General features: G+C 47.8%; 2 protein-coding genes across 4 annotated transcripts in view; one reads left to right on the top strand and one right to left on the bottom strand.

Annotated features, from left to right (window-relative positions):
- PRND (prion like protein doppel) overlaps positions 1–4,043 on the top strand; it is a 12,382-nt gene extending 8,339 nt beyond the window's left edge. For both annotated transcript variants that reach the window (XM_084887672.1, XM_084887671.1), the window contains exon 2: positions 1–4,043. This exon is cut by the window's left edge and continues 1,568 nt beyond it. The gene's annotated coding sequence lies outside the window, so the exon portion shown is untranslated.
- Positions 4,044–33,620: 29,577 nt separating this feature from the next.
- On the bottom strand, positions 33,621–67,739 carry RASSF2 (Ras association domain family member 2). Of its 2 annotated transcripts, none has more exons than XM_084887283.1 (11): positions 67,526–67,739; positions 50,105–50,195; positions 48,032–48,107; positions 45,930–46,081; positions 43,100–43,188; positions 41,927–42,087; positions 41,107–41,208; positions 40,152–40,203; positions 39,542–39,663; positions 38,125–38,222; positions 33,621–36,765 (listed from the first exon to the last, which is right to left on the bottom strand). In XM_084887283.1, the coding sequence occupies exons 2-11, from the start codon at positions 50,161–50,163 to the stop codon at positions 36,696–36,698; spliced, it is 981 nt and encodes a 326-aa protein (XP_084743409.1). In that variant the 5' UTR covers positions 50,164–50,195; positions 67,526–67,739; the 3' UTR covers positions 33,621–36,695. The 2 variants fall into 2 exon arrangements, with proteins under 2 accessions (XP_084743409.1, XP_084743408.1); XM_084887282.1 differs by having other exon boundaries at positions 67,514–67,738.
- Positions 67,740–71,384: the final 3,645 nt, after the last annotated feature.

Below are 71,384 nucleotides of genomic sequence, written 5' to 3'. Positions count from 1 at the left end.
TTGGGGACAGGCCATCGTTTTTGTGAACCACTTATCACTACGAAAAAATAATTCCTCCTAGCCAAAAAGATTAAAAAGAAACTTTAGGGAGACCTAATAAAGAATTCATCCATGCTGTAAAGCATAGGGGATATAGTCAATAATATTGCAATAACTTTCACAGTGCCCGGTGGGCATTTGAAAAATTGGGGGACCACTTTGTCAAGGATATGATTATCTAACCACTATTTTTTACAACTGCAATCCATACAAAATAATGTTGACTGTAAACTGTCATTGAAAAATAAAATTAAGAAGTAATTAACCCATGCCATGAGCAAGAATAGATCCACCACTTCTTAACTGTTTATTAGTTAAAATATATATATTGTAAAATATTATTTGCTAATTTTTAGCTTAAAGTATATATTTTAAAATTTGAATACAGCTTAAATAAAAATAATGAATCAAATGTCCTAAGAGGCCCTCTGGGGAACTCTCAGAGACCCACAGGAGCTGTTGAGTCATATTTGGAGATAACAACTGCTGAATATTTATCTATTCTCCTATAAAGAGAGTCTGTAAGAGAGAGAAAAAAGTGCATTATCAGACAGTTTACATGCAGTCTTTTAGGACATGAATGTTGATAAGGGCACCTTTTGTTCTGAGCCCCCACTGTTATCTGTGTTCTTCTCAAAGATACATTCGGAAGCTTTTAACATAGAAATGGGGTGGAGGACTTGGGGGCGGGGCATTCCAGGGGAGCAGCCTGCCCCTGGGAGATGCCCACCCTGCACTGAGACAGCAGAGGCCCCCCAAGATGTTTTGGTTCTCATTCTGCCAGCACCTCTCTCACCACCCGCTTCCCGTGTCCTCCTGAGTCCTTTCACAGAGTGAAGTATTGACCTCAACATTTTTATTTTCTAAATAATAACAGCAACAATCCAGACAGAAAGAACAATTGCTAATAAACTGATGTTGAGATTTCAGGCCCAGACTCTCCTGAGTTTAATTACAAGGGCACACACAGCCACATAAGCAAAATGACTTCATTTCTGATATGAAAACAGTTCATCTTTATGTAGCACATTATCTAAAATTGCTGTCATTTCTCATTTCTTTAATAGTTCCAGAACTCAGATTTAAGCGGGGCGTGAAATGAATTTATACATGGTGATTCAGGTGCAAACTTTATTTATGGAGCTTTTAGTCATAACTGCATGTGCTTGAACATTCTTGCTCGTGTTTATGAATTATGAGGTCAAGCCAAGGCTATGTGAGTCTGGTTCTTCATTTTAGCAAAGGACTGCCAAGTGCCTACTATGTACAAGACACTGTGAGAAGCTTCTGAATTATTCTTGGGAGTCCTTTTAAATGTGAATAATTTCACCAACCATTGCTTTCTTGTTCCTTCTTAGTGTTGACTTTTTAAAGAACATTTATTGTGACATTAAAATTACAACAGAAATTCAAGCAAAACATTGCTCACAATCCTAGCATCTGATTAAGTCAGTGTTTTTCTTTTTTTCCTATAAACTCCTAGCCCTTATCCATTTGCATATACAAATGTACATATTTGTCAGCATTTATATTCTAAATTTTCCCTCAACTTTATTATTTTTTTCATTTTTCCTAAGATTTTTTTGTTCTTGCCTTCCCCTCTACTTTCCCTAACCCCCCTCCTTTCTGCCTGAGATGACGCCTGCACTTCCTTTTTGCTCAGATATGTGAGAGAGTTTTTGTCTGATTAAGTCTTTTAAAAGTATTATAATCATGCAGATCACATTTCTTTCTCTGCAATCTGCCTCTGTGACTTCACCCTGCTTCAAGAACCTCTCTCCAGCTCAACAGCTAGCTAGTTAGCTAACTCATCCTTTTACATTGCTGGGTAATATTCCACAGGACAGGTAGACCCTGGTTAATGTAGTCATTTCCTTGTTGGTGGACCTTCAGGTTGTTTCCAGTTTTCACCACTGCAAACAATAAACATCTTTATATGTATGACTTTGCAATCTGTTACTTTTATTTCTGTGGCAAAGATTTCTACAGGCAGAATTTCTGGAACAAAACTGTGAGTGATTTAAATTTTTTCTCCACGTGACTAGATAATGTTCACATGGGCGGAGCAATTCCCATTGCCACCTGCAGTGTATGGCGCTAACGTGTACGAGTTTCTGTGTCATTTAAGCTGACTTTTCTACAAGTGCTGCTTGAGCATCTTCTCCCCTTTGCAGATGACACATCTAATGCTTCCCACATGATTTCTGACCACGGACCATTTGAAAATCCTAAAACTGTGAGCAATTCCCATTCTAAATCTGGTCCTTGGCCCAACACATCTGGATGAGAACCCTGGAAAGCAGGCAGTGTGTGTGCAAGCTCCCTGCTCACAGAGTGGCATGTTTGCATAACTCCATACACCCAAAGGGCAAGAAGAGGCATAAAGTTTGTTGTTTCTTTAATAAATCTTTAGCAAAATTAGACAAGCGAGTATTTGCCAGTGAGAATGCCCTCTTAGGTCATAAAGATCCAAAGGAGCAGGCATCAAGCACACTTGGTTAAGGTACCCCATGATGCCCCTGAACAGCATCTCCCTGGAGCCCCTTGCACCCCATCTTGCTTAGGACCCCACCTTGCTTAGGATGTGCCCGGCAACATTTCGACACCCAGCCCTCTGGTCCTAGTGAGGTGTGTCCCAGTAGTGGCCACTAGTTGTCTTGAGCTGCCCGCACTACCTAAAGGTTTGGATAACAAGTGACTGACCTGGAGCAGTGGCCCATTGGGTTAGGGGGCCCTGGCCCTACATCAGACCTGCAGTTTAGTCACATCTTGAATTCTCACCCAACACTTTTTCTTCATGTGATGTATATGGTTGGACAGAGATGCCCTAAAATTCCGTGTTGCTGCATGGCACATTCCAGGGTTTGCCAGGGTATCAGCTGAAATGCTGACAGCAGAGTCCCTGTGCCCACATGCAAGCAGTGATAACACATTGGTGACACTACCTGCTGGGCAAGCGATGGAGAAGATACACAGATATGGCATAAGGTTCAGTTTCCCCAGCTGAAAGCTCAGGCTGCTCTGCTGAAGAGCAGACCTCTGGCAAACTCGGCTCATGCCAGCAGCTGTGTGCTTGCTCTGTCTGCCCCAAGACCATGTCAACAGACACAACACATGGCTTGTTTTTCTCCTATTCTTGTTGCTGGTAGAAGACCTGGTCTCAGTTGGGTACCATGTTCCCTGATGCAAGAGAATGGAGTCAAACTCTCATGCCACTAGGAATGAAGTGTACCTGCAAAACAGGACAAAATCAGAAATTCCTTGAAGCCCAGGGGGCCTGGCTCAGTGGTTGAGCATCAACCTATGAATCAGGAGGTCACAGTTCAATTCCCAGTCAGAGCACATGTGTGAGGTAGGCTTGATTCCCAGTGTGGGGTGTGCAGGAGGCAGCCAATCAATGATTCTTTCTCATCATTGATGTTTCTAGCTCTCTCTCTCTCTCTCCCTCTCTCTTTCTCTCTGAAATCAATGAAAATATTTTTAAAAGAAATTTCTTAAAAAGGTGGAATAACATACAGTCTCTGAGGCATCTTTAAGCCCATCCCAGACCATTGAAAGCTGCTCCAGAAAACTAGACTCAGCTGTTTTCTCTGAACAGCTGTGGGCAAGGAAGAAATCTTTCTCTACTCTTTAAGTTCTTCTCACTGGTCTAATAATTAAATTTCTTTAGAGAGATAATGGGAAAATAAAGTAACTATAACATTCTGAGCTCAGGATGAGGTAAGGGACCTTGGGGCTTCAGAGAGGAAGAAAGTCATTTGCAGGATAATAAGAAAAGCTGATGCCCTGCCCTGTGGATAAGTGGTACAATATTATTTCCGGTGATAATGAAACAGGTAGAATAAAACGTTCCTCCACATTGCTCCATCGAATCAAACCCTGCCAGGACAAATTGCTCCACTGAGGTAAGCCCTGCCAGAACGGTGGCAATTATCACTAGGTAGCTATGAAGCAATGGTCAGGAGGGGTTTCCTCAAAAAATTAAATATGGAACTGCCTGGGAATGTATGACTCAGTGATCCCACTTCTAGGAGTATATCCTAAGAAACCCAAAAGGCCAATTAGAAAGAATATATGCACCTCAATATTCATAGCAGCGTAATTTATAATAGCTAAGATCTGGAAACAGCCCAAGTGCCCAGTAGTAGATGAGTGGAATAAAAAAGTTGTGGTACATTTACACCATGGAATACTATGCAGCTATAAAAAAGAAGAATCCCTTACCCTTTGAGGCAGCATGGAGGGACCTGGAGAGCATTAGGCTAAGTGAAATAAGCCAGTCAGAGCAAGTCAAGTATCTCATGATCTCACTCATATGTGGAATCTAATGAACAAAATAAACTATTCAGAGACATATACATGGAACAGACTGACGAATGGGGGTGAATAGGGGAGGGGGAGAGATTAACTTATATGTATATATGAATATATGCATAACCCATGGACACAGACATATTGTGGAGAAGGCCTGGAGGGACAGTTGGGAGGGGAGGCGGTCAATGGGAGAAAAAGGGGGGCATTTTTAATGCTTTCAACAATAAAGATAAATTTTAAAAATAAAATAAAAATGACATTCAAAGTACAAAATGCGTAATTTAAACCCAGAGTGGAAACAAACAATGGTCTGAGAACCAACCTGAATCCTTTTAAGTTTGCGTTTCAGATCTAAAGCCAAGCCAGGTCCCTTCCTGTGTCCCAAGAGTGCTGCACAGTCTCAGAGCCTCTGGTGTGGCTGACATGTACCGGGACATAGTGTTCCAAAAAAGGAAGAAGCCAGCCAGCCTACACCCTGCTTGGTCAACCCCAGCAACTTCTGTGTTTCCAAGAAATAAAAAACCCAAAGCGCCACATTCAGGGCACAGAACCTGCAGCCCAATCTCGGCGTCCTCGCCCTCTGCAGAACCTCGGTAAATCTGCCTTCACTTTTATCAGGGTCCCTGTACAAATTCTCTCATATCAGAGACAGGAACCCAAACTCATTGATAATAGTGACTCTTATTCTGGGCAAGGCCCCAAATGCAATTCTTTTAAGGGAGAGGTAAACGTTTCTTGTGAGCCCACGGAATCTCCATTGCCTTCAGCTCAAAATAACCCACATGCCGAAGTGGCACATCTTGGGGAACCCCCTCAGAGCCTTCACCTGGGCCCACGGGAGGCCTCACACTGAAATAAGTCTGACACGCGATTCACACTCCTCCGAAAGGAGCCTTCCTGGTGCTGCACCAGCCCAGAGCCGACCCTCAAAAGAACTTACCCCCCAAAACTCCCCCATCACTGTGTCCCCAAGGTGCTTCCCTCTACTCCGGATCCGAATTTCTTATCTCCATCCACCCACTCACCCAGTCCATCCTTGGAATTCCCAGATCTTATTTTAATGCAAATATTTTTGTGGGAAAGGATTTCCTTCTTAAACAAAACGTATTGTTTTAACTCCTAAGCAGTGGCCACATTTGTGAAAGGGAATTGGCAGAGGGCCAGAGAGGAACTCGGGGGAGCTGGAAATAGACAGGTCAGGGCCAGAGGACCTAGCCCAGCTTGTCTCCCTGGATGGAGGGAGGTGGGCAAGGGTGGAAGGCTCTGGGGAGGGGAGCACAGGAGCTGGTCAGAGGCAATGTCAGCACCCCACAGTGTGGTGTTATGCCCCCAGGGGTCCGGCTCAAGAAACAGCAGCACCAAGGAGAGAGATGTTCAAGGACTGAGCAGAGGGAAAGGTCTGGAGTAGGGTCCTGGATAAACAAGGCCCATATCAATTGTGCTGTGCTTGAATTTCCAAATCCATAATTAAGGCTTCTGATTTTTTAACTGGCTTTTTTGACTAAGGGCTACTTGGCAATCAAGAACAAAGTAAAAGAGCTTATCACATCTGTGATGCGATTTATAAGAAATATAGGTTTGGTCATTCAAATTGGGAAGACACGAATAACAACCGTGCAGTGCGGGGGAGCCATGGGTGCTAGCAAGAATGGTTTTCCCAAGGCAGCAAGCCTGAAAGATGGATGGGGTGCCCAGGAGGAGAAAGTAGGAAAAGGCGATCGCTGAAGGAAAAAAAAGAGCCAGGACATTCCAGGAGCTGCAAGTGGTTCAGTCCAGCAGGAACATGGGGGCATAGGGAGGAGAGTGATGCCATGAGGCTGGAGAACAAAAGGGCAAGACCAGCAGCGATGCCTCCTCTCCTGGCCCTGTGTGCTGTGGGCAGCACCTGGAGTCCCTGGGGAATCTTGGTTAAGTGCAGATTCGGCTGTAGCAGGTTTGGGGCAGCCTGAGGTTCTGCAGTTCTACCAAGGTGATGCTGACACTGCTGGTCCCTGGACCACACTTTTGGGAACAAGGGTGTGGGTAAGAGGGGAGCACTGAAGGGTGGGATTCCTGGGTCTCTTACAAGAATTCCTTATTCCTCCATCAATGGTATGGCAACACTAGAATGTGTGGCTCAAAGTAATCTAGGACAAAAGCCTTTGCCTTCCCACTCCTACAAAAGCCCAAGAGTTTACCTGCGCCATAAAAAAGGCAAAGAACAGAATTGCTGTAAAAGATATGGGATTTGTGAGACCATCCTTCAGGTGCATCCTCTGGTTCTGTAAGGAAAGCAGAATAAAATGATCCCTATGGTCTGCTTTGCATCCACTGTTCTTTTGTGTTTTTTTGTTTGTTTTGTGTTTTGTTTTGTTTTGTTTTGTTTTGTTTCTGAGAGTCCTCCACATCAATTCAAAATCCCATAAGGGCATTCCGCCATACACAGAAAGTCATGGCACCTCAACAAAGTGCAGATGCCCCTTTAAAGCCAGACCTGCCTTGTTCTCCAAGCTCACCTTCCATCACCCCCAACACATGCCTTATAGCCAAAGCCTCTCAAACCCTTTGAAAGACCCCCCAGAGGGAGACCCTCACTCTGTCCCAGGGACGAACGGCGACCCCAATCAACCGCAGGAGGCGTCACTTGATGCAAACAGCAAGAGGCTTTTTATTCTAGCATGCTAGGGCTCAACTCGTAACTCACGCAGGAGCAGAGGAGTCCAGCCCCGAGCAAAAAAGCTTACAAGTATATATAGGCAAAAACTATATGTCGGGAGGGGTTACATACGGAGGGGGAAGAGGGGAACAAAGGAATTCTAAAAGGGGAGACTGGGTTCGTTAATAACGTATTTTATGACAGGGCTTGCGCTAAGTCAACAGTCCTGTCCGGTAATCTCACCCCTATTTCACTGAATTGTCAAAGCAAGGTTTACTCTGTTATCCTGTTTCTCTTATCTTGTCGGAGTGAACCCTGCTCTGTTTACTCCCTGCTCAGGGCTGTTTCCTGAGACAACTTTAAGGGTCCTGTTCCCATCACTGGCGGGGGCCTTGGATAGTTGAGATAACACAGACAGCTTTTAAACATTTTTGTTCTTTCATTCCCCCATTTGCTTTTTGGTAAGTTCTAATCATGGAACTTCTGTCTCTACATATCCTTCTCTGAGGCTATCTTCCTGGCTGATGGACTGGTAGTGGTGCCTGAGCATTAATACCTGTTTCTCTAAGTTGGCTGAGGCTTTCCTTTATGACTCCAGAGTAAAAACTAGGTCTAAACTACGTCTATTCTGGAGGACAACTTTAGCTAGGGAGCTCAGTGACCCTTCTACCTTGCTGATTGTATTTTTATTAATTTCCTTTTTGCCTTCTCTATTCCTCTCTTTCTGCTCTCCTATTCCCTTGCACATGTAACTTTACTTAGCTCTGGACTTTCTCACTGGCTAGCAAAAATGTTCTTGCAGTTACCAAAACCTCCAGTACCATAGTTCCCATTAGTACTGTCTTCACTGAAGTTCAGTTCTCCTCCTGCAGACATCAAGTCTCTTCCTAGGCCAGCCTTGGGATCTCACGGGTGAGGCTGCTGGTTGCTAGGATCCAGGTTGTTTTCTGTGCAGGAGCTGGGAGCAGTGTAGCCAGGTCTGGGTGCTGTCCACTTCAACAGCCGTGGGCGTGCTCAGGACAGCAGTGCAGCATCCCTTTGAGTCCTTGGGCAGCAAATTTCTTTACCCATATTGAGTTCCGGGGCTACAGGGTCTGTGGTGGGCACTGGCAGTGCATCTGGAACAAGCAAACTGCAGAGTCTGTAAGGACTTGAGCAAGGAAATGGTTATCATCCATGATCCCCTCCCCAAAAAAGGGGAAACTTGTCCCAGTAAGGGGTACACCTGGCCCTCAAGAGGGCAAAGGACAGGGGGTTGGTCCAATTTTCACCGGTTTTCAGAACAAACTTAATTAAACTTTTTAGAGTTCCACTCAGGCCTGTCCTAAAGCTTGAGCTATACTTTGAGATACCTTGCTATAAAGGCTGGACTGTTATCTGATCCTATGACTACTGGCAGCTCGAATCTAGGTATAATCTCCTGGAGTAATTTCTGGACTACTATAGAGGCACTTTCTATCCTATGCTTCAACCTAATCTGAGAAGGTGTCTATAAAAACTAGCATGTACTTGTACCTTAATGCTGGTGGCTTAATCTCTGTGAAACCCACCTTCTAATGCTCTCCTAGGGAATTTTCCTGGGGCCCAAATTCCTAGGGGGTCCCTCTATTCTTGCTTAGCATTTACCTGTATATAAACAGTACTTCTAGTGATTCTGCCTCACAGAAGTTCAGAAGTCTTGGTGACACTTAACCTGGTGTCGCCGGGCAACTCTGACCTAGAGCCTCTGGGACCAACAGTCTTGTCATCTGGAGGGTCCATCAACCATCTGGTCCTTCAGTGGCTTGCTTCTGTTCAGCCAATTCCTTCTGGCTGCAGTTAGTAACCCTCTTTCCTCTGTGGATGGCACAGTGTTTCTATCAAAGGGCCTGGATTAAGGCCAAAAGTTCTGGAACTGTGCCCAAATGATGTGGTCCAAGGTGACTACCACTGCCCCTGCATATCAGGTCCTATCCTGAACGTAACTGCTCCCATCGTGAACAGTACCTTGTCGTCTGTTACCTCTGTGCAGTCATGAATGGGTTTCTCATCATCATCTGGAAGCAGGTTGGCAGGGTTGATGGCCAGAGTTTTATGAATCCGGACACAGGGCTGGTCCCAGAGAAAAGCCTGACCCATCCAGGTTAGCTCCTGGTCCAGAGTCCGCTTATCTGCCTCGCCTCCTTCACCAGCAATGCTGTGGTGGCCACTGCCTGGAAGCACGCTGGCCACCCTGCTGCCACAGAGTCCAGTCTCTTAGATAGGCCACAGGTCTCTTCCAGGGACCTAGAGTCTGAGTGAGAACCCCTTTGGCAATGCCTCTTACCTCACTCACGTAAAGGTGGAAGGGCTTCGTGATATCTCGCGAGGCTAGGGCAGGTGCTGAGACGAGAGCCTTCTTTAGCTCCTCAAAGGCCCGTTGTTCTACTTCAGTCCAGTTCAGCGGCTGCGTTCCTCCAGTACGTGTTCCTTCTTAGGTCTACAGTCCTTCTTGATGTCCAAGGAAAACAGTCAGTTTGTCTGGTGGCTCCCTGGACTGATATCTTTCTAGAGGTCCCATCGGCTCTGTCAAGACTGAATAAACTGCCCAGTGCTCATCAGGAAATTAATAGCTTTTCCTCTCATTTGTAAGGTTAACCTTGGGAGCTTAATTGAAAAGAGCCCTGGTCCTGTCAGTCTTCTTCCTTGATGTTAAAAAAACCCTTGGAATCTAAGTCTTTTTTTCTTTTAGATAGTCTCTGTCTCTTTTGGCCTCACCTTCTGTCTCTCTCCCTCTCTAATCTCTGTCCTTTCCTGTCTCTTGCTCATGTCTTTCTCCCTCCCTTTCTCACATGCACATTTATACTTATATACCTATATCACTTTCTCTTCCAATCTTTATTTCTGCTTCTGTCTAAATCCTTCCCTCTCAGACTCCCAGAGTCTCTTTCTTAAGTCTCTGTTTTGTTCTTTCCCTCTCTCCGCTCGCCTGTGGCCGGGCAAGTAAGACAGACCTGGGAGGTCTCTTTCCCAATTTTCCTTTGTCAAGGAGACAACCACACTCCTTCAGCCATTTGGGGTTATCAAAAAGAACATCAATCTGGATATCAATGTATGGAATTTGGTCCGGATGCCCAGGGCTCCTATAGACTATCCGCCAGACTCCCGTGCAGGGCCCCATGTCTAGGGTCCTTGTTGAAGGCCAATCAACCCCAAATGTCGGCCACTCCAATTCACAGTCTCCGGAGAGTGAAGGCATCTACAGAAACACCATAGCCTTCACCTCGTTTTTAAGTCCGGAAAATTTTTAACCATGCATTCAAGGGAGCTTAGGTGACTCTCTTTTGAGTTTCCTTGTCCCATTTTTCTCTTTCCTCCCAATTTATAAACAGTTAGGCAACAAATAAGTCCAAAACAAATCCCAAAGAGGAAAAACGAACACTTTTACCAATTCCCACACACTCGATTTCGGCTGCACTCTCTCAACACTCACAACACTCATTCAGACCAGAACAACACTCACTCAGACCAGAACCAGGGAGTTTCCAGACTCCAAAACCCAGACAGAACCAGGGAGTCCCTAGACTCCAAACCCAGACAGAACCAGGGAGTCTCTAGACTCCAAACCCAGACAGAACCAGGGAGTCTCTAGACTCCAAACCCAGACAGAACCAGGCCTCGGTGGTCGTCAGAAGCACAAATAACAGAAATGTCACAGACACGAGGACCCACCTTGTCCGCCACAGACACACAACAGAATCAGACGGGCGCGATCTTGGAACAACACCTGATCCAAACAGTTAAACTCGATCAGCACCCTTACAGCAGGAGACTACCAGGCGTCCCTGGCTCTCCTCCTCCCTTGGGGCGTCCCCCAGGGTCGCAGCCTGTGGCCCTCCGGGCACGTCTACCGACCACTGTCCAGCCACTCTCACGAGTCGCCGAACGGCTGCCAATACAGAACCAGATCTGATAACAGAAGTGCGCACACAGAACCAGATCAGATAACAGAACACAAGACAAAGACAGACAACTTCGGGTACCCCTTCTTACCTCCAAGGTCGGCTCCGCGGATGAGGGGTGGTCATCATATTCCGGACGAGCCCCCAAGATGAAAGACCCCCCAGAGGGAGACCCTCACTCTGTCCCAGGGATGAACGGCGACCCCAATCAACCGCAGGAGGCGTCACTTGATGCAAACAGCAAGAGGCTTTTTATTCTAGCATGCTAGGGCTCAACTCATAACTCACGCAGGAGCAGAGGAGTCCAGCCCCGAGCAAAAAAGCTTACAAGTATATATAGGCAAAAACTATATGTCGGGAGGGGTTACATACGGAGGGGGAAGAGGGGAACAAAGGAATTCTAAAAGGGGAGACTGGGTTCGTTAATAACGTATTTTATGACAGGGCTTGCGCTAAGTCAACAGTCCTGTCCGGTAATCTCGCCCCTATTTCACTGAATTGTCAAAGCAAGGTTTACTCTGTTATCCTGTTTCTCTTATCTTGTCGGAGTGAACCCTGCTCTGTTTACTCCCTGCTCAGGGCTGTTTCCTGAGACAACTTTAAGGGTCCTGTTCCCATCACTGGCGGGGGCCTTGGATAGTTGAGATAACACAGACAGCTTTTAAACATTTTTGTTCTTTCACCTTCCCCACTCCCTCCCTGCAGAACTCCGACTCACACCTACGGACGGCTCAGACATGACCTTCAAGAGGCCTGTCTTAAGATTCTGGATGAAATAACCAGCCTCCTTTTCACTTTGTGACATGATTATTCATTTACATGTACCTCTCCCATAGCACACTGCAGGCACCTTCAAACCCAGTGATGTGCTTTAGTCAGTGACCTTCTAAACAGCAGCTGCCCAGACTGTCTGTGGGGACCGGAGTCCGCAGACTGGGGCCCTCAATGCCTCTCTGTACCTGTCTGACTCCTGAATTCCACTGCTTCTGAATCTCTTCCTCCCACTGAGATCCCATGCTTTTGTCTTGGAAGCACTCACTGCATCTAACATGCCTTGGAGAAGTTGCTCCTTCGCTGCTGTTCAAACTCACATCCCAGGAATGGCCTTCATTGGTGGAGGGTCTCAGCCAAATCCAACTGCCTCTAGCTCAACACTTTTCTGAGGAGCCCTCTGCCTCCCAAGAGCAACAATATGGCATTCTCTTAGGTCTTAATAGAGCCACAGGAGGAATGATGTTCCAGCATCAGCCAGCAGGGGGCAGTGCAGAAATACAAACGAGGCCCTTTTTTTCCAAGGGCAATCTTCCCTGATGGTTTCTATCTCTGACTCTATGAAATAGAACTGTTTTATGACCCAGTGATTCCACTTCCGAGATACCAAAGAAACCTGAAACTCTAATTTGAAAGAATATATGCAACCCTATGAATATATGTACCCCTATGTTCATTGCAGCGTTATTTACAAGAGCCAAGATTTGGAAACAGCCTAAGTGTCCATCAGTAGGTGAGTGAATAAAAAGCTGTGGTGCACTTACTCAATGGAACACTACTCGGTTGTGGGAAAAAAAAAAAGGAAATCTGACCTTTGGTGACAGCATGGATGTGCCTGGAGAGTATTGTGCTAAGTGAAATAACAAGCCAGTCAGAGAAATACAAGTACCATATGATTTCACTTATATGTAGAATCTAATGAACAAAACAGAAAACAGAATCATAGGTAGAGAACAGATTGATGGCTGTCAAAGGAGAGAGGTATTGTGGGACTGGATGAAAAATGTGAAGGTATTAGGCAAAAAACAAAACAAAAAAAAAAACCCACCTTCATAGACACAGACAACAGTATGGTGATTACCAGAGCGAAAAGGGGATAGGGGTAAGTAGAAGAGGGGAAAGAGAGAGTAAGTGGTGATGGAAAGAGATTTTATTTGGGGTGGTGAACAAACAATACAACATAGAGATTATGTATTATACTAGAGGCCCAGTGCATGAAAATTTATGCACTGGGGTGGTCTCTCAGCCTGGCCTAACCCCTCTCACAGTCCAGGAGCCCTCAGGGATGTCCTACGGGGATGTCATAGAGTCACAGTCTGGCCTCTCTCTGCAGGAGGTGACCAGGCTGATCAGGGGAAGGCAATGCCCCCATAATGCCGCCGCCGCTGCTGCTGCTGCTGCTGCTGCTGCTACTGCTACTGCCAGCTACCAGGGCTGCCTGAGCCTCAGCCCAGCCCTCCCAGCAGCAGCTGCCATTCAGCCCCGAGGAAGCCCTGCCCAACCACACACACCTGCTGCGCATGCAGACCCAGACCTACCTGCGTCTGCAGAGATACAGCATCAAGCCCCCACCCACCTGCATGTGCCTCGCTGTGCACACAACCTCACCCACCCACACATGCCTGCTGCACATGCAGCCTGCTGGTGATCTGTCATATGGCGTGAGGGCGTCACGACCACATAGGCTTTTATTGTATAGGATAATTGTACACCTGAAACGTACATAATTTTATTGACCAGTGCCAGCCCATTAAATTTATTATTCAATAAAATATTGAAGACGATTTGAGCCACTCCTCAGGGAGCCGCTGTGGTGGCCTCCAGGCTGCGAGCCGACGGCCAAGGGCCTTAGGGAGGTCCAGAGGCCCGTGTGAGAGAAAAGCACCAGGCAGCTTGCCTTGAGCTCTGCCCTCTCATTTAGGAAATGAGGAGCCAGGAGCCATAGAAGCTGAGAGGGTCAAGTTCACAGACTTTCCTTCCATCTTAGCCCACTGTCTCTCTTCTTACCTGCCATGATGCAGGGACCTCGCCCCCACTCTAGCCCTCCCTTCCACTCTCTAAAAATCACCGCAAGGCCCTTCCGACAGGCAATGTTCCATGGGGATGAATTGAAACACCTCAGTCAGCACCAACGGCAGGTGAAGATGAGATGGTCTAGCAGGGGTCCTCAAACTTTTTAAAGTGGGGGCCAGATCACGGTCCCTCAGAGAGCTGGAGGGCCGGACTATATGAACTACTAATTCCTACTGTAACACCTCGGCTGCGCTCACTGCCCAAAAAACCTGGCGGGCCGGATCAGACTCCTCTGCGGGCCACATGTGGCCCGCCGGCCGTAGTTTGAAGACCCCTGGTCTAGAGCAGTGTTTCCCAAAGTATGGTTCGCCTACCCTCAGGGGTAAGGGAAGAGTTTGGTGGGGGTATGCGTTGCACCGGAGTTTGATGGGGATATGCACTGCACCGTGCTTAGCTGTGCCTAATTCTACGTTCTCATGAGTACAAGGGGTACTCAGGGATACGAAAATTATAGAAGGAGTACACATATGTCAAAGGTTTGGGAAACACTGGTCTAGAGCAATGGTCAGCAAACTCATTGGTCAACAGAGTAGCAAACCATGGCTCGATAGCCGCAGTTTGCAGACCACTGATCTAGAGGAAGCAGCCGCAGGCTCTCCTGAGTGCCCACAGCTCCATCGTCCTCGCAAGCTCGGGGTGTCCAGGAACAGCGGGCCAGCTGAAGGAAGCTTCGGCTCCGGGTTTTGTCAGCTCTTCCTGCTGGAGGGAAGAATGGGGGCTGGCAGGAAGGGAAACCCACTGAACAAAGAGCAAGAGGACAATCAGAGGCTGCCTGGGGAGAAGTCACAGCTGGCCGGGAGCTCATTGTACCGGGACAGAGCCACCTGGGTGAGAACGGTTACTGCCCGGACAGGCCTCAAAGCCCCAGAGAGCCGCTGGCTGCCAACACCACACCAGGCTCTAAACCCAGAGTTTGACATTTCGGATCTCAAAAGAGACTTGTTTTTAAAAACCAGAGCTTTTCCTTATGTATTTCAAACAAAACTCATGTTGCCTGGCTAGCGTGGCCCAGTGGTTCAGTGTCGACCTATGAAACAGAGGTCACGGTTCGATTCCCTGTCAGGCCACATGCCCGGGTTTTGGGCTCTATCCCCAGTGTGGGACGTGTAGGAGACAGCCAATCAATGATTCTCTCTCATCATTGATGTTTCTATCTCTCTCCCTTCCTCTCTGAAATCAATAAAATATATATATATACATACATATATATATATATATATATATATATATATATATATATATATATTAAAAAATGAAACTCATGTTAAAAAGAAAAAAGAAAAAAAAACAACAACAACAAAAAAACACATGTGTTTCCATTACTAGCCAAAAAAGAGGTTTCTTAGCCACTGTCTAGAGATGGGAGCAAAGATGAGTTTGCAAGTTGGGGTTGGGGATTGGGATACAAGGATCCTGAGAAGTTTATGACATGTGTGAAAGAAAAAAGCCACATGCTAACCTGACAAGCTCAGGGAAGGCCTGTGTGGCAGTCTTGCAAACCCAGAGATCTAAGATAATCACAAAAGATGGTTTGAAAATTAAATATCTAACAGGTTATAGTAGGTAGTCATGTCCCAGATATTTTCCCAAAGATCAACTTTGATCTATTTACTGAGCCCATTTGCCTTTTTGCCTCTAAGATAACATATCTGTGAGATGTCTGGGTAACTTGTAACTTCCCTTTTTCCGGAGCCCCTGGGGAACAACCAAATGTGGTGAGAGTCAGGACAGATGCCTCAAATTCCTTCTTTATCATGTTAATTGTTCCTGCACTCACCTGAGTACGCGGCCATCATTTTACTTTTTATCCAATCCCAGGAGTTTCCCACCACTTTGCTTTCTCCCTCCTCCTTACTCCATCACCAATGAATTTCATGTAACCCACCTATGTCCTTCCTTTGATTTCAGTGTATAAATAGAAAAATGTAACCCGCCATTCTTTGGAGCATTATCTCAATCTGTTGAGGTTCTGCTTCCCGGCATATGTCGACAGTTTTGGCTCAAATAAACTCATAAAAAAATTCTTTACAGGTTTCAATGGTTTTTTTTGTTAACACATGTGAGGTACTCAGGGCCTTGAGCATCCAGGTATCCAAGCCAGGGTGCCATTGTGCACAGGGATCATCACTCCACTCTGCATGAGGGGCCTCTGAAAAGCTTTAAAAAGGCTAGCTCCAACCCCATTTCCCTGGGGCCCTCCCGGGGCATGGCCAACGCAGACGTGTGCTGAATCCCAGCTCCCTCTGCTCCTCTCACCAGCTCTGTGTGCCCTGAGCAAGGCCCCAATCCCCCTCGTGTCTTTGTCTCCTCATCTATGAAGTGTCTCTGTTTCCTTATCTAATGACCTACCATGGAGTTGGAGTGAGAATGCCAAGTGCTTAAGTCAGGCAGTACCTAGAACATAGGAAGCACTAAACAAATATCAGTGACTGCATGCTGCTACTACTTCTGCACTCTCATTCCAACGCCATATACATACTCATAGTCAACCTTCCTTTCTCTCCTCTAGATTCCCTGGACTGGTTTGGGGGAAGGGAAATACATCATTAGTCTACTCACTTCTCAACACTGCTACTGCCAGCCCTGGTTCCGGCTGCCATCTCATCTAGATGTCTACAACAGTCTCTGAACTGGTATTCCTGCCTCTGTTTTCACAGGAATAAGGATGGTCTATTAAAAACATAGAATAGCCCTGGCAGATGTTTCTCAGTGGTTAGAGTGACAGCCAACACACCCAAGGGTCATGGCTTTGATTCCCAGTCAAGAGCACATACCTGGATTACAGGTTTGATCCCCAACCCTGGTCAAGGTATGTGCAGGAGGCAACCAGTCGATGTGTCTCTCTCACATTAATCTTCTCCTTCTTCCCCTTCTTCTTCTTCTTCTTCTTCTTCTTCTTCTTCTTCTTCTTCTTCTTCTTCTTTTTCTTTCTCTCTCTCTCTCTCTCTCTCTCTCTCTCTCTCTCTCTCTCACACACACACACACACACACACAGTCCCTTCCACATTTTTAAAGCTTCTGTTGTACCAAGAATTAAATCCAAACTTCTAACTTCATCTTGACTTCTCTGTCTCTGACTAACTATTTTAGCCATCAAGTCTTCTGTCAGCTCCTGAAACACAAGTTCTCTCTAGTCACAGGCACTTTGTCTCCTTTTATTCCTCTCCCTTCATCATGTGGGAAGCTCATTCTCAACCTTCAAGTCTCAGCCTATATGTCAGCTCCTCACCAGACCTCCCCAGACCATTCTACCTAAAGTAGATTCCTTCTGCTGCATCTATTTCAGCTTCTCATTCTATTCAAAGCACCTCAAAATTCTGTGGCTTAAAACAACAGTTCTGTATTACCACTCACATCTGTAGGATGGCTACAGTTCACTGATCTAGAGGAGCTCAGCTAGACAGCTAAACTTCTCATGGAATGGATGTAGGTTAGTTGGGGGCAGCTCTGATCCACATGTCTCTTGTTCTCCTGCTGGGACCAGACTGGTCCTGTTTTCTCATGTCAATGGCGGAGGAACAAAAGAGCCAGCAGAAATGTGTGAGATCTCTTAAGACTTAAGCTGAAAACTGACACACTGCTGCTTCAACCCACATACCATTGGCCAAAGCAAGTCTTGTGATCAAGCCCAAAGTCAAGGAGTGGAGAAGTGTCCTCCATTCCTAATGAGTCCAGGCAGGCATGGGGATGAAAGGCGAGATGAAGAATCAGGGCACTCAACTGATTTGTGATTAATATTTTTATTTCTCCCTCTCCACTGGAAAGTAAGTTCTGAGAAAGCAAGGAACTTGTTTGTCTTATTGCCTTTACTGGTATTCCTCAGCACCTAGAACAGTGTCTGGCATGGACCAGCAGTTCCTCGTTGCACATTCGAATGAACTTCTGAACCAGAAATCCATGTCGGAGCCCAAGCAATTGTCCTATAAAACCATCATGACAGTTGGATTTTCAGAAATGGCTTTTGCTGGAGATTGACTTTTGCTTAACAAAGGAGTCTTTTATTAATCATGTGCAACTTCACCTGCTTGCTAGTGATTGCTTTGAGCATGGCCTGAGAATCACAATAGCCAACCTCTGGGCCATAAGAGCAGAAAAGGCCCAGGAAAGGGACTCTGACTGGGACAAAGGCCATGCAGGGCATTCTCTAACCTGGACATGGCAGAACTGATCAAGTTCAGAGCAGAACCTGTCCCCAAACTTCCTTGATCCCAAACCTGCTTATCCTTTACGGAAGGGAGTAAGAAGGGAGTGGGAGGGAGCCAGAAGCAAACTGTAAAGGCTGATGGTCTTCCCGTGGAGCTCCCAAGGAGAATGGCGCCGAGGAGAGGTTAACTACTATGGAAAGCACCCGGGAGCACGTGAGAACCAGCAGCCTTTGCAGCGAAGAGTCCCCGTCTAGCTAGTGGACACATCCCATAACCTTGACCTTTCTGTGCTTCAGTGTCCCCACATAAGATACAAGACTGAGGCCCTTGTCAACCCAAAGGACAGTTGAGCAAATCCAGGGAGAAGTACAGGGTGAAGCCCATACCTCTACTGGGGTTCACTCATCTCCATCCACATTCAGAACCAGTGGTCTTCAGACTTCAGATAGGACATCCATTCAGTGAGCATTCTAATAGGTGCTGATATTTATTTATTTGTTTGTTTGTTTGTTTATTTATTTATTTATTTCATGCACTTTAATTTATTTATTTTTTAAATTTTTTTAAATTTATTTTTTTTAATATATTTTATTGATTTTTCACAGAGAGGAAGAGAGAGGGATAGAAAGTCAGAAACATCGATGAGAGAGAATCATCGATCAGCTGCCTCCCGCACACCCCCCACTGGGGACGTGCCCGCAACCAAGGCACATGCCCTCAACTGGAATCGAACCCGGGACCCTTCAGTCCGCAGGCCGACGCTCTATCCACTGAGCCAAACCGGTCCCGGCTATTTCATGCACTTTTAAATGTCATCTGTTTTAGTGGTCCGTCTTCTCTACCTCTTGCACTTGCATTAATTTTTTTTTTTTTTTTACCTATAATTTTGCAGTAACTATTAAGCTTCTTAGGATTTTTGTGAGAATATTAGTCTAAGTAAAACTAAAAAATAATAGTTGATGGCACATAAAGTCCCCACTAAGGCACTTTTCCACATGTTTTAAAGGCATTTAATCCTGCAGCTCCCTGCAGCTGTCCCAGGAGATGGGCCCTCCTATGGGTCCCGTTAAATAGTTGAATGGAGGCGGGCAGAAAGTAAGCCAGGACTCTCCGCAGTGCAGCAAGGATTTAAACCTGAGCGGTCTGGCTCAGAAGTCACCAGCGCACCAGATGTGCCAAAGGCATCGTGTACAAGCCACTGAGCCCATAGAAGGTTTCTCCGGCAGCCTCTCCAGGGCAAGAGGCTCTCACGTGTCCCCCGGTGCCCCTTCCCCTTTACCTTAAGCAACGTGATACGGGGCTGACACACAAGCCACCGAGGTCAAAGTGTCACTATTTTGAAGTTTTGTTTTGTTGTGAGATATATATACACACATATAATTGATTTTTTTACAGAGAGGAAGGGAGAGGGGGAGTTAGAAATATTGATCCATCAGCTGCCTCTTGCACACTCCCTACTGAGCATGTGCCTGTAACCAAGGTACTGGAATCGAACCTGGGACCCTTGAGTCCGCAGGCCGACGCTCTATCCACTGAGCCAAACTGGTTAGGGCTATTTAAAAAAAAGAAAGAAAGAAAGAAATCAATGATTTTCATTAAAATGTAGGTTGTAGTCTTTTCCCACCCCACTTTGGCGGCGGGCCACTGCTCAGAAGAGGTGGGAGAGTAGGAGTAGCGGGAGTAGCACAGAGCCTGCACCACCAGGGGGCGCCCTAAAGCCATCGACTCTGATGGACGAGGGATGATCCTGCCAGGATTCAGGATGAACCAGAATGCCTTCTGAGTTCGTATTTCATATTCTCATTCACCACCGGTTTGACAGATGCCCTGTCTTTCTTGGTCCCAATTCCTTCTCCGGGCTGGGCCTGGGGTGTGGAGCAGGGTTGTGATAATTACTCAGCTAATGCAGCAATGGGTCAGTGACCAAGGAATTCTCACCGAGTGCCAGAGCTAGAAGGTACCAACAGGAGCAGACACCTCGGCCTCTGCCTCCACACCTATCACCTCCTAGAGATAGGTTTTAAAGACCTTCACGGTTTCAGGAAGAAGCATCTGTGAGGACATTCTATTTAAACAAGAAATCTATTTTGAAAAGTGCCCTTCACACACACAAAATCTAGTGCACACACTCATGCTTCACCCTATAATGTTCCAAGGTTAACATGATTGACATCAGCTTTTGAACTGAGTTTCACCGCCCTGACCATGACTTTCTAAGATGGCATTCTCAGGTGGGCAGGTGCGGAATGGGGAAGCAGCGAGGCAGAGCGGCAGGTAGAGGAAAGAACTCTGACAAGTTCATTCAGCAGAGGGACCAGAGTGTTCCTCACCTCAGGAGTAACTGCATCTTGAAGTCCCTCCCACCAAGCGGGGTGGTGGTGGGGGAACGGGGGGCCGGGGGGGGGGGAATGCCTAAACCCACAGAATCCCTTGGATTGTGTGCAGCGTTATAAGTCAGGGGCTTCATGCTCATACAGATGGAAAGATCACTCGTTTATTCATTCAGTGCAACCAAGAAGGATGTCTTTAACATGAGGGAGTCAGCTGAGACAGAGACAGAGAAGATCTCTGTTTTGCAGGGACTTCCATGGTAGAAAGGGAAGACAGAAAACAAACAAGCAAATGAATGAGACAGTGTTGAACAGAGCTGAGGGGAGCCGAGGAAACAAGGCGATGTGATAACACGGCGCTGAGGAATGGTTGATTTGGGATATTGCTACACTGGTGTATGCATTTGTTGAAACTCTCCAAGCTGGACACTTAAGATAAGTGCGTTTCATTGCATGCAGATTTTATCTTGATAATAAATGTTTTTAAATAACGAAGAGTGGCTGGGGAAGGGGGGGCATTACTAGGGTGACCAGGATGCCCTCTTTGCAGACAGGACTTTGAGCTGAGGCTTGAAAAACAAGAATGAAGTAGCCGTGGAAAAATGGCTGGTGTCTCTTTCCTGCAGCATCTTCGTAGGAAGAGAAACTGTGTTCAAAGGGTCCAAGCTGAGAATGTGTTGAGGGTTGGGGAGGCAAGTGTGAGGGAGAGGAGCAGGAGGGTGGGGATGAGGAGGTAGCCAGGGGCTGGTGATGAGGGCCTGGATGTATAGAATTTTATTCTAAGTGCAGGTGGAAGCCATTGGGGGACTAGATAGAGAAAGGAGAGAGCTCCCCAACCTCATTAACCCCAAAGCCACCTCCGGGGGGGGGGGGGGGGGGGAATTGTGACCATAGAAGGGGAAAGCAGCAGGGAATGGGCAGGGCCTAGAAGTCAGGAAGAGCCAGGCTCACTTGGAGGGCTTCAAGGCCTGGGGTGTTCACCAGTGGGCACTAACGTATGCCCCTAAAATGAGCCCCAGGGACATACCAAAAAGTGAGTCAGAGGAAAGGGACAAGACTGAATGCCATCGGCAGGGAAGCTCTGTCCCACCACGGACCTGAGCTCTGTAAATGCTCCTCCTATGAGTCCACAGGCCACCCTGTGGTCACAGCCTACGGAAGCCTCAGGGAGCAGGTGACCGGTTGGTCCATGCGGTGCATAAACCAAGCCCTGAGTCTACAGGGAGAAGTGTTTCTGTCATCGGGGCAGTTGGCTGAAAACTCAGCAGTGTGTCCCCAGAATGCCCTCACTCATTTCCGCCTGGCCGATACCCAACGGTCCATAGCTATGTGTGCTTAGAGCAGTGGTCGGCAAACTCATTCGCCAGCAGAGCCAAATATCAACAGCACAACGATTGAAATTTCTTTTGAGAGCCAAACTTTTTAAACTTAAACTTCTTCTAACGCCACTTCTACAAAACAGACTCACCCAGGCCGTGGTATTTTGTGGAAGAGCCACACTCCAGGGACCAAAGAGCCGCATGTGGCTCGCGAGCCACAGCTTGCCTACCACGGGCTTAGAGGAATGAAGGAAATCAACTCAAAGGTGCCCTCAATCACCCAGTGGCCTGGACGCCTTACAGAAGGAAAAGTCAAGTGAACTGTCTGAAATGGGGCCTCTGCCATCACCTGAGAACAGACTCACGCAAGGGGAGACACGTTGGAGCAATGGCGTGGGCGGGGAGCAGGCGCACAGAGGGGCCGTGGCAGCATGCTTTCAACGCTTTCACAGAGAAGGGCTTGTCCTTTGCCATTGCCAAGTGGCTCCTCTTTCTTGTCTCTCTGCGTCTGAGACCTTAATTGTTTCCAGTGTTAAATGAATGACTGGGGAAAGAACCGAAGCTCCCACAGTTCACTAACTGCCTTGGGAGTGACTCATAAACATGTGGTGACCTTGAGATGGCTTAGGGGAGGGAATGATCACTGAGAGCTGGGGGTCTGGGGTCAGCCCTGCCTCGGCTAAGAAATGAAAAACAATTCTGGTGCAGCACACAATTCAGCTTTACAACGCATTTTCATAGAGTCATGTCAGGTAAAGGCTGGGCATGGGTCCCACCAAAAATTAGGATTGGCACAAGAAGGTGGAAAAGGAGGTGGAGAAAAATAAGACCCCAGATGGGCAGATCCGAAAAGGCAGCATCAATGTGTTCCTGATGGATAAACTGGAAGACAACAAAGAATCGTCTGAATGCCTGAGGGTTGTGGGGAGGCATGGGAGGGGGGCCAGGAGGAGCAGGAGAGAGAGAGGGTATCTGCCTCTTTCAACTATGTACGTGTGTATTACTGAAGAAATGGGAAACTGTGTTTTGAAAAAAAGTTGGCCCATCACAGGAAAAGACACCACCACTCCTACCCACCCTAGTCAAAAGGTAATCTTTAACCATTATATATTGTTCAACCGTTTTCTGTGTTTATATATGGAGTGTGTGTGTGTGTGTGTGTGTGTGTGTGTGTGTGTGACATAAATAACGCCATCCTGTCTGATATCTTTTACTAACTAGTTATTTCCACTCAACATTCTTTCTCTTCCCCCCCTTCTCACCCAAGGAAATGCTTAGAGAAAGGGAGGGCAAGAGAGAGAGAAACACCAATTGGTTGCCTTCTGTGCATACCTCAACAGGAGAGTGACCCTCCCCCCACTGTGTGTCCTGGTCAGGAACTGAATGGCAAACCTTCCAGTTCACAGGATGATGCTCAACCAACTGAGCCACTTGGGCCTGGCAACATTCTTTCTTTCCTTTTTAATTTTTTAAAAAATATTTTTTGTTTGTTTTTAAGCATTTTTATTTTATTTTATTATATCTTTATTATTGAAAGTGCTACAGATGTGCCCCCTTTCCCCCCATTGACCTCTTGTTGCCTGTCTCCTACCCCTACCCCAGGCCTTCACCACACTATTGTCTGGGGGGGGGGGGGGAACATTATTTTTTTAAATATATTTTTATTGATTTTTTACAGAGAGGAAGAGAGAGGGATAGAGAGTTAGAAATATCAATGAGAGAGAATCATTGATCAGCTGCCTCTTGCACACCCCCTATTGGGGATGTGCCCGCAACCAAGGTACATGCCCTTGACCGGAATCGAACCCGGGACCTTTCAGTCACCAGGCTGACGCTCTATCCACTGAGCCAAACTGGATTTGGCAAAAACAAACAAACAAACAAAAAAACACATTATTTCTTGACATCTACTTTTACTTAGTGGAATTGATTTTGTGCTAGATCTATGGACTTTACTTTCTCTATAAATTATGACTAAACAAATTATTGCTCACTGTGAGACAAACCTTATTTCCAGGGCTTTAAGCTCCTTTATGTAATTCATTAAAATCAAGTTATTATCTTTCAATATGTCCAAGAAAGTATTATAGATCTTGAATTTCCAGGGGATGCATCTGGGGACCATTTTCCTTGATGCAATGATGCGTTTAGATCAGGATACCTAGCAGGATTCATTCACAACATCCTGTATGAGTTCTTGTTCCTGGCTTGTTCTTAAAGTGACAACAGGATTTTTTTTACTTTTTTCCTTTAACATGTTGAATGCCACATTAGCCTAAAAAGGAACTTCACGTCGTTAAAGGCAGCTTAAATTTAGTGTTATAAAGCCTAAAATCTGCATTGTTTTCATCTTAATTCAGGATGAATTCTATTGAAAAACCATGGTGCACAATCCTCCGATGATGTTTAGGCCCCAGGTAAAAAGTGGAATAAACTTCTAAGGAGTATTACTTCACCTACTTTTGTAACTGGTTCCTCAGATGATGGGCACACACATGTGATGAGGTTTTATGGTGCTCCCTACCCAGAGAACCAGAGTCTGAGCCACGGTTGGGCTACCTTAATATTGCTTTATCGTTCAAGGGTGTAGGGTTTAAGACTAAGGCTAACAATTGGGACTGCAACCGAGCCACATGCCCTTGACCATAATTGAACCCAGGACCCTTCAGTCCATGGGCTGACACTCTAACCACCAAACCAGCTAGGGTTCAGTTTTTAATATTTTGAGGAAACTCCATACTGTTTTCCATATGGCTGCACAAGTCTGCATTCCCACCAGCAGTGTGCTAGGGTTCCCTTTTCTCCACATCCTCGCCAGCACTTGTTGTTTATTGATTTACTGATGGCAGCCATTCTGACGGGGGTGAGGTGATATCTCACTGTGGTTTTAATTTACACATCTCTGATGATTAGTGGCTGTGAGTACTTTTTCTTTCTTTCTTTCCGAACTGAACATATCAAGATTTTATTGTCACATAATAAAAAAAAAAAATATGAAGCTTAGAACTGGATCACTTGGCCTTTTCTCTTCCTATCTCCTCCCAGCTCACAATGCTTGCATCTCTTACAGCCAGCCTTCTCTTAGATCTGCAGTTGGGCTCAACACATTCAAGCCTCAGCACAATCTTCTTTGTAGTGTTAGCCTTTTTTTTTTCTTCTAGAAAATCGGCTGAGTCTGCCCACCATAGCCAGTCTGCTTCCTGTTATAACACTGCTCTCCCTGCCCTTCTTGTACTGTGTTATTTTGTGAGGCTGGTGCTTGCCACATTTCTTACAGAAAGTTCAGTGGGCCAAAACCGGTTTGGCTCAGTGGATAGAGCCTCGGCCTGTGGACTAAAAGATCCCAGGTTCAAAAGCAAGTACCTTGATTGCAGGCACATCCCCAGTAGGGGTATACAGGAGGCAGCTGATCGATGTTTCTCTCTCATCTATGTTTCTAGCTTTCTATCCCTTTTCCTTCCTCTCTGTAAAAAATCAATAAAAATATATTTAAAAAAAAAACAAAACAAAAAAACAGAAGTTCAGCGGGTTTTAGGAACGTTCCATGTTTGCGAGAGCACGGATCGTCAGGGAAAGCTTGAGGACTTTCTCTGTCTCTTGGCCGTCTGTGTGTCCTTTTGGAGAAGTGTCTATTTAGGACCTTTGCCCATTCTTTAATTGGATTATTTATAGGTTTACAATCTTTTTGAATCGGTTGTAATCTTTAGTGGCAGTTAGACTTGTTGAAGTTAGTTTAGGGTCCTGAGGGATAATCTGGAGCTTTGGGTTTTAAGCATCATTTAAGAAACTTGAGGATGTGTAGGGTTGCTTAGGATTTAGGGTTTGGGATCTTTGAGGACATTTTAGAATACAGGGTAGTTTTAGTCGTCTTAGAATTTGGGGGGTCATTGGGATTTATGTAGCTTCAGTTCAAAGTGTGGTTTGGGGACCAGCAACATCAGCATCTCTGGGAGTTTGATAGTAAGGCAAAGTTTCAAGCCAGATCTGCTGAATCTGAGTCAACATTTTAATATGACAGCCCTCCAAGAAACCCTTTGTTCTAGAAGGATTTGGGGTCATTGGAGATCATTTCCAGTCATTGGGCTTTATAACTATCATACATTAGCCACTGGGTCATTGAAATGACTAGGTTCCTTAGAGTCCTTAGAATTAGGCTCATTTTATTTTTCATTCGGGATATTTTATGCATTTGGAGTTAAAATAGTTTAGGGTTCAAATATAAAGTCTTTAAGAAACTTCTAAGGTGTAGGTTCTCTTGGGGTTTTAGAGCTTTTTAAGGATGGTTAATATATTTGGCATCATTTAGTGTCACTGAAGATCATTTAGAGCTTAAAGTTATCTTGAGTAATGTATGCCTCTTCAGGATCTTTAAGATTGTTTGAAGTCTTAGACTATTTCAAATATTTGAAGATCACAAAGGATTTAAAAGCATTTGGAGTGATTTACAGCCTATTTGATAGTTTGCAATGATCTGAGGTCATGTTAGCAGGGATTACAGGATTTGTTTGTTTCTTTTTTTATTTTTATTTTTTTTAGAGAAAGAGGACGGGGGAGAGAGGAACATCGATTTGTTGTTCCACTTATCTATGCATTCATTGGTTATTTCTTGTATGTGCCCTGACTGAAGACTGAACCTGCAATCTTAGCATATTGAGATGACGCTCTAACCAACAGAGCAGAAATTAAGATTTTTTTTTTTTTAAGGAACTTGGGTCAAGATATTGGGGTTGTCAAGATATCAGTGCTCTTGTTCTCTTGAGTCTTGTGTTTAGGATACATCTGGATATCCATTCATGCATTCCACAACCATTACCTAGGTGCCTGCTAAAGGTCATATTCTGGTCTAGATGCTGGAGTTACCCTCATGGAGTTTGATAGATAAATCAACAAATATATCCAGGCAGTGAGAAGTGCTTTGAAGAAAAATAGAAGCAGAGGGCAATTGGCAGAAGTGCAGCTAATGGAATTGAGGGGCACTCAGTAGGAGGCAAAAATTATTTTGAGACCTAAATAAAAAAGCAGCCAAGCATGTGATGTGCTGGAGAAAGAATGTTCCAGAAAGAGAGAATGATAAATGCAAAGTCTGGCATGTTTGGACAGAAGGCCAAAGTGCACAGCACGGTGACTGTTGAGGAGGCTGGAGGCAGTGGGGTCCCTGAGCAGGTGGGAGGAACCACTTAGGTCCAGATAGGCTGGGTAAGCACTTAGCTCTCTTTAAAGGCTCAGATCAATTAGGGTCACTGACTAGTATGTGGGTTCTTAAGATTTCGAGTAGGTTCCGTGAAGGGTTAGGCCCTCTGGGAGTGTTAGGAGCCACTGAGGATCATTTAGGATCTCTTCTGACCACTTAGGACCTTTTCCTGCTGCATAGGATTTTAAAAATTCATTAAAGCCGAAACTGGTTTGGCTCAGTGGATAGAGAGTCAGCCTTCGGACTGAAGGGTCCCAGGTTCGATTCCAGTCAAGGGCATGTATCTTGGTTTCAGGCACATCCCCAGTAGGAGGTGTGCAAGAGGCAGCTGATCGATGTTTCTAACTCTCTATCACTCCTCTTCCTCTCTGTAAAAAAACAATAAAATATATATATTTTTTAAGTAAAAAAAAAATCATTCAGGATCATTTAGCATAATTATTGTTGTTAAGGATTTAGATTTTAAGCTTTTTAGGTTTTACAGTTGTTTATAACTGTTTAAGGTTATTTAGCATTTGGTGTCAGTTAGACCTTTTTAATTATATGTTGACTTCCTTAAGGTTATTTATGGTCTTTTTCATTGCTATGCTCTTTCAGGGGTATAGCCCTTTAAATACACATGCTGCCTGCCAGCTCTGCAAAGACCCACAGCCTTTTAAAAGAAGCTGCAAGAAATCAAGTCAAAGCTGGTCTTCTTCCAAGAGCCCTACCCCAGCTGTCCAGCCTCTCTCCTTGTGTTGTCTCAATTTGTCCTTAGATAGTCAGTTTTCCGCTTTTCCATACAGGACTCTGAATCTTAAACTGCGATGTCATTTTTGTCTTGTTTCTGTTTTTTAAATGGCCTCTGGTTGAGCCCTGTGATGAATATGCTAAATAAATACATTTGCGTTTATTTTTTAAGGTGCACGAGGTAGGATGGGGAATAACAAGTGTCCTGTGTGCCCAGGGGGATGAAACACACATCCAGAATCTTCCATGCAAAGCCTTGCTTAGCTACGCAGGCAATGCATCTGGTACGGAACTCACAATCAAGAGGACTTCAGAATGCAAGAAACTGAAAGCAGGACAGCCTGACAATATATTCTGGCTAACCGCAGGTTTCCAGAATTTCCAATAGGTTTTTTCCCCCCCTTCTTTTGAAAGCTTTTGTTTGTCCAGTGCCTGAAAGCATGGAGAGTACAATTAGAAAGTAGGTTTGGTATCCAGGGTAACTGAGCCTAAACCCAAGGAATTCCCTAATTTCTCACCCAGAGACTTCATCCTTCAGGTTGCTGTACATGCAAGATATCAGGGTGACTGACCTTTCTCAGAGCCCCTGGCACTATGGGCATGGTTCTCCCATGGTCCTGTATGTGTGTGTGTGTGTGTGTGTGTGTGTGTGTGTGTGTGACACTACATGCACACACACATACGGACTGCATTTCAATTGCATGCTGCGCCTGCTGTTACAACAAGAATGTTGAAGCCTTCTACTTGAGGAAAACTGGCCCCAGCAGTGAGATAAGAGCCTAGCTGGCTTTAATTTAAAAAAAAAAATAATAATTTTTTAAAAATTTAAAAATTTTTTTTAAAATGTATGTTTTTTATAGAGAGGAAGAGAGAGGGACAGAGAGCTAGAAACACCGATGAGAGAGAATGATCTATCAGCTTCCTCTTGCACACCCCTTACTGGAGATGTGCCTGCAACCGAGGTACATGCCCTTGACCGGAATCGAACCTGGGACCTTTCAGTCCGCAGGCCAACGCTCTATCCACTGAGCCAAACCAGTTTCAGCTAATTTTTATTTTTTATGTGTTTTTGCATATATATGTGCTTTTGGAACTTCAACATTTTTGAATGTAGAAATATAAAGCAGTGTTTTTCAACCTTTTTTGGGCAAAGGCACACTTGTTTCATGAAAAAAATCACGAGGCACACCACCATTAGAAAATGTTAAAAAATTTAACTCTGTGCCTACATTGACTATATATAAAGTAATTCTCTTGAATAGGAATCAAATAAACACAAAGAAAATATTTTATAATTACTTTATTATGAAATATTAAGTAAACAAAATAGTGAAAAATTATAAAATTCTTGTCTTGTCTGCACCTACGGCACACCAGGCAACATCTCGCGGCACACTAGTGCGCCGCAGAACAGCGGTTGAAAAACGCTGATATAAAGAAAAGAAAGTCAAGTGCAAACATAAAAAAAAAAAAATGTAGTCTCCCCCTTCCAAGGTAGCTTTTTTTCATACATCGTTCTGCAATCATATTTAAGATGCTATTTTATTCACTTTAATAATCATATCTTCTAGGTTTTAAAATAAACTGTATATTATACTTGTCATGGCTAAATAATATCCATGATTATGTTCTTATTTTACCTGTTGCCTTATCACAAAAAGAAGGAAGAAGAAAAAATCCTCCTTGGCTTTTTTGGTTTTAATCAAAGCATACCTACTTGGCTTGTTATGAGGATTACTTACATTTTGGGGAGAGCTTCTCTGTCTTTGCAACCCATAAAGAGGTTTACCTTTCCATTTCCATTTTTGTTTTAGAATCTAACTTTATTGCTGATACCTAGAAGTAAAACGTGTATTTATTCACATTGTTTTGGCAACCTTGCAAAATTCATTTAGCATTTCTAATAATGTCTCTCATTATCATGGCCATTTTAAATTCAACTTTTACTTGTACATGTTTTTTAACGGGTCCTAGATGTTATAATTTGCTCTTTCTGCTTAGTTAGTGCAAGCACTTTTGGCCAAACTACTTAAATTTATTTTTGTGATAACTCATGTTATTGCCAAAATTTGGTTAAGGAACTGGACCAATATAAGTGAACAACACATTACACTTCCATAATTCTGTCCCTTACCTTTAGAATCTTTCCTTGGGAACGTTTTGGATTCCAGGCTTCTTATAGTCCCACACATTCAATGTTTGCCATGAGTGGGAGTTCTCATCAGCAGTTTGTTCCCGAAATTATACCCCGGACATCGCTGAGACATAACGACTTCCCATCGGCAAACATGCCCACGCTCTTCTGTTCATCCTGCCCCAGAGTTGGCACCCACTACCGTCCAGGGGGCCCAGGTTTCTCTCAGCAGCGGATATTGTGAAAGACCCAAACCTGGGTGCTATCAACCGTTAGATGGTTATGCAGGCATGGTCAGGGTGACATTCAAAGTCACAAATGAATGCTAATGTGCCCAGTTTTAAAACCCACTGGAAAAATGGGTTTGTAATGTAAGAACGTTGGACTCAGTATTATCGAAATGCTGATATATAAAATATCCATGTTATTGTTTGCCTTCCACCAGAACATGTGTTTAGATATCCTATGTTTTAAACTTAACCTTTTAAACTTTGCAAAGTTTAAACTTTATAAACTTTTATACTTTATGAAACTTGAGCTTTTTCCAACTTATGGCTTCATCTTAAAAACCTCCCATATGAAAATTACAATAAGCTGCTTTGGGGCCAGTGTGTGAGAACCATATTCATCTCCACCTGGGACTCTGTGAGCACGACAGAGGTGCTGCTGACAATTACACCAAACAACAGACAGAACTGGAACTGTCCTGGCCAAACTAGGACTTCCAGCCCCTACCAAAGGGCCTGCAGTTTTAAAACTTTTAATGTTAACTTATATACTTATAAAGTATACTAGAGGCCTGGTGCATGAAATTCGTTCACGGAGGGGGGGAGGGGGGGTAAGGGGGAGGTCCCCTCAGCACACTGTCCAATCTGGGACCCCTCCTGGGAACTGGGCCTAAATCGGCAATTGGATACCCCTCTCACAATCCAGAACCACTGGCTCCTAACTGCTCACCTGCTTGCCTGATCACCCCTCACTGCCCCCCCTTGCCTGCCTCGTCACCCCCAACTGCCCCCCCCCCTGCTGGCCTGGTTGCCCCTCACTGCCCCCCCCCCCCGTCTGATTGCCTTCAACTGCCTCCTCCCCGTGGGCCTAGTAGCCCCATGCAGCCTGCTGCTCGGTCATTTGGTTACCCCTCACTAACCTGCTGGGCTGGTCACCCCATGCAGCCTGTTCAGTTGCCCATTTGTTTGCAATGGTAGGCTTTAATATATATAGATACTTATATAAAGTTAATTTATCTATTTATATAACATATACTTAATTCATAAGTAGTAATTTTTATGTTGCATGGTTTTAAAATAAAAATAACAAGTTCAATTTTCAGTAGTTTGCTTACATTTAAGCCTCTCAGCCAAGCCTATTCAAATGAATTCAAAACCTACTCAAATGTATTCAAAACTTCACAGCAAAGACTTGTGCTCGCAGCAAACTCCACTCAGTGAAAATTTCATTGCCTAAAATGGGCAACACCAAATTATTCCTGAAATCTGTCTCCATAAAGCAAGGCAAGAACTGCTGGCTCCCTTGGCAGAAGGTTGTTAGCATTTGTTGGTGGTTTTAGCACTCTAACTTCTATGGCTTACTGCCTGATTTGGAGTCTCAGTGGGGCCCACACATGGACCATTTATCATATTTTGTGTATGTCACCTACATTCGCATCTACATCTACATGCTGTACAGCAAAAAACAAAACTCTCTGCCTTGGAAGTGTCAGCTGTCTGCCCATCTACTGCACCCTGCTTCATTAATTCAGCAATTAAAAAGCAACTGCTTTGAGTGAAAATTCTAAATATAAGAAATCAAAACAACACTTAAAGGGAATAGTGACTTATCTAAATTTTTCTCTTAAAAAAAAAAATCTATATAAGCATTGTTGAGAGCATTGCTAAAAACCTTGTCTTGGTTGTTACCTTTATAGAGTTGGGTTCATCAGCTTGGCATGCTGAGAGGAACACTCCATCTCTACTATCTATACTAGGAATCTATACTAATAAAAGGATAATATGCTAATTAGACTGGGAGACCTTCCAGACGTCCTTCGGGACAAAGCCATGGTGGCAGGGCTGAGGCAGAGGCAGGGGTGATCAGGCCAGGAGGGGAGGGCAGTTGGGGGCAAGCAGGCTGGTGGGGGAACAGTTAGGAATGATCATACCGGAAGAGGGGCAGTTGGAGGTGATTAGCCTGGCAGGCAGAGTGGTTAGGGGTAATCAGGCAGGCAGGCAGGTGAGCGGTTAGGAGCCAGCGGTCTTGGATTGCGAGAGGAATATCCAACTGCCAGTCTAAGCCTGATCCCTGTGAGACTAAACCAGCAATCGGACATCCCCCGAGGGGTCCCAGGTTGGAGAGGGTGCAGGCCAGGCTGAGGGACACCATCCCCCCGTTATACAAAATTTGTGCATCAGGCCACAAGTCAAATTATATTGGTCATGGTTTATGCTCCATGGCCAGTTTCCTAGGAAGATAACTATCAATCACATATTCAAGCATTATGGACCAACCACATACTCTGTGTTAGTCAGAGTTTTCCAGAAAAACAGAACCAATAGAATGTGTATCCATAGAGAGAGATTTAGTTTAAGGAATTTGGCTCAGACCAAAGAGGAGGTTGGAGACGCAGAAAAGAGCTGTTGTTGCAACGCAAGGCCAAAGGCAGACTGGAGGTAGAATTCCTCTCCCTCCCCCAGGGGAATCCATCTTTTTCTCAAGGCCTTCAACATTGTGGAGGGGATCTGCTTTACTCAGAGTCTGCTAGTTTAAATATTAATCTCACTTTTAAAAATACCTCCACTGCAACAGCTAGACGTGTTGAACCAAATCCCTGGGTGCCATGGCCTAGCCAAGTTGACTGTAAAGGTACCCATTAGCGTGGCACGTGGCCTTCGTCTGAGGTCCTACACTCAGAGACTCCAAGGGGGCTGCCTCCAACGGAGGTGGCCTGGCCATTTTATAGACGAGAAAGCCAAGCCCTAGATAAAGGTTCAGTGAGTTAGTTCCAACGAGTCAGGACAAACATCCAGCCTCATGGAATGATAATGCCCAGCTCTTCCTCCCGTAACCCCTGTCTCCACCAGGGCCTGAACTCAAGACTTATACAGGAGCACTCTCATTTTACTTATTTGGGATATTATAGCCAAGTCCATTCAAACCATGAACTCCAGGCCAAGGAAATCAACTTTCCTCTTGGGTGCACTTTCACATTCCTGTCCCACACCCTCACATAGCATAGAGCTCCCGCCCAGCCGACACACACAGACCATCCTCAGGGGACTGCTCTTTGAAAAGTGCTTTATTTAACAAGATCTAAGTCAGATGCATTAGAACATATCAAAACGTGTTACACGGCCCCCTATGAGGCCTTGTCAAATGATGTTAAGATATCTCAACTCAACGCATCGATTCATAAGTTCAGAACCAAAGCATTAAACCAGGTCATGTACCTTTGCTAAAAGTCAAGTTATGAGTAAGAAAAGAACACTTCACAACGCTAAGACAAGTGGGGAAACACTAGCAAAAACCCACAGAAACCATCAGCCCGGGAAACAGGTCTGCGATCTGACTCAAAAGTACTAAATGGAGGCTTTCCCTTCATAGCTTGTCCATGTCTTGTGCTCAATTAAAACACAGGGGGCGCTGTAACACACACACACACCTACACACACCTACACACACACACACACACACACACCCCATGGTGGGGTAAACGCTTTCAGGTACAACAGAAAGGAGTGCCGTATTTATTTTTATTTCTATCAAGATAGAACATCCTTCCCATCTCATCTAATTCAAACAAGACTTTGTATAAAACTATTTAAGCAGAGTCTGGAAAGTTCATGCTGCTGCATCCGGGCACTCCAGATCACCTTTGTCTCCTATCTCACCCCCACCTCATGGTTTGGTCAGTGTGAGGCTGAGATGCCCTTGTTGATATAGAAAGTTATGCCTTGGAGATGCATCTATGACATGTTCTCCATGCTCTGGAGCTTAGGAATAACTGTGGGGTGGGTTTGGTGGGTCTTTTTGTTTGTTTGTTGTTGTTGTTGTTTCGGGTGGGAGGGTAAAGAGCTTCTCTTTTCTTAAAAGAGCTCCTTGCCTTTCGGTGGCCCATCCCCACTACTGACACTCAGATAACCACCCATCTCTGCAGAAAACAACTCCTGCCAAGACGTGTTTGCATCGAAGAACAGTTATTTATTTTTTGGTCACTTCATGCCACTTGTAATAACATGTGTTTATCTGGCTATCTCCAGGACAGAGTATTTTTTCTTCCCAGCATGGAAGAGGCTAGGGTGAACATATTTCTCTTTGAAGTCTCAGATCAAAATCTCAGCCTGAGGCCTCAGCATTTTTCCACGTGGATGGGTAGCCAATCTGAGATCCTCTGCCTCAATGTCTAGGTCAAGCCTGTCCAGCCTGGAGACCGGTGTTACCATTCTGCCCATCCTTTGTGCTTTCCAGTCGCTCCCCTAGGTAACCCCGCTCCCCACCTCTTCACTCATCCCCTTCCCACTAATGTGATCACCGAGAAGGTGACCTTGTGCTAGATTCCACCATCATCACCTGGGGGAGCGGGACCCCCTTCCTGGCCAGATGGACTCGGGTTTTCCTTCATTTGATCGCCTTGTAACACAAGCCTCTGGAATTGTGGCTATACTGCTTTTCACAAGTCAGGGGGGAAATCCTGTAAATTAGCCTTTGTTCTTCACACGATTTCAGGTTCATTGCACGCAGTTACATAAACCCTCACAGATCAGTGGAGAAGTTCAAAGCTGCGGGGCCATGTGATACCAATGAGAAAATCCAGCTCCACGCTGTGGAGAAGTATTTGTTTCAACTGCTGCTATTTCAAAGAGTTCCTGACCGTGTTTATGAAGGACGTGAGAAATGATCTCTAACCAGGCTGGGCCAAGATGGAAATGTGTGGCCTGCCATTAAACGGAATGCATTGCGTAACATAACAGTTTCCCCTCATATTCATCCCGACTATCTTGCCACTTTCTTACACAGTGAACTGCCAAACCTGACATTTCACAACCCTTCCACATTTCACACTATCGTAGTGCTAGTGCAAATCGAAGAGAACGTGGATAACCCAGAAAAGGCTGTCCAATAAGGTAGTGGTTAGTATTCGCTTGGCGGAAATTCTCCTCCCTGGTCCCCAAGAGGAATCTTTGGGGCCAACAAAGGCTCTGAGCACTTCAAAATACCTGGAAGAGAAGTTTTCCAACTCAGTTTCTCAAATGCAAAGCTCAGGAAGTGTGTTTGCATTCACAAAACGGCCCTTCCTCACCGGTGACAAAGGCAGCCTCCCCTCCACCCCTTTTGCCCAATTCTGTGCATGCTGCAAAGCCCACCGCCGTGTCTGATGGAGACCAAGGCCCTCCGGATTTCCAGTCCGCACCCCACTGGGCTCGTGGTGCTGTCCCAGCAGCGAAGGTAGGCCTGCTAAGAGACCCTGGCAAAGGGCCAGGTGGCAGCATGCCATCTTTTTGAAAGTCAACAATAAGACCAGCTGTGAGCCATCTGAAGAGGCCAGGAAGGCAGCAGGGTGGAAGAGAGCAGGAGGGTGCCTGGAGCAGGCAAGGTGCTGCGGCAAAGCCCCGCCTTCCTTGCAGGTACCGATCCGGTCCGTGGTTCTCCTTTCCTCAACTGGCTGTTCCTGGAGAGGAGGTGGAGAAGCGTCTATACCCAAACAAGGCTCACCGATGCATGCTATCAGGAGCTCCTGGCCTTGCCTGGGTGATCTCCACAGCCAGGCACCCTCCTCCAAGCATCTGTCTGCCCCTCATCATACAGCATCGGTCACACGGGTGTCCAGCCTCCTGGCAATCTTCCCGATGGGGGCCACAGGGGACAGACTGTCCCTGCCATCCCCGACCCCCACCCCCCAATTGGGGTCTGCTCTAAAGATCATCAAGGCAGCTGCTCAGAGACGCTGCAATTGAAGTTCCATGCTCACTCTGCACCTTCACGGGGCAGCCCTAAGAGCTTCCCTGGACCCCACAGTGGGTTGGCAGCAGGACAAGCCCTCGTTCTTGGAGTCCATCTTCACAAAGCACAGGCAACTTGCAAGAACCCAGCCTTGGGAGGAATAAAGCCTGGACTTCAGACACACAGATGTGCAGCAAGCCCCCTGGACGATGTGAAATGGGCTGGGCTCATAGGCACCTCTACACTCCCCTTAAGGAGGCCAGGTCAAGCCCAGGCATGCATTCCACCAGCCGGCCAGTGCCACGTGCAAACCAGTGAGAGTGAGGCCTGTCTCATGAGATCCTGCCTTCAACTCAAGGAGGCACTGGAGTTGGGGTCAGCAGCTTGGCGTGCTGAGAGAAAGGTGGCCATGGAGGCAAGGACAGAGGCAGAATCCGTTCTCTACGGGCATCCAAGTAGTTCATCACACACATCTTCGTTATTTAAAAACCACGTTTCCAGTGTAAGAACTGTGGGCTTATTGCAGCTACCCCGCTGATGGTTTCTCTCTCTCTTCCCATCAGACTTGCCCCAAGTGCTTGGGCTGTGATTCTGTGAATTTCCAAGAATCTCACATTCACAGACCCTTCTAGGCTTACAGGGAGAGTCCCTACTCATACAAATACCCCAACTGTGAGCTTTCTGACGCCCCTTCCCTTTCTAACGATGGGCAGATACATGTGGCTGCTCCCAGGCACTTGAGGGGAGAAATTTTTCTTCGGCACAAAACCCCTCAGATTGGTGACTCCCCTGATGTTCCTGACCACGAGCAGCGCATCCGCCAGCCTCGTGGCACTTGTGCTGGTTGCTTGGAATTTAATTGCATGGGACTGTATCAGGTAGGCACGTGGACATGTATGTGTGCGGACGTGTGTGGGTGCACAAACACACATTTTGGGTCCCCAAAAATCAAAAGTCCTTGTGAGCGAAGGGAAGGAGAAGAGCAGAGATCCAAGGACAGGGAGCTGTCAGCTGGCTTCTCCGTCCAGGCAGCCAATGGTGGCTTGTCAGGAGCTGAAGAAGGTTTTAAGTGCTTCTGTGGAAAGAAGGCACCCAGCTTCCGGTGGGTCTTCTCCTGTCATCAGTGGCCATTGCGGTGTCTGGATCCCCTTCCTCTGTGGCTCAGATGCTTTCTGGGGTCTCCGCTATCTCCTCCAGCCTCTGCCGAATCATTAGCCGGAGCACGGTGTACCTGGCAACAGAAACAGCCGCGGTGGAGAGCAGGAAGCCACACACACCTCCTCTCCGCCTTGCTTCCCAGCCCAGGTCACAGTATGGGTGACGGTCCTGTCCCTTTGATTCTGTCAGTAGCCCACTCTCTAGCCACTCGGCTGCTTCCACACCAGGATGAGAGGGACTGAAGAAGCTAACTCCAACCTAGATTGCTTTCCTGTCGTTAGAAAGTCCGGCAAAGAAGGGTGAGAAGGTGGAATAACAACAGAAACAATAAGGGTTCCATTAGCGGAGTGCTTACTGTGCCCGAGGCACTGTGTGTAGCCCTTTATACGCAGCACAGTAGCATATGAACCCTCACCTAGGCTGGACCATATGAAATTGCCACTATCTAACTGCTATTGGGTGGGGGGAAGGGCGTGCCACAAAAATTACCACTTCATGTGGTTCAACCTGATGCCAGCTCTTGCATTTTTATAGAAGAGGCCCCAGCGACTGCAGGCCCAGGGCTCGCTGGTGAGTGCTATATCCCCATTCCTTCCCTGAACTATAGCAATGCAGAGCTAAAAGGGACATTCCTCCTGTGTAGGGCTTAGCACTGCACAGCAAAAGCTATTTGTAAAGTTTGGCGTATAGTAAGTGTCCAGTAAATATTAACTGCTTTCATACTTGTTATTATCATCCATACAGCAAATATAGCATTGGCTTTATTCTCTAATATAGGGGTGTCGAACTCAATCAGAGAAGGGGCCAAAATCTAAAATCCAGCCTAAATCGCGGGCCGAATGGTTTACTGAACAGTCATAAACTGACAATGTCATTAACTGACAGCGGAGTGCAGTGATGACAGCGCAGTGCGGGCCACATTGCAAGGCCTGGCGGGCTGGATTTGGCCCGCAGGCCATGTGTTTGACACATGTGCTCTAATAAAGAGATAGAACCAATCAATCGTTCTACCACATCCATAAAACACAGTCTACTTTATGACTGTGCATTTCAAAAAAAAATCATAAAACCCTTTCCAGAGAGAAGTTTTACGGAACTTGCCAACCCAAGTGCAATTTTCTCAAGAGAAATATTAAAAAGGGAGGAAGGTGTGAGGAAAGGATTCAGAGGTAGGTTGTTCAGGCTCCTCGCCACCTGCCTGAAGTCTCCAGAACACTTCCATGTTTCACATCAAATGGAGAAGCAGAGGGACCAAGACACCTAAGTTTGGTGCCCCCAGCTGAGATGTGGATTCATCCAAGGGAAGGTCCCTGAAGGAGGCTGAGAAGACGCAGGCCAGGGCAGCAGCTCAGCCCCAGCCAAGGCGCCCGAACAGAGCCCTCCCGCTGAGGCCCAGGAGAAACCCAACCGGCCCCCCTGGGGCCAGGCCTACTTTCGCATCAGCTTCTTGACTTCCCGATCTTCCTCCTCTTGGAGCTTCTGGATGAAGCTTTTAAGGACAGGCATCTCGAACTTGATGTACTGGGCCACCTGGGGAGGAAGAAGTAAGTGATGCTAGGGTGACTTACATTCTACTGAACTTGCCAACCCAAGTGCAATTTGGGTCCCCAAAAATCAAAAGTCCTTGTGAATGAAGGGAAGGAGGAGAGCAGAGATCCAAGGACGGGGAGCTGTTCCAATGCCTTTGGACGGCTCTCCGCTGTGAGGCACAGAGCCTGGGGAATCCATTTCCGCACTGATCCTGAATTTCCTTCAAGGCAGGAGCCACGCCTCATTCTTCCAAGGCTGATACAGAGTCTGCAGTGAAGACCCCTTCATGTACATGGCACATATCTCATACCTCGCATTTCTCATTTCACATGCTGAGGTGACTGATATCCAACATAGAATAGCACTTTCTCCTAATCCCAAGATGTAGAGAAAGGCCTGAACCCATAATGTTTAATACACCCCTCTGCTCTCCCCTAAGAGAACTTAAGGAACCATGACTCAGAATGATGACTGTGTCTCTGGTCTCAAGTAGGCATCTGAATGTGATTTTGACCCTGAGATGCTGTGGGTGGGGTGGCTCCCATGTGAGTTGAAGTTAAAAAACCATTTCTTCCTCCCCCACCAGCTTCCCCACCCTACTCGATCCACTCTTCTCCCCGGGAGAAGTCTATTTCTCCACTTCATGTTGGGCGTGGCTATGTGACTTGCTTTGGCCAATGGACTGTATATGGATGTCACACATAGCAAATCTGAGTAGAGGCTTCAAATGAGCTTACGTGGTTTGGCCTGGTCTCTTGCATCCAAGCCATCGGCCATGAGAAGCATACCCGAGGTAGCCACTGCCCCTTGAGCTTGGGTCTCTGAATGAGACACGCAATGCAGATCCTTAACCCACAGACTAGAGCAGAGCTGCTGCTACCAGAATCCTGAGCAAAAAGTGTTGGCTGATGTCAACGGCTAAGCTTTGGAGATGTTTCTTACTGTAGGCAAAAGCTGACTACTACACAAGATAAGGTTAAATCACTGCTAACTTCTTGAAGTTGCTAAGAGAGGGTTTGCAGAAACTTCGCAGCCCTCTTACAGGACCTCAGAAAGGCTCGAGGCATTTATCCTTTTTATGGAATTCATTTCATGCTTGAGCATTCCTCCAACAACTCCCACAGGGCATACCCTCAAACTAGCCCCTGCATTTATTCTCCTGGCCCATGGCCATTACTGCTTCGACAAAACCTTATATTGAGGGATGGCATCATGGGGCATGTTCCTTAACCAAAAAAACAAGCTCTATCCCAGTTGCAGGTAAACCAAACAAACCCCCACCCTCCTGAGGACAGTCCGTCTACTAAAAGGGGACTCACATCATAGGTGACTTCCTCCACCTGGTCCTTCTCCATAAGGAATACCTTGGAGACCTGCTCACACGGGCCCTGGAGGATCCGGGCAATCAGCGGGTAATCGGTGTTCTTCAGCTTCTGTTTTTCTGGAACCACACAAGCCAAGAGCAGCCCTGAGTTTGTCCTGAGGCCTTTGTCACCGTAAGTAGGGGTGACAACTCAGGGGCCCCAATGGACCAAGCACCGTAGGAGATGCAGCCATACAGGTAAGGAGACTGATTTGCAAGTGTACAGTTTAATGACTGTTGTTCAATGCAACGGTTCCCTCTCCCCTCCTCAGCAATGCTCCTGTGCCTTGAACCCCTTGGAAGATGCCGCAATGGAGGGATTGGTTTTATCTGTCTCCCAAGAAAATCCACTTTGTTTTTTAATAGGCAGTTAAGGTTCTAGGGCTTGCTTACTGACCACACCTGGCATGCCACCAGCCTTGAAGGCAAGCAGCCCTTGAAAGTTTCCCAACGATAAACAACAAGCAAAATGAGGCAGAGGTTGGCTTTGTGTCTGTGTGTGTTTTAACTTACTATTCTGAGTTAATGAAACGTCTTTTAGAGTACACAATGTTCTCCAGACTTACCACCGCTGGTATGGACCACGTACAAGGCAAACTCCTCCGCTGAATTCTCAATCTGAATCAGGAGCAAAAGGATGCTTGGTGAAAGCACACGTTACACATCAGACCTGAGCCATCCCTGCCTCGTCACCGCAAAGCTACATGGATTTTGGGCTCTTTTGAGGGGCGGGCTGTTCATCTGCAGCTCTCTCCGAAGAGATAAGTAAATGGGCTTCAGGTAACGTCACCAGTGATCATAGAGAAGAGCTCCCATTTATTGGACTGGGTGAGGTGTTTCTATGTTTTAACACTTTCTGTCTTAACTCACCTAATACCTCCTAATAGGGTCCTGTTACCCTCATTTTACTGATGAAGGAGCAGAAGCACAGGGAGCTTAAGTAACTTGCCCAACTCATCCAATCAGCGAGTAGGTAGGTGATGGGATGGGATTTGAACCCAGAGCCTGTGCCCATAGGCCACTAGGTGACACTGGCTTCCATTAAAAAAAGAATACCTGGTTTCCCAAAGATTTATAGTAAGGGGATTATGGGAAATATATATAGACATTAAAAGCATTCATGCACTCTCATTTGCACATCTTACTGAGGTTCATTTTCAAAGTCGGTTCTCTAACCTACTTAGTGCACAGGACCCCACACTAGTTGTCAGGCCTGAAGTCCTTCCAGCGGTGCATAAAGCACCCATGGGCTGGGGCCGCTCGGGCTTCTGAGGCCCCAGAATTCCCTGCGAGCCTTGTGGAGCAGGTTCCCTGGCCTCACCTCCGAGCTTCGGATCCAGCCAGTCTGATTCGGGCGGGGGCCTGAGAATCTGCTTTCCTAAGGAGTTCCCAGGTGATGCTGCTGCCTGGGATCCAACGAATCCAAACATCTGCCTGGTGCCCCCCTCACCACGCTCTCCACAGCCCCCACCTCTGCACCTCTGGGGCCGCCTCCTGAAATAGCCAGCGGAGGGGACTTGCCTTAAACTTGTTGAGCAGCAGCTTCAGGACCTGCGGGGTGGTCATGGTGCTGTTGATGCGGACGTTGGTGACAGAACCGTAGGCCGGGGTGAACACCGACGTCTGCCAACAGAGGGGTCCAGCTCAGAGTGGGAGTGGGGACAAGGACGGGTCTAAAACCGGGGAGTCCCACCCTGTTCCCAGGACTAAAGGGCACACTCAACCTGTGCTCACTGACAGTCCTCGAATAACCTGGCAAGTATTGAGCTCTGTTGTCAACAGAGCCCTCAGCTTCAAGGGGGCTGATCTCCAAGGGGCAGGGTTGGGAAGGAACAGAGCTAGATAAGGGAGGCCCTCTCTCCCAATAAAACACACAAAGTCCCTTCCACTGCGACTTCAATGCAAGGACTCTGACCACTGTCCCACAATCACCTGCCCCTGGGAGCCAGATCTGACAGTAGGAGGGAAGCTGGGGATCAGCAAATTGAGGTGGAGTCCTAATACCCCTATCTGAGTCCCACAGCTCTGCTTCGGGGGTGCCCTTCGCTCATGGGAAAGTCAGACCACACAGCGCTGGGAGGCAGGAAGAGGGTAACACGGGGATTTGCTGGTATCCGACAAGGGGTGGCTGTGGGATCATCTCACCCACCACCTAGGGGGTTTCCTGCCCGGGGATTCCTTGTTCCTCACGGAGCCAGCAGCCTACCCACAACTCAAAGAATGAATGGTAAACAGTTGGCTTGCCTGGTGTCTGTCGCCCTGAGGTGTCCGCTGCCTAGGAAGGACTTTGCCCGCCCCCCTTCAGGTTGCCCCCTATTCCCCGCCACCCTGTCCCCTCTACCTTGTGGTTGTAGAAATGGCCATTAATGGAGAAGCGGTGGCGTCTGATTCGCCGCTGGTCGCTGGTTGTCCTCACGTTGCCGCGGCGACGCACCCCCACATCACTGCGTGTGCGCATCAGCTGCGGGGTGTCTTCCTGCACGGGCTTCAGGTCCCTGGAGTCTGAGAGGAGGAGGGAAATGAGCTCCATCTGCCGGCGCCAACATGGGGCAGTTTGCACATTGTACCCCTTTGGTGGCCATGGCACCCACCTACTGCCCAAAAATATATTTTATAAAATCAGTATCTCCTGCCAGGGCAACACCACAATGCATAACTTACTGAGACGCAACACAGGTTTAGAGCCCAGACTTCAGAGCCAGACCCCCAGATTCTAATCCCAACTCTACCATTGCTGTGTATCACTAACCTCTCTTGCCTCAGTTTCCTCGTCTATAAAATGGGAATAATAATAGGACCCAGCTCATAGGGCTGTTGTGAGAGTTTCAATGAGTCATTGCATGTAAAGCACTTGGAGCAGTGCCTGACATAGGGTAAGCATGATAAAAGGACTTGCAAGGTATTGCAAACCGGCTATCCAAGTTACAAATGCTCACGGCCTCAGGCCTAGCAATCCCCCTTGAAAGAATCCTGCAGACACAGACAAGTGTGTGAAATGACACATCAACGAGGCCACTGACTGCAACCTCGTTTGTCACAGCAAAAGACTAGACATGACTTCCATGTCTACCAAGAAGGAAGGATTACAGAAGTGGTCATTTTCCCACACAGTGGGACACTGCGGAGCATGAAGAATGCAGAAGTTCTTCATGGATTTGCATGGGAAAATCCTCAAGACAAACTGATACAGAAACAGGGATGTGCAAATGCTACCACTTATAGAAAAAGGGGAAGAAAAGAAATGACACCCAGCCGTTAAAGGTCTCTGGGTGTATATTTGCTTATATTTGCAAAGAATATCTCAGGAGGATGCCTTGAAATTGCTTCTGTGGAGGGAACCACAATAATAAGTAGATGAAGTGGAAAACATTTCATTCTTCTTAATATTTCTGAATCTTGAGCCGTGTGGATTGTATTGATTCAAAAAATAAATAACAGTTTACAGCATCTACCACCTCCGTCTTCACATGGCTGGCCCCCAAAGGGAGGCGCCTCCCTCCAGGGAGGGACCCACCTGTGGGGCTTGACATCTGGTCACTCTCAGCCGGAGCATCCACCTCTGTGATCTGAATGTCGGGCATGGTGATGGGCTTCAGGATGGTGCTGGGGGCAGAAAACAAAGAGAGGCTGCTTCAGCCGCTGTGGGGAGATGCCCCAAACACACCCCACCCCACCCCTGCCCAGGGAGCACTTTGCTTGCTCCGGGCTGGGGACCGGCACACATCAGGTGATAACGGATTTGGGTGGGCTGTGCTGAGTGTGCCATGAGGCTGGCCCAGTGCCAGGCTGAGCCCTGGGTAGGGCGGGGGAGGTCTGGAGGGAGAAGACGCTCATTCCCAGCAGCTGCAGCAACATAAGCACCCAACTCATCAAGTGCAGGGTGGGGAACAGCAAAGAACAAAATCTGTGTGTTCCCTGGGCTGGTTTTCTAAGCATGTGCAGGTTCCATAGCTTATCTGGAAATCCCCAGTAATGGTCATTCATTTCTCGGGACAAGATTCCAGTTCTGACCCACTTCGGTTAGGGGAGTATCTCAGAAACTGCTTCTGGCGTCTGAAAGGAATGGAAAGTAAGAGCTGGCTGCCACGGGCCAGGGCGGCTGTGGAAGGGGCGCCGACGACAGTGTTCATGCTGTTGCAGGGACTGAGCCGTGCTCGTGAGCCACACTGGGGAAAGGGCCACACGCAGGCAGTCTGAGCTGAGCCCTGGTACTGCCTTCCCTGGCAAATAACCCCTCAAAGCCAAAAGGACAATGGGAGCAGCTCCAAGAAACCTACCCAAAATCAACAGAGGATTTTGCCAGAAAGGAGAATAATACTTAACAATTAGGACAATCCGCTGAGATCGGTGGCTCAGTGGAAAGAGCGTCGGCTTGGGGACTGAAAGGTCCCGGGTTCGATTCCGGTCAAGGGCATGTGCCTTGGTTGCGGGCACATCCCCAGTGGGGGCTGTGCAAGAGGCAGCTGATCGATGACTCTCTCTCATCGATGTTTCTAACTATCTCTCTCCCTTCCTCTCTGTACAAAATCAATAAAATATATTTAAAAACAAAACAAAACAATTAGGACAATCCCCTGGAGAGAAGAGCATAGTCTCCCTGGGACCCAGTAGACAGATAGGACTCAGGTTTGGGAAATGATAATTTTAAGGGAAGACAATTAAAACCGAACATCTGGCCCAGCTGATGTGGCTCAGTTCAATTCCCCATCAGGGCACGTAAGGCTTGCAGGCTATATCCCCAGAAAGAGGTGTGCAGGAAGCAGCCAATCAATAATGCTCTCTCAACATTGATGGTTTTTTCTCTCTCTTTCCTTTCCTCTCTGAAATCAATAAAAATATACCTAAAATTGAAAATCTACAGGCACTTCCTATTGTAGTATAAATGTGAACTTCTGACCCCAGAATGGAACTGGTCAGAGCCTCTCGGGACTGGTGAGCACTGGGCACCTTCTCTGTCCAGAGCCCTCTTTCTGGCGGGAGCAGAAACTGGTCTGAGCATCCTTCTTAACACAGTGGTCCAGGCACCCACTTCATCACAGCAGGCATCTGGGACAACAATATTTCCATTCCTGAAAACTCTCTCACAGTAGTTCCAGGTTTCAAGAACCAACCCACACCAGCTTGATGCCACAGGGAAGGGGAAAGGAACAAATGTGGGGAGAGAAGGACCCGTTAGCAGGCCCAGCCAAAGGCCGCGTGGTCTAACGGAATTTCAAAAATCATCTCACTTAGGGAACGGAATGCAACATAGTCTGGGGGTCAGGGTGGGACTGTGGGAAGGGTTTGGCCCACTGGAAACCAAGCACCATAAACGTTCTGCATGCAAAGCAGAATGTGGAACCAGCAAAACCAGAGCCATGACCAGCCACCCCAGCGTCTGATGGGATGGGCAGACTTTCCTCCTTGAATTCCCTTGAAAAACAGCCAGGTCTGCTCCGAGCTTAGCTACATGCGGGTTCCTCTCCATTTTAGAAAAAGATCGCATTGGCGGTGGAGTTTAACAGAATGTTCAAGGTGGCCAACAGAGAGGGCTTGGTTCTCGTGTGAAACAGAAAAACCCTCACTGTGGTTTGGCCGAAAGGTTGGCACGCTCCACCCGTGCTCTGGCCAGAAGGCAGGCGGCATCAGCAAGTTTCAAGATGGCACAAGGCTAGTCACTTGACCCTGAAAACTGAAGTCCCGGAAAGACAGCGAGGAGGGCGTGCCTTCCCAGAACCCTCAGCTTCTCCTTTGGCGGTGAAGGGAGGGGAGGGACAGGCGTGGTCTTTGCAGAGCTTCCAGTGGGGGCTCAGAAGAGAGGACCTCCCGGACGACGGACCATCATGCCACCACCCACCTCTCTGGTTTGCCTCACACAGAATCTTATATTCATTTTCTCATCCACAGCCCCCCCAAGACATGGGAAGCCCTAAATGTCCCCAGAGCAGGGTCTCTCTACGAGATGGGCCCGGTGGGGAAGCTGCGGGCCCCAAGTGTCCTGTCAGACATCTGCGGGCTGGGCCTGGCTGGCCGCTACCAGCCCCTCTCAGAGGCTCTGGAATTCTCCACGAGGGAGGACACACTGCTCACCCAGGCTTTGGTACTTCCCTCTGACTCAGCATCGCCCCTCCTTACTCTGACTGTCACTCGGTAACTGTGGTGGCAGATTTCATGGAAGCCCGATCACAACAACACCTGCCCCTTTTTCCTCATCCCATAGCAGAGCAGGTGGGCAATGGCAGAGGCAGGAATGGGAGCAGGGGAAGGGGGGGGCATGTCAAGGCTGGCTGGAAGAAGGTGGCATCTACTTGCTCAAGAACACACTGAGCCCCCAGACACCCCCAGTTCCATCCCTCCTCACTCACCCCTGAGCCCCCAAGTTGCAGCCAGAGTGCCAGGAGGAGGAGGAGGGAGGGGGGCGGATGCGCTCGTTGTCATCCTGCATCTGCAGGCGGATGGGCCGGCGCAGCCCCCAGGAGATGTTCAGCAGCCCCTCCACGATGAACTCATCTTCTTCCTGCCACAAAGCAATCGGTACATGAGTTATAGTCACACCCAGCTCCCAGACTCTCTCCACTCTCAACCACCCTGAGGGTGACCTGGCAGGTCAGCACACAAGTTGCCTTGAAATTCAAGTACACATGTGCAAATGGCAAGAACAGAATGTGTTGGGTTTTTGTTTTGTTTGTTTTTTGTTTTTGTTTTTTGTTTTTTTGTGTATGTTTTTCTGTGTGTGTGTGTGTGTGTGTGTTTTAATACTAATGACTTTAAAGAAAGAATACATCTTTTAAAGTAAATGAGACTAGCCTTGCTAACAGAATTAGCTTTTTTTCTCCCCCACCCCCCACTATGGAAAAAACCATGTCCTTAGCTACAACATATATTTAGCAATCTGACCTGCTGGTTGAAGGGGATTTAAAGTAACATTTCCCCAACTTCATTCTACAGAACGCACAGAACACCTAGCAGAGTACAGACTCTTCCAGCAGACCAACTGTTACCTTCAAAAGGGTGTCACGTGATCGTGTGTTGGGAGATGCTGTTAATCAGAATTCTTAACAGCAGAACTTCCCAGACAGAGCCTATAATAAGCTTACGTGCGAGATTGTGACTATCCAAGAAGTGAGTAAAATCTTGTAAGAATTCCAAATTTATACTCAAGGGTCATTCACTAATAAGTTAAACGTGAAGCCCTTCTAAAGGCATTTACATGATCCGGAGAAATGGATCTCATTTATGACCATGAAACTCGTTGATTACCAAGCATGTTGGGAATTTATTCTATAGGACACACCCCGAGAAAAGCTGTTTTAGGGCTAAAATCTTGTTAATGGGTCAACCACTAATTAGTAGAAGCTTTGAGATCAGTGCCTGCAAGGGTCAGGCCGTCATTTCCAAGTCGCAGAAAATCTGTTTGGGGCAGGGCCCACAGACGTCACACCCGAGCCATGGACACATCTTCAGGACAAGCCCCCTGGGTGAAAATGATACCGGTCCAGGGAACAACTAAACCTGAGCCTCAGGACCATCCTTAGAGAGGGAGTGGGAATAAAAGAATGTAGAAGAGCTGAGCAACTTCAGGACATTTGTGGATCTTGGGGAGAAAGGCTTTAATTAAGTACAAGCTACATAGATGGCCTTCTAGATGGTCAAGGCTGGCATCATTGCTTTAAGTTACATTCCTATAAGACGTAAAGTAGGGCTTTGCCTAAATGGAATTATTTGAGGGACACAGAGAAGGCCACTGCTTCCACATCCTATCCCCGACCAGCCTGCCTTAGCAGCTGAAATTCTACCAACTGCTATCTTTTTCTGTGGATTAAATCGCCATGGCTTGATAACCTGAAAATGTGCTTAGAAGGGTATTACGCATACCTTCTTATCAGTCAAGAACACTTGAGTATAAATTACTCTGCCAGGCTCCTCTATAACTCACCATCTATCTGATAACAGGTTTTACAGAAATGGATACAAGATGAGTAAGCTTAGATGCAGGAGCGGGGCTGGGGAAAGACAGATGGATAACAAGTGGCTTTCCAAGAAGACACCCTAGGAAGGCTGCTGCAGTTTTGGAGAAAGGCGAAGGGTACCCCCCAGCACTTAGATGGTTTACCCCGGGATGCTGCAACATAAGACACTGGCCAAAATGTGTAAGCACAGAGGACCGGGAAGTACCTGAATTGCCCCAAATGAAGCAGCCTGCCTGGAAGCCATCTGAAAGGGTCATTTCATAAAAACCTCCCTTTGGAGATCCCCTCACCCCCCCCCCCCCCGTTAGGCTGAGGTGAGCCTTAAATGAGAGGCCACTCACTGCGGCAGGAGGGACAGGGGTCCAGGATATAGGGCCCCTCGGACCCAGGACACGTGGAGACAAAGACTGGGCTGGCCCCTCAGACCCAGGACACATGGAGACAAAGACTGACCGGAGAAGGAGCCTCACAACAGGCCTTCCCTGGGGCCTCCTCACCTCACGGTGTCGGAGCTGCAAATTCTGGCCTTCATAGTACAGGTTGTAGGTCTTCAGATGCAGGAGAAGCTCATTCCTTAGGCAAAAAAATACAAGACGAAAAGAGTTCTCAGCTTAAGCCACGTATCATGCAGTTGTTCCCTCTTTATCTCACCTCTAACCTGGCCTCGTTCACTCTAGTCTGGGTGCTTGTCCACGTGTGTGTGTACACACACACACACACACACACACACACACACACACACACATACGGAGTTTACCACCACCCCCGTCGCCATCTTCCCCCAGGATTAAGATCGATAGTAAACACCACCTAAAACAGGCCGAATGAAAGGAGCAACTCTAGAAAACCAAGGCGGGCCTTGTCTGCTGGCGGAGGTGGACAGCCCTGACGCTACTCTTCAACCCCCAGTCAATGAGCTCACAGACAGGCCTCTGCCTCTCAGCCTCTCCGCCCTCGTGCATGCTGGAGTTAGGAGAGGACAATCGCTGGAGGCATTTTTCACGAGACTCTGAAACTTCTGGGCTTTTGCGAATGCCTCCTAGACACGGACTTTTGCTTCCTGGACATGACCTGATCATGTGTTTAAAGACTTACAAACTCCCAGCGACGGTGAAAGGATAAATAAAGGCAGCTACAGTCACACAACAAAATATTAGATGGCAATGAGAACATGAATCAACTACACGCGACATAGATGAATCTCACAGATGTTAGGCTGAGTAAAAGCCAGGCACAAAGGAGCACATGTTGTATGATTCCGGTTATATAAAGTTTGAAATGCGTGTTAGAATTCGGGATAGTGGTTCACCTCGGGGAGCAGTGACTAGAAGTAGCCATGAGAGGGTGTATGAGCCCTGGCAATATTCTACTCTAGGTGCTTTTCATTTATTTAAATAAAGTTGGTTTTTTTTTTTACTTACAAGCCTGTTACCAGGCTTTCTTAGCTGCCAAATACTGAGTTCCAGGTGTTCCACCCAGGACCCAGCTCTACTGAACCCTGGAGAGAGAGGGCTTCATCCCTCCGTGATCAGGGTGAGCCCTCATCAGACCCAAGAATAGTCTGATTGAGTTTTGTCTAAAAATGTATGGTAGTGCACGAGGGCTGGGAGGGAGAGAAGCTTGAGGAGGCTGCTAGGGCTTTTGTCTATTCTCAGTCCAGGGGCAATGAAGCCATTCAGTGGAGATATTTGGGGCCGTGCCAGAGATCAAAGCTGGCTGGAAATTCTAAGAAGCTCTTGACAAGCTAAGTCCAGATAAATTGGAGAAATTACACACAAGCCTAAATGAACTAGTGAAAAATGTGACTCCAAATAACCTCAACTAAAAAACTGTTGGTACTTTTGAACACACACATTTGAAACTAGGATGCAAAATTACTGGTCAGGAGAAGTCCCTGGGGAAATTCTTCAATGTAGTGATAAGAATGATCCATATCTCACACAACGTGCATCTGTAGATGGCCTAAGGTATCTTAAGAAATTAGTACAATTTGGATTCAAAAAAAATTAAATATTCAATTAAGATAGAGAGCTTCCAGGATGTGTAAATCCCTGTGCTGGATATAAATATATAACCTGAAACTCATAATTCAAAAAAGCCCATTTTGGCTCAGCCCCGTCACATTAGCAAAAAGCTGAGTTCAGGAGATTTTATTGCCTATAAAGCAATAACACCATGTTCTCCTTTTCAGGGGGAACCTGTGATTTAGCCAGAACCGCAGCAGCACAGGGACACAACTCAGCTGGGACTCCCGGGGAGACACCACAGACAGGACAGTGAGCAGCCGCTGCTGACTCCTCCTCCTGGAAGCCCTCCAGGACACCATCTCTTCTGAGCTTTCGAAGGTGCCATGTCTTAAAGGCCCCCGTTAGTTCCCTCTCTATGGCCAGACTCTGGGGGAGTGTTATCTAGAGCAGCAGCCTTGCTGATGCGTTTACTAGTCCACACTCAGCTACTTATCTAGCTCTTTCTCCCACACAAGAGCCTCAGCTCTCTCATGTACAGGGGGGGCATCTCTGCCAGTGGCTTCCATCCACACGAGGACACAACATGACAGCAAAAAGACTTACTTGGAAATGTATTTATCTTTCCCACATGGGACAAGGGAAGCTTGGTGACTGTAGTCCATTCTTCTTTTCTCTTTTCACCAGAAGGAGAGACCTGTATTTGAAAGGAGAAGGCAGAGGTCGGAGTTAGGTTGTGTCCTTAGGAATAAGCAGAAGTTGGGCCAGGGGACCATGGGCATGTGGCCCTCTGTCCCCCTTCCAGACCCACAGAGCAGGCAGCCCAAAGGGACCCAGGGCTAGTGAGATGCCACACTGCCGGCTGCTGCCTCTGCTTGCCGAAGCCTCGGAGAGAAAAAACGCCCAAAGGGAAGATAACAACTGTGGACAGCTCCAGAGCAAGTGCCCTGGCCACAGAGAATGTTGACACCCAACTTGGTTCCAAGGTCAACCAGTGAGTCGTCCCTTCAAAAACAGAATAGAGATTCATCTGACAGGAAGGCTGATTCCACTGAGGCATACTAAAGATTGGTAAACCACCTAAAAATGTCCAAACAGAGCTGGGGGCAAAAAATCGCAGTATAGCCACCATTAAAATATGATACTGTGAAGGCAAATGAATTATCTGGGAAAATGACAATTCATTGTGAAAACACATGCTACATAAGTATGAGTCTAATTTTGTTTAAAACATATGTAAGCAAGTGGGATAAAGAGGGAGAGAATAGGAGATTTCTGTAATACTATCAATAACAAAAATATGTTTTAAAAATATCTACGTAACCATAAAATACTAATATATATGCATTTACTTGAATAAATATATATTCAGATTTCAATTATATATATGCAGTCAGGCTGCAACGTCATCGATTGGCTCTGAAAATTTAAGCAAAATGATGTATAATGATGCAATTTTACTACAGGCTAATTGATATAAACAAGAGTTAAGTTCCTAAGGCATTTCATCAACATAATGAAATGCCATAGAATGAAAGGACATTAATCAAATGAAAGATTAAAATCATATGATCATCTCAACAGATGCAAAAAAAAAAAAAGGCATTTGACAAAATCCAACATCCTTTCATAAATATTACAACATAGCCGAAACCGGATTGGCTCAGTGGATAGAGCGTCGGCCTGCGGACTGAAAGATCCTGGGTTCGATTCCGGTCAAGGGCATGTACCTTGGTTGCAGGCACATCTCCAGTAGGGGGCGTGCAAGAGGCAGCTGATCGCTGACTCTCATGGATGTTTCTAACTCTACTCTGTATCTCTCTCCCTTCCTCTCTGTAAAAAAATCAATAAAATATATATATTTTTAAATTACAACATATTCAGTATAAAAAGAATATATAATACTTCAACATAATAAAGGCTACATATGACAAGCCCACAGCTAACGTCATACTCGAAAATGAAAACTGCAAGTTTTTTCTATGAACAGGAACAAGACAAGGATACCCACTCTCACCATCCTATTCAGCATAGTACTGGAAGGCTTTGCCAGAGCAATCAGGCAAGAAAATAAGTAAAAGGCATCCAAATCAGTAAGGAAGAAATAAAATTATCTTTTTGTAGATAATATGATCTTACATTAAAGACTCCACCAAAAAAGCTATTAGAATTAATCAATAAATTCAGTGAAGTTGCAGCATCCAGAATCAACATACAAAAATCAGTTGCATATCTATCCACTAACAACAAACTATTTGAAAAGAAATGAAGAAAACAATCCCATTTACAATAGCATCAGAAATCATAAAATACGTAGGAATAAGTTTAAGCAAGGAGTTGAAATATCTGTACTCTTAAACTTACATGACTTTGATGAAAGAAATTGAAGAAGACTAAAATAAATGAAAAGATATCCCATGTTCATGGATCAGAAGAATAGTGTTAAAATGTCAGGATTACCCAGAGCTATCTCTAGATCCAATACAATGCCTATCCAAATTCCAATGGCATTTTTCTCAGAAATAAAATAAAATATACTAAAACGTGTATGGAACCACAAACACCTCAAATAGGCAAAGCAATCCTGCCAAAGAACAGAGCTGGAGGCATCAAACTTCCCAATTTCAAACTCTACTGCAAAGGTCTAGTAACCAAAACAGTATGATACTGGCACATGGACCAATGCAACAAAATTAAGAGTTCAGAAATAAACCCAAGCATATACAGTCAACTAATATTTGATCAGGAGAGCCAAAAATACTTAGTGAGGAAACAACAGTCTCTTCAATAAATATTGGGAAAGCTCGATACTCACATGCAAAAGAATGAAATTGGACCCTTATTTTACACCACTTTGAAAAAATAATTTGAAATTGATTAGACCTAAATGTAAAACCTGAAATGGTAAAAATTCTAGGAGGAAAAAAAAGAGAAAAAGCTCTGGACATTGATCTTGGCAACATTTTTTTTGGATGTGACACTAAAAACACAAGCAAGAGAGGCAGAAATAAGTGAGACTACATCAAACTAAAAAGCAAAGGGAACAACCAGCAAAATGAAAAAGCAGCCTACAGAATAGGAGGAAATATTTGCAAATCATGTATCTGGTAAGTGATAAATATCCAAAATATATAAGGAACTCATATAACTTAATAGCAAAAAAATATGAATAATCCTACTTAAAAATGGATAAAGGGTCTGAATAGATATGTCTACAGAGAGCACATACAGATGGCCAATAGACATATGAAAAGATGCTCAACATCATTAATCATGAGGAAAATGCAAATTAAAACCACAAGGAGATATGACCTCACACCTGTCAAAATGGCCATCATCAAAAAATCAGCAAGCAACAAGTGTAGGTGAGGATGAAGTGAAAAGGGAACGCTTATGCACCATTGGTGGGATATAAATTGGTGCAACCACTATGGAAAACACTATGGAAGTTCCTCAAAAACTAAAAACAGAGCTGCCAGATGACCCAGCAATTCTACTTCTGGGTATTTATCTGAAAAAACACACAAAACACACACACACACACACACACACACACACACACACTCAGAAACAACCTAGATGTTCATTAATAGGCGAATGGATAAAAAAAGATATGATATAGCCTAGCTAGTGTGGCTCAGCCCATGAACCAAGAGGGTTGCCCAGGTTGCAGGCTCAATCCCCAGTAGGGGGTGTGCAGGAGGCAGCTGGTCGATGTTTCTTTCTCATTGATGTTTCTATCTCTCTCTCCCTCTTCCTTCCTCTCTCTCTAAAAATCAATAAAAAATACAAAAAAGATGATACATATACTGGAATATTACTCATTAATAAAAAATAATGAAATCTTGCCATTTGCAGCAACATAAATGAACCTACAGGGTATTATGCTAAGTGAAATAAATCAGACAAAGACAAATACCATATGATCTCACTTATAAATGGAATCTAAAAAATTAAGCGAATAAATGAAACAAAATAGAAACAGACCCATAGATACAGAGAACAAGCAGATGATTGCCAAAGGGGAAGAACGTGTGGGGGTGGGTAAAAAACAAAACCCAGAGGCATAATAACATAGTTGATACCAATCTGTAAAAATTTTAAATTTCTGTTTTAAAAAAAATTTCCCTACCCAAAGTCAAAAGGCAAATGACAAATTGGGAGAAAATATTTACAAACTGTGACAAAAGGCTAATGTCCTTAATATGCACAGGGCTTTAATAAATCAGAAAGAAAAAGATTCTAGCCCTAACTGGTTTGGTTCAATGGATAGAGCGTCGGCCTGTGAACTCAAGGGTCCCAGGTTTAATTCCAGTCAAGGGCATGTACCTTGGTTGCTGGCACATCCCCAGTGGGGTGTGTGCAGAAGGCAGCTGATCGATGTTTCTCTCTCATCGATGTTTCTAACTCTCTATCCCTCTCCCTTCCTCTCTGTAAAAATCAATAAAATATATTTTTTTTTAAAAGAAAAAGATTCTATACTCAGTAAAAATTGGTCAAGCAACATAAACAGATAATTTGAAGAAAAATAAACACAAATAGTTAATAAACTATGAAACCTTTCTCATCACTATATTTTTACCTTCCAACGAATATGAAGCAAACAGCAAATCATAGATATATTAGAATTTAGCTTTTAGTTAAAATTACTCAATTAGCCCTTAAGTGTCATAGCTGCATTGCAATGTAGTCATGTCCTGGGGCCTGCGAGCCTGCCCGTAAAGCAGGTTTCAGACGGTATGCTCAGCTTAAGATAACAGAAGGACATACCGTGTGAAGCAAAGCTCTGTTCTTTTCTTACTGTTCTGAGGATAAGGTCTCTGACTCACAACCCCAAGATGTGTTATCTCCCACAGCCACATAGACCCAGACAGGTTGCCCCCAGGAGTTGAAAAGAAAAAAAAATCAGGTTGCTGAAGCTTGAGTAAGAACTGACCAATCAGCACAGCCCAGGACCCTGAGCCCCTCACTCACGATTTCTGTTCTGTGAAACCCCTTGTCTGTAAAGCACGGAGGAGCTGCCCAGTCTCCCCTGTGGAGCGCTATACAGTAACTGCCACTCTCTTTCCCTGCACCCGCCCCGTGTCAGCGCATCTGGCTACCTGCAGCCCCGGTGACAGACTCTTCTCGGTTACAGATGTAAACCAAGTAGTCATGAGGCCCAGATGCGGGAATTCTCCGAGCCTTTTGGTCACCCTCCGTCTGTTGGGTGATCCTACCAAGGCCATAGCTGTCAATCCGACCTATAGGCTCATGTTGCCCAATCTTTGTCTCCAGCCTGACTCCTCCCCACCTTTTTTCCTTGTGCTTTTACATTTCTTGGGTTAAGAGTGTTAGGAAAATACCTGCATCGCCCACCACGTTGTTGAACTGAAATTACAGGTACCTGATTACAGGACCCCACCAAGCCCCTCCTTGGTCGGCCTCAAGGACAACTTCTGTGTCTCCCTCCACACACTTTCCAACCATCACCACAAATCACTGGCTATTCCGGCCAGCTGTGGGGTGGAGGAGACAGAAACAGTAAAGCCAGCTAAATGGACATCCACTTTAAGGCCAACACAGCCCCAGAGCTGGCAAAAGGCCGGAAATTCAGGGTTCAGTCCGAGACTCCTTAACTGAGCATTGTTTCTCGCATACGGAAGGGCCGGAGGAAGACCAGAGATGGGCTGGAATGTGGAGGACACTTCCTCCGAGGTGCTTGCCAATATCTGCAGCCTTGGAGAGAGGGGTCCGCTCAGCTGGCTGTTTGCAACTCTGTTATTACTAGGAATTTAAGGCCACATCCTGGCTGGTGTGGCTCATTGGTTAGAGGGTCAGCCTGTGCATAGAAGGGTCTGGGGTTTGAATCCCAGTCCAGGAGCCTGTGGGAGGCAGCCAATCAATGTGCCTTTCTCACATCAATGTTTCTCTTTCTCTCTCTTCTTCCCTCCCTCTTCCTTTCCCACCTTCCCTTCCTCCTACTCTCTCTAAAAATCAGGAAAAAAAAAAAAAAATCCTCAAGTGAGGATTAACAACAACAAAAAAGTTTTTAATATATATATTTTATTGATTTTTTTTTTTTTTACAGAGAGTAAGGAAGAGGGATAGAGAGCTAGAAACGTCGATGAGAGAGAAACATCGATCAGCTGCCTCTTGCACATCCCCTACCGGGGGATCTGCCCGCAGCCAAGGTTCATGTCCTTGACCGGAATCGAATCTGGGACCTTTCAGTCCGCAGGCCGACGCTCTACCACTGAGCCAAACCGGTTTTGGCAAACAAAAAGTTTTTAAAAAAGAATTTATGGCCCCTACCTGGACTCCAAAAGGTGGGATGGGAGCCTAATCCTGTTTGAGACACATTGGGGCCACTGACCCGCCAGTCTCTGTCCTTGACTACATGGCCTGGCAGAAGAGTCCAGGTTCTCCTCAGCTCTAGGTTCTCCTCAGCTCCACTAAATAGTCCAGGTTCTCCTCAGCTCCAGGTTCTCCTCAGCTCCATCAAATGCCTGGGCGATGCCATCCAACCTGTCTGTGGAACCTCGTATGTCCCATGTGGAGGCCCATCCATACTTGCTGCCTGCTTCAAAGACAACCTGGAGGTAAGACCCCCTCTAAGATTCAAGAGAATGCCTTGACAAAGGGGAGATTCCTAAGCCATTGAGTATGATGATGTCCCAGCCATAGAGAACTTTCTGGGCCTCCCTTTCACCGGCTGTGAGTGTGCCCACGCTCCTCCTCAGACCCAAGCACGCTCACAGTTTTTTGATCCAAAACCTAGCTCTTCTCACAAAATGTCCCCACTGCTCCTGAGCTGTGATGGGAGTTTGGGGGGTAGGGACAGAAGCTCACCCCTCAGCCTGTCCTTCCTCCCAGCACTTGCCACCGCACAGAAAACATCCCTCTGGTGTTTCTTTTCCCTCCTGGACCTCCACTCCTCTCTCAGACCCCTCTCCCCTTACCCCCCACCCTCCCCACCCCCGCCTGCCACACTGAGCCTCTCCTGCAAATATTCTCGTTCTCATTATTTTTTTCGAGGGAGGGAGTGGGTTCAGCAGCAGGCCCCAGGAAAACCTAGAAGCACAGTCCGCAGTGAGGATTCCTAGAAGCACAGCCCAAATGAGGGTTCTTGTGCATGTGGCTCCTGAGGAAATGCTTTCCGGAGAACCCGTTAAGGGAGCGAGGGAAGCAGGACCGGGAGCGACATGGGTCCAGCTGGAGTCCAGCCACAGCCTGATCCCAGGGGAGCTGCAGGGTGTGAATAACTAACTGCACAGCCGTCCCACCTTCAGACAAGCAGGCCAGGCCTCTGCACCAGTGCCCGTCAGTCACCGATGCCAGGCCAGCCTCGGAGGGCAGGCTGAGCGCCCAGGCATTTCCCTGCAAGAGCAGTTCTCAGGACTAGGGAGCAGCTAAGGGCCCCCATAGTCAATACCCAGTAGATACAGGGGATCCTGGTGGGTACCAGCATCGTCCACTACCTGCCCTGTGTCTGGGCTTGAAGCAGCTCCTGGCTTTGTCACCTTCTCCCTCCCTCACACCCTCCGGCCGGGAAGAAGCATCTGCCCCACAGACAGCCAGGTGCGGTGAGGGGCTGAGCTGTAGGAACGCGGGACAAACTTGCCCAAGCTCTGGACCAGTCAAAACCCTGAAGCTATTGCAGGAAGGGTCCCTTCCTCTTCCTCCTCACAGGCCTCCCACTCACAGGTGCTTCCAGCCGCCCACTCCGGCCTCCCGGATCAATGGAAGTCACCGGCTCCGCTTCCTGGGAAGACGGCCAACATCGGATCCCAAGAAACTCAAGCAGGTGGGGACAGCCATCCAAAGCTCGCTTCCAAAAATGGTAATACATAAATAAATAAAACAAAATGTGCTCCAAAGAGTAGACTGTCCTCTGTTCCTAGCTCTTGGTTCCTCCAAGCTCCAGTGCCCTCACTCCCGTGCTGCCGGGGAGCCCGGAAAACACAGGCGGTCAATCGGGACTCGGGCTAATCTCTATACAGTTCCAGGCCCAGAGACAAAGTGGCTCTCAGCTCACTCATCATCTGGGAAGTCCCGAGGGGGTGGGACGGGACATAAATGCAGAACAGAAAGGTAGGCAAACCCTGGCAGGAAAGTCCGGGGTGAGATGAAGAGCCACCCACCCCCCTTTGGTGGTTCGGGTCTTTTTTGTTTGTTTGTTTCCTAAACTGTCTTCCTGGTTGTATAGCTGGAGCCAGGCCCCTCCCCACTCCCACCTGAGCTCCCCGTGTAGGATGGAAGGTGGAAGACAGACAGCAGCTAATTTATAGGACACAGGCCGTTTCAGTGTCTAAGGAAGTATAGCTAGGGAAGGGCCAGGCTTGAGAAGGGGGGTGCTTTCCACGGAAAATGCTGGGGGGTTGGGGGCGGGGGGCACCTCACAGGACCACCCCTGACCAGTGGGAGGGCTGTGCACTTGGCTGGGCCCCAGCTGACCTTGAGACACCACAGGACATCTCAGAGGTTCTCTTTAGACTAGGGGTGTCGAACTCAATCAGAGAAGGGGCCAAAATCTAAAATCCAGCCTAAATCGCGGGCCGAATGGTTTACTGAACAGTCATAAACTGACAATGTCATAAACTGACAGTGGAGTGCAGTGATGACAGCGCGGTGCGGGCCACATTGCAAGGCCTGGCGGGCTGGATTTGGCCCGCGGGCCTTGTGTTTGACACATGTGCTTTAGACTCTCCCAAGGTCAGAGGGTGGGGGCTGGGGGGAGGCTGGATGGGGACTTAAAATACTAATGTCCAGACTGTACCTCAGACCAATTACGTCAGACCCTCTGGGCGGGGCCCAGGGGGAGCGTTTTCAAAGCCTCCCCAGGTCCTGCCAATGTACAAGTGGGGCTGAGGACCAGCGTGAAATCTGAGAGGAAGAGAGACCGAGACACCAGCACCTGCCTCTCAGAGCAGCTTCTCAAGAGTGGAGAGAACAGAAAATTCTCAAGCAAACTGAGTTTGGCCTTTAATGTCACCCCACCCCCCAATAACTAATATTTCAAAGGGGGAAAGGGACAATGCTGAGCCCCCAGAGGGCCAGTGTGTGCAGGCACAGAGCCAGCCCAAAGTGTGGTCACGCAAAGCCAGGCACCCCACCACAGAGGCCCGGAAGCCAGGAAGCCAGCCCCGGGCCCAGATGCGGAGGAAATGCTGACGGGAGCCCGAGACTTCCCTTTTCGGGGCCTTCCCCACCTCCTCCCTGAACTCCGCCTTGCCCTCTGGGGACAGTCTGTGTCTCTGGGTTGGACAAGCACTTTATCAGACACAGAGCTCCGTACTACAGGGTTAAATACCCCCAGCCGGTCTCCTGAGGACTCTGCTTTGCAACCAAGCAGCTCTAACAGAGATAGTGCTGGCCCCTCTGGGGGCAGGAAGAAATGTAGATGGCAAACAGGAAACCCCCAGCCCTGTTGCCACACGAGGAAAGAGACTTGAGCTGTGGCCTGGGGCCCTGCCAAGATCTAGAGATTACAAGAGATTCCACCTCCTGATTCCTGAACCCGAGTCTATCCTGGACCTGGACGTGGGCAAAATTCAGGCTGCAATTTTGCCTCCTGCCTGCCTGAGTTATTCAATAAAAGGCCCACTTACTGGCCAGGCCCGTGTCCTCTCTGGGACCTGCCCACCCCACTGATCCCTGAACCTCCCTTCCCGAAATGTACCTCCATCCCCTTTCCCCCTTTCCCACCCTCGGGGGCCAGGCCCCCCGGGATCCACCCACACAGCTCTCCCAAGCACTCTGCTCAGGAAAGGGTCCAAGCATCAAACACTAGCAAAGTGAAGGTCAAGTGTGCTGGTGCATGAACTGCGCTTGCTTTCTCGGCTTTACTGTGACTTTGAATAGGAGGCTTAGCCCCTCCCCTCCTCAAAGAATGTCAAGCATCATCCAAGGAGCTGGGGAGAGGCACGTGGGAGAAGGTGGCCTGCCCTGCCTGAGCAGAGAGGCTCTTACCTGAAAGCAGGTAGGAAAGAGAACTGGCAGGCCAGGTGCAGGAGGCCCTGGACACCTGTTCCCCGTAAATCAAGAGCAGAACAATCACAGTGTTATTATTATCGTGCTCATAAGAAGGCAACACGTGACTAATAGGTAGCTACCATAAACGCGAGCTTACTGTGGGCTCTTGCTTGCTCCGACTCATTTAATCCCCACAACCATCCCAGGAGGAAAGAAGGAAGTCCCAACATCTGGGCAGATGTTTAGAAAGAAGCCCAAAGGCCCACAGCCTCACTTCAGAGAATCGGGGTGTTGGAGTGAGACAAAAAAAAAAAAAAAAGGCATACAGGAAGTAAAAAACTCCAGGCAGGAAAAGCTGTGTGTATGTGTGTGAATGTGTAAGTATGGATGTGTGAGAGTGTACAGATGGAGTGTGCATGTGTGTGTGTGTGTGTGTGTGCGCGCGCGCTGCTACAATTTAGATTCTGGCTCAGGGAACCACAGACCTAGAAAGCTAACTTTCTGATGATATCTACAGACCCCGGGGAAGGGCACGGTCACATCTGCTTCCCTAAAGCAGCACCTATATCACCTTCAACCAGAGGGGTCCGGGGAAAAGCCAACAGAGTGTGGAACTCCGTGTGACCGAGAGGAAGTCATGGGGAGCTGGAGGAGGTGGCACTGGCCCCGATGAGGCCAGTGTGATTAAGCTTTCCTTGACCTGCATCTCTCAAGACCAAGGGCCCTTTTACAGGGTAGTTTCATGCCCTAACTCAGGAATGGCACAGTAAGCCCTTCTCCAGCCCAGTAATTACAGGATCTAAGTGGAGACCCATCGGATTGGGGGCCCCCTGTGCTCAGAGCCCCAACTGGCTCTGTGTGGGTTGGTGTCTCAGCTCTGCGGGGACCGGCAGGTGAGGAGGCGCCTCCTCCTCCCCATTTCCGACCAGCACAGGTTTCTAGGGCCACACTTCCTGTTTACCAGGCTCTTTCTCTAAGACTCATCTCTGACCTCACATCCCCTTCCTCAGGGAACCCCAGCGCTGCTTCCTTTTTTGGTGCTATAGGCTGACACGGGTTTCCCCTCCCCGCTACCTGGGGCCGGAACTGGAAACCCAAGAGCCAGGACCACTGGCCTCCTCCAGCTAGAGGGGAGGTTCCTTGCACTTGAGAAGAAGTCCAGAGGGGGAGTGGAGGCAGGGTCCCCAGTTCTGAGCCCTTCCCTGGGCAGCCACTGGGGGAGGTGGAGCATCTTATACCCGCTCCCCTTTAACCTCGTGTACTCCCTACAACTGCACACAGCAGATCCCTCCCGCACACAGCAGATCTCTTGCCCCCTCCAATGGCCAGGACAGAGGGCCCGTCCAGGGGTTTCCAGAACAGTTCCAGGAGACTGAGGGGAAGTTTTCCACAAAACCACATTCACACCCTGCTGACTAACCCTGACAAAACCAGCACCGCGAAAAACAGAACTTCTCTTCAAAATGGCCTTCAGAAGCCTCTCTTCACATTTGCAAACTCTGCATTTCCCCAGCTTTCTGGGAGGGAAAGCACAGCCTCCTCCTGGGCAGGCAGAATCAGGCAGAGCCAGGCACCAGGGAAAGAAAGCCCTGGAGAGCCCAGCGGTGTGTGTCCCTCCCAGACCTACATTCTCTCCTCCGCCCAGTGGAGGCCCCGCAGGCCCTCACAGGAGCTCCTGTAATGGGGAAGGTAGAGCATTTCCCACCGAACTAGTTGTCCCAGACCAAAGCCATTTGACCCACCCCTGTGACCCCCTGAACAGTCATGGACTGGTTTCCTGGTTCTGGGTCCAGAAGCTTCCCAACCTCCTCTCACCTCAGACAGGACTGAAGCGTACACACCACCTCCCCTGCCTCCCCCGCCTCCCCCCACCCACTGCACCACGAGTCCCACTGCCCCGTCACACACACACACACACACACACACACACACACACACACACACGAGAGCGATCGTGTCCCAGATGTCTGTCTGAGCGGCTGTGAGATGTACATGAGCCTTAGGAAGACAGCACCCATTATCTGAGGCCACCACCCATCTCCCCAGGGCCCTGGGGGCTCCCAGACTCTAGCAGCGGACAGCGGACCTGCCAGTGCACAAACACCCAGCAGCCATACTCACAGCCACCATGTGGGTGTTTAGCAGAGTTTGAAACACACAAATAGAAGAAAGGTTGACACTTTTATTCACAATCTTCAAGGAAGACGGTTTTGGACCTCACTCACTGCAGGAGAGCTGTGAACCCCAAGCACAACTTCTCTAACCTCCCCCCCCACCCCACCCCACGCCCACACACACACCCTGGGATGAGGCATTCAGCAGCAGTAACATTTTGCCAAACATCATTTCAGAGGCAAACATAAATGGATGGCATGATATCTTTTATAAAAATAGCATACTGTTTAGGAACCAGCTCTTTAAAAATATTTTTCCATGTAAATATATATACTTACTTTGTCCTTTTTTTTTTTTTTTTTTTTTTTTTTTTTTTTTTTTTTGTAGCCACAGAGTATTCCAAAGTACATAATTATACCATAATTAACAAGTTTACAATTAGTGGGCATCTAGTCTCCATTTTTATTCTGGTGGTTATTATTATAAAGAAAGCTGCAAAGGACATCGCTGTGCACATGTTCTTCTGCACTTGTCCAGGTGAATCCTCAGGGTAAGAATTCCTACAGGTGGAATTGTTGGGCCCAAGACTCCTTTGGGAGAACTGTCAACAAAAAACTGAAGCAGGGGTGTTGAATTCTATTATATAAAAGTCTATTTCTCCACGTGGGCTTTTCTTGGATCCCACTTGGGTGTCTGCGACATTGCACAGTGGTTCGGGGAAGTAGGGACTGCCTTTTCCATGAGAAATCATCTCTCTCCTCTGTCCCCGTTGGGCTTCCTCTAGAAACAGACACCACGCCTGTGTGATGAAGTGACACTGGTACACAGGAAGGTTGAATTTTACTGGGTTAATGCCTAACTGAATTCCCTGTGCCAGCAGAAAAAGATATAGCAAAACCTAGGATGGCCCAGTGCTGGGTGCCCCACCGTGGGCAACACATGTGTGGACACATGAAAGGTTTTCTTTTGTGAAAGCTTTTGTTCTTATGTGGACAAAGGAAGGATGCAATGGACCCTTCCTAAAGAGACCAAAGGCTAGAAGGGACTTGTGGAATCATCTTACCCAGTGCCCTGGAGATAAGGAAACTGAAAGACCCATAGCATAAACATCCCAGTAATCTCTAAATGAACCCAGAAGTGTCGCATACACAGTGAATCAGCCAGGTCAGAGCAGCATTGAACATACTCCCAATTTTTTTTAATCCTCGCTTGAGGATATGTTTTGGGTTTTATTTTTTTTTTTTTTTAATATATTTTTGTTGATTTCAGAGAGGAAGGGAAAGGGAGAGAGAGAAACATCAATGATGAAAGGGAATCATTGATTGGCGGCCTCCTGCACGCCCCACACTGGGGATCAAGCCCTGACCATGAATCAAATCAGTGACCTCCTGGTTCCTGGGTCGACAATCAACCCCTGAGCCGCACCTGGCGGGGCATGTTTTGGGTTTTAAAATAGAATCAGTAGAGCCTGGTTGGCGTAGCTCAGTGGTTGAGCGTCAGCCTATGAACCAGAAGATCACGGTTCAATTCCCCGGTCAGAGCGCATGCCCGGGTTTTGGGCTCTATCTCTGGTGTAGGGCATTCAGGAGGTAGCCAATCAATGATTCCCTCATCATTAATGTTTCTCTCTCTCTCTCTCTCTCTCTCTCTCTCTCTCTCTCTCTCTCTCTCTCTCTCTTTCTCTCTGCAATCAATAAAAATATGTATTTAAGAAGAAGGAAAAAAAATCTGAGGTCACATCCCAGGTCACAGATGCAAATGTGCGCTGAGGCTGGCTCCTACTGGCCCTCAGTAGGGGCTGATACATCTCATCCCAACTCAGTAGCTTGAAATCTGCCGGTGGGTAAATTTTCTTTACAGAAACCAGCAGACACCACAAAACAGGGCTCATTCACCTCCCTACAGAGCCAGTTGTTAAACATTCATTAGCACATCACAGGTCACATCTAGATGTGAAAACCATGAGCAGTTGACCTGGATTCCTCCCCTAACCTAAGGCCAGCATTATAATTCTCCACCAGGGTCCATTATAATTTTCACTCCCAAATTCACCACAGCCCTCTTGGTACGGATCAACGCGCCAGTAAAAATTTGCTGTCCGCCAGTCTCTGGGCTGAGCTCATAGCACAAGATCCCTGTGAGATAGCTATCAGTTCTTACAGTTGGGGAAACTGAAACTCAAGAGACTTCCAATGACTTTTTAATTATGGACTAGAGCCCCTCTTAGGATGGTATTCCCCAGATGTTGACCCTAAGATAAGGGTTCAAGGGCCAGTGGAAGGCAGTGAGAAAGTGAACAGGGAAGGAAGGCATCCAATGGAGGGAGCCAGTTCCCTGTGAGGCAGCGGAGAACATGCCCCCCAACCGAAAGGCAAGGGAGCTGGAGTGTTTATGCACCTTCTCCCATCAGTCACTGCTCGAGGCCAAAGGAACATGGGAAGGGTGCTGACAGTGCTCAATGCCACGCAGCTAGAAAATGGTAAAATACAACTCAACTCCAAGTTCAACACTGTTTTCATGACTCTTAAAGAAACAAGCCATTAATCAAATAAACACTCAAATGAGTGCCACTTACAGGCAAACTTGCTGGTGAAGTAAACTTAGTTTGTCAAAGCACTTTGGGTTGACATGCCCAAAGAAGCACAGGGTATCTGTTTACCAATTTCTGTCAGTAGAATAGAAAAAGCCCTTCTAAGTTACTTTGCTCATGCCTCCGGAGCAGGCCAAATGCCCTGCCCCGCCCCTTCTCCTGTGAGAGGCTGCCCTCTCAGGTTCAGCCACAATTGCCTTGGGCAGGAGTCCTGGGCCCCAAGCTGTCATCATCCCAGCAGCTGCATCAACCTGTGATTACAGGCTTAGTCTGCCACCCCAGGATGACCAAAAATGACCCCCCTGCCCCCCAGCCAGTGAGACTGAAGACTGTCCCTGTTTCCTCCACCCTGCTTTCCCTCTGCCTCCTGCCCCATCCCCACCCCTCCATGTGCTTCATGGGAACCCACAGGCAGGCCAAAACAGATAAAACCACAATCATGGGTCTGTGGGAGCATAACCCATCTTAAGGGTTTATTTTAAATTCTTTGGAGAGGCAGGGAGGTGTTTAAATAGGACAGTGTGTCGCTGGGTAAGTCACTGCGCCGTACTGTGACCGGTGCAGGGAGAGGACGGCTGCCCTGGTTTTACAGAGCCAGCTGCAGCGGTTCTCAGCAGCTGCGGATAAAGCCAGAGACTGGGTGTCCCGTTCCGTTCCAACTGCACAGCGAAGACCTGCCCAGTTTTTCCCTCTGAGGGAGGGGAGAAGGCAGCGTGGGCAAGTCCCGGAGCTGCTCTCAGAACGCCCAGTTCGAATCCCCTTCTCTCCATGGGATTCTCTGGCAATGCGGTCCTGATTCCACACCCCACCTCCCAGGGAGCACACTTCCTGCCAACGTATCCTAGACAGGACTAAAGCAGTCATCAGGCCAAGGTCCTCTGGGGACAGGACCCCTTTCTAGCAAGGTCCAGAGTCCAGCCCTTGGCACCCCAGCAGGGATGCCAGCATGTGTGCTCCTGGGCATCTCTCTCGCCCACTCTCCCAGCCCTTCCTAAGCAGTTTACACCCAGAAGCCAGGCACAAAGCGTGGCTCCGGGGCACCAGGAAATAGACCAAGAAATCCAAGCACAACCAGCAGATGACTGAAACGTCCCAAGAAGGCCAGTGCATCAGAGAGCTGAGGAGGATTGAGGGATGAAAAACAAGGTGTAGGGCAGTGGTCGGCAAACTCATTAGTCAACAGAGCGGCAAACCACGGCTCTGGAGCTGCATGTGCCTTGTGAGCCGCAGTTTGCCGACCACTGGTGGAGGGTCACCTACCACTCCCAAACTGGAGAGAAGGCCTGAACCCCCAAACAGAAGCCATGCAGAAAAGCAGAGCGGTGAGTTATGGAGCCCCCAGGGCAGCGGGAGGCCACCCTCAGGAAGGTGGGGTGCTGCCAGCTAGAGATGCAGCAGGTGCAGGTACTGCATATGGCCTGGCCCACTCAGCCTGGGGGAGAAGGTACACCCCACCTTCCCTAGGAGGAGGGCATGACTGGGGGCCCCAGATCCCCTGACCTCCTCTCTGCCAGGCTCCCCAAAGGTGTCCCTCACCATTCTAACAGACTTCACCAGCATAAAAATGAAGCCAGAGGAGCATGGGATATGTGTAGGCTGCACCACAAAGATTATCAGATCTCCCCAGTTCTCCACCTCTGCTCTCCCATCTTCTGAAGCAGGAGCAGGGGTCACCTCCAGCCTCTCCAGCACAGAGAGCTCCAACCTGTACAGCCCAGACTCCCAGGTGCCCCGCAGGCTGCTAGCCATGCCTCCTTCTCTCAGAGCAAGAACTGTTCTCTTTCCAAAATACCCCACCTCTCCGAGCTCAACCATCCTTTGAGGCCCTCCCTGTCCTGTCTGCCCTGCCCCCCAGGTTCCCTGCCCCAGCTCCTAGGCATCAGCTGGCCTGTCTAGAGGAGAAAGCACAGCTGGTGCCCAGACTCATGGCCCCACTCCAGGGTCTCTTCCCAAATGGGCACCTCCCACGCCAACTCCGCACTCTGTCCCTAGGACACTGCATTTGGCTAAAAGAAAGAACTCTCCTCAAACTACCCCATCAACCTGGCATAGTCATGAGAACGGTCTTTAGTTTTTCAGACCACCTGTAAGGAAATGTGGACTGGTAAGTGAGATCCTCCCCACCCCAGATTCCTCAGCCAGAGAATCTGGAAAGAAGGCTCCTGGCTCGGGCTGAGGCAGCTGCTCCAAACAATCATTGTTTCTAATTCTTTCCTCTCATTGTACTCAGATCCAGCGTGGCAGGAACTGAGTCCCGCTGCCAGGGCAAATGGTTACTTGTCAGCTCACCGGTTCAAACGTTCATTCATTGCATGTGAGGGACTCGCTGTAAACCTGGCCGGCTCTAGACACGGCCTCTGTCCTCTGGGAGACCGCGTTCCCAGATTCCGGTCACCTGGGAATGGAGGGCACGGCGGCCCAGGGAAGCCGCCTGCTCGGTCCCCCCTGTCACGGAGGGGCAAAGGTGCTGCGAAGAACCCAGGACCCCCAGGGCGCCCGAGGGCAAGATGGGACCCTGGGCCTCCCAGTGCGGCCACCCTGGGCCTCCCAGTGCGGCCCGGCGCCGCTCGCAGTCGCCGGCTCCCCCAGTGGAGAAGCTGAATGCAAAGCAGGCGCTCGAAAAGCAGAAGTGGCCGCGTCCGCCCAAGGCACCTGCCCCTCTCGGGCACAGAGAACGAAAAGCCGAGGTCCCCTAGGACCGCAAGCACTGGCTCCGGAGGCGGGCGGAGAGACCGCAAAGGGGAAGTGTCCCGAGGACCAGGGGCCCCTGAGCACCCTGAGCCCCTGGGGAGGCAGAGGGAGCCCGAGGGGGGAGGGGGGCTGGAACCCGCCTCTGAGGAACTAACTGTCCATCGGGCCGGGCAGGAGAGGACCGGACTGGAGTCCGGGCACTCGCCAGGGCTGTGGGGGGCTCCCCTCCCTGCACCTGCTGCCCGGCCCCACCTCGCCAGGAGCCCCCGGGACGCGGGGACGGGGCGGAGGAGCCTTCCAGCCGCCGCCCCGGCTGCGGAGAGACGGAAGGACCCCCGGGCTCGGGCGGGAGGACGAACTTAGAGCCACAACTTTCTCCGGCCCGAAGGCAGGTCGGCTGGGGTTCCACGCCTACTCAGTCCCCGGGGAGTCCACACCCCCAGAAACCCCACGGGAACCCTCAGAAGCGGTTGGGGGGGAGGGGGGGGAGACCGGGGGCAGCTGAGGGGAGAGGGGCTGCCCCGGACCCGGCCGTGCGGGGGAACTTTCGGAGAGGCGGAGAGTGGCAGGGAGGAGAGGATCACGGGGACCCCGCGCCCCGCGCCCCGCGCCCCGCGCCCCGCGCCCCGCGCCCCGCGCCCCGCGCCCCGCGCCCCGCGCCTTGCCTGCGTTCCAACCCCGCAGCATCGCGCGCCGCGGGGACCGTGGAGTGAAGTGGGGGTGCCCGGGGGGCTGCTCCAGCCTGCGCCTCGGTCCGGTCAGCGTTCAGCGGGCTCGGATCAAACCTGGCGGGGCGGGGCCCGGCTGGCGACGGCCACGAGATTGGGGGTCGGACGCCCCGCCCTCCCCGCTCCCTCTCCGCCCCTCCTCGCCCTCTGGCCCGCCCCAAAGCCTTTTTCTTCCCCTATCCGGTTTGATCATCCTCCCTCCGCTGATTTCCGAGGCTCTCCATCTCTCCCCACACCCCTCTGCCCTCGCCTTTCTTCCTCTCCTCCTCTCCCGCCTTCCCCCCTCCCCTCTCCCCCTACCCCGGGGGCGGAGCTTCTCCCCTCCCTCCCTCCCAGACAATGGGGTGGCTGCGCGTCCCCTCCTTCCGCGCCTTTGAGTCCGGGCTGGGACTGTCAGTGCCTCTTCCTGGCTCTGGGGGGCGGGGTGGGGGCAGGGGGCGGGGGGAGTGAGTGCGTGGAGGGGTTAGTGTGCGAGGCGGGAGGTGGAGCTGGCTTCCCTCCCCCATTCGCTCTGCCCTCCCCAAGAGGGATGGGGTCTTGGCCCCGCGCTGTGACAGCCCCTCCCAGGGAACAGTCACGCTGTCCAGGGGAGCCCTCCTAGAGCACCCCGGATTTCCCAGGCGAGGATGTAGGATTTCTTTCTTTTTTCTTTTCTTTTCTTTTCTTTTCTCTCCTAACACACAGGCTTATTCCAAAAAGGGGTTGAGCCGAGCAGGAGCTAAGCCAGGCCCCTCCGACTTCGCGGGCTGGCGGACGTGACAATCATGTGAAGGAGGCCAAGTGTCTTTGTCCACCTCTCACCTCCCCCTCTTAGCCATCCCTGGACCCGCAGGGGCTCTCAGTGCTTTGGAAGCCTAGAACCTCTCAACTGCCCCGTGGGGGATGAGGGGGGGAGGGGGGGAAAGGGGAAGGAGTTATCTGTTTCTTCCCTATTTTCAGAATTCCCCTCCCACGTACATACCCCAATTCTGAAGAGTCAGTCCCCGCGCCAAAAGGGAAGCGGACCTAAAAGCGGATGGGTAGCCAGCCCCTAAGATACAGCAGGATCAGCGCATCCCTCCTGAGAGCCAAACGTTCCTCACTAAATTCATTGTTTGGATCTTGGAATGTGTCTCCCTTAGAAACAATGTTATACATGGTGATCTGCTTCCCAGGCCCGCCACAAAAGTCTTTTGAACCTAAAGCAGCTGTAGGGTGGTGCTGAGAACTGTGTCAGCTACCCAGGCACACGGAGGCCACTGACCCACGAGTTTTTTCTTCAGGGGGAAAAAAAAAAAAAAAAAAAAAAAAAAAATCTGGTGCTTTCCTCTTGAGCTAGGAACACAAGGCTCTCCCATGAAGTCCCACTACTGTGTATTAGTTAAGTTTCTTTGCAGGTAACATGAGCACCCTCAGGGGAATGTATCTGAGAACATGAGGGTTTCCCTATAGCCTCCGGGTCAGGATTGCAGGAAAGGCTTAGTAAGAGGCAAATCGAGAGCCTTCGAGGGCGTCCAGTAACACAGGAAGTCTTCTGTTAGGGGCCAACTCTTCCCTCTCATAGGTGGACCTTTCCTGCTCCCCAGACACATGACAAAAGGTGGCAATTACTTTCATCACTGGGGCTTGGAGCTCCCCTGTTGAAGAAAGCCACCAGGTGAAGCTACAATAGAATTCCTGAGTCTCTAGTCCTCTCTCTCAGAAGAGCAACTCATTGGCCCAGCTTGGGTCAGGTGACCATCCTATGCCCAATCAACTGGAGACAGGGGCAGGCTTAACTTGTTCAAAATAGACTGCTAGGAACCCTAGCCATCCATATACCCTGTTTAAAACAAAATCCACTCCCCTCCACTGGTACTCTCCATGGCGGTGAATAAATTGATCAATTGATTAGTTCAAGACATCAGAAACTGTCTTTCTTTTCATCAATTTCTCCATACGGGAGCCCCAGGAGAGAAAGAATAGGCCTTTATCTTTCAAGGCAATATAGGGACAATACATCTGTAACAAGGATAATATTTTGCAGTCTAATACATTGAAAACTCTCCCCCACCTTAAAGGATGCTTCTTGCAGCCTTCCACCCCCAGGGACTGGGCCAGGAGGCACAGGGCCTCAGGAAAGCAGCAGATAAGCATTGCCTAGAACCAGTCATTTAATAGAAATGCAATGCAAACCACAGAAGAATTTGAAAACTTTCTAGTCGCATTAAAAGAAGTAAAAAGAAACAAGTGAAATTAATTTTTATATATTGTATTTAAACCAAACATTACCATATCAATGTGTAAACAATATAAAGAAATCTTCATTGCCAAAACCTGTTTGGCTCAGTGGATAGAGCATCGGCCTGTGGACTGAAAGATCCCAGGTTCGATTCCGGTCAAGGGCATGTACCTTAGTTGTGGGCACATCCCCAAAGGGGGGGGGGGGGGGTTTGCAAGAGGCAGCTGATCAATGTTTCTCTCTCATCGATGTTTCTAACTCTCTATCCCTCTCCCTTCCTCTTTGTAAAAAATCAATAAAATATATTACACATACACACACAAAAAAGAAATCTTCATGAGGTATTTTATATTCCATTTTTCTATCAAAGCATTTACACACATCCCAATTAGGACATTAAATTTTCATCAAAAATACTTGACTGCGGGGGGCAAGGGGCAGGGAGGTTCTCTCTTTTCCGCATCCATCTCCATCATGACGGAAAAGGAAATAGTCAGGTTCCTGAGTGGAGGAGCTGGGGATTAAGAAATTAAAGAAAGAAAGAGGCCAAGAGGCAGAAATAGATTCATCAAGCTGGGAACTAGGTGGGTGCCATCCCCTCTGATGGAGAGGCAGCAAGCACCCTGAGCCATGCAGCAGGTTTATTTTATAGCGTCAAAGGAGCTTATTTGCATTCTTAACTAGGCCCTAGCATCACTGGATTTACATATCTAGACCCACTCCTGCTGACACTTGGACAAAGGTAAGTCAGAACTGACCACACCCCCCACCTTCTTGGGGGGTGGGGGGGTGACCCGAACACGGCTCTGCCAGTGCCTCTGGCTCAGCTGACAATTTAAAGAATGTCCATGTGCCTTCCCAGGAGGCCCTCTACACTTGACCTGTATTTAGGGTTTATAAAAGTTCTACTTGAGCCCTAACCGGTTTGGCTCAGTGGATAGAGCATCGGCCTGCGGACTCAAGGGTCCCGGGTTTGATTCCAATCAAGGGCATGTACCTTGGTTGCGGGCACATCCCCAGTAGGGAGTGTGCAGGAGGCAGCTGATCGATGTATCTCTCAGATGTTTCTAATCCCTCTCCCTTCCTCTCTGTAAGAAATCAATAAAATATACTTTGAAAAAAAAAAAAAAAGTTCTACTTGAAAAAGTAGAATTTCTCGATAACTGAATTAAGTATTTGTTTTTTAAATTTAAGTTTTAATTAAGATTACATAAACTTAAAATTCAATTCCACATTTGAATTTTTAGTCACATTTCAAGTGCTCAATAGCACATGAGGCTAGTGGCTACCATCTTGGGTCTGCACAAGTTTAGGAAGCAAGAACATCACGTTTAGCAGAACAGAAGGAGAAATGTCAAGCATGGTCAGACAGAAAATTATTTTCCAAATTCCTTTATGTCCCCCTATAACATCTCAAGAGGCAGCTTTTGCCAGTAGGTTCTATTTTATGCCTGAGCAAAAGGAAGCTATGCAGAGAAGAAGTGGGTGTCCAAAGCCCACTCTCCTGTTCCCAGTAGTTTCTAGAAGAGAGGAAGTAGGGGACAGTTGGAAATGCCATATCTACTGGGTTTGTGGCCTTCGACTAGAGCAGTGTTTCCCAAACTTTTG

This window comes from Pipistrellus hanaki (assembly GCF_964339955.1).
Source record: "Pipistrellus hanaki genome assembly, chromosome: 6".
Lineage (NCBI taxonomy): Eukaryota > Metazoa > Chordata > Mammalia > Chiroptera > Vespertilionidae > Pipistrellus > Pipistrellus hanaki.
The sequence above is the reverse complement of the archived record's forward strand: the minus strand, read 5'-3'. Positions and strand labels throughout refer to the sequence as shown.

Coding starts and splice junctions, on each gene's coding strand:
- RASSF2 (XM_084887283.1), bottom strand. CDS start 50,163: ATGGACTACAGTCACCAAGCTTCCCTTGTCCCATGTGGGAAAGATAAA. Junction 42,088..43,099: donor CCAGATGTCAAGCCCCACAG/GTGGGTCCCTCC, acceptor TCCTCCTCTCAG/ACTCCAGGGACCTGAAGCCC. Junction 38,223..39,541: donor TGGAGGAAGTCACCTATGAT/GTGAGTCCCCTT, acceptor CTTCCTCCCCAG/GTGGCCCAGTACATCAAGTT.